At 49.4% G+C, this 69,979-nt stretch overlaps 2 protein-coding genes and 1 long non-coding RNA gene across 6 annotated transcripts; 2 read left to right on the plus strand and 1 right to left on the minus strand.

Moving 5' to 3' along the window:
* Positions 1-2,496: 2,496 nt before the first annotated feature.
* LOC121816227 (uncharacterized) lies at positions 2,497-7,053 on the plus strand. 3 transcript variants are annotated; one of them, XR_006055709.1, is made up of 3 exons: positions 2,497-2,894; positions 3,815-3,894; positions 6,818-7,053. It is a non-coding gene; the product is annotated as an uncharacterized LOC121816227 (long non-coding RNA). The 3 variants fall into 3 exon arrangements; XR_006055710.1 differs by having other exon boundaries at positions 3,818-3,894; XR_006055708.1 differs by lacking the exon at positions 3,815-3,894.
* A 3,427-nt stretch (positions 7,054-10,480) lies between these two features.
* On the plus strand, positions 10,481-36,481 carry MYBL2 (MYB proto-oncogene like 2). Of its 2 annotated transcripts, none has more exons than XM_015099888.4 (14): positions 10,481-10,701; positions 14,258-14,351; positions 18,232-18,303; positions 19,122-19,214; positions 19,369-19,589; positions 21,808-21,970; positions 25,986-26,273; positions 29,105-29,515; positions 29,929-30,068; positions 31,350-31,449; positions 32,816-32,929; positions 34,192-34,284; positions 35,206-35,355; positions 35,950-36,481. In XM_015099888.4, the coding sequence occupies exons 1-14, from the start codon at positions 10,682-10,684 to the stop codon at positions 36,076-36,078; spliced, it is 2,088 nt and encodes a 695-aa protein (XP_014955374.2). In that variant the 5' UTR covers positions 10,481-10,681; the 3' UTR covers positions 36,079-36,481. The 2 variants fall into 2 exon arrangements, with proteins under 2 accessions (XP_014955374.2, XP_060253784.1); XM_060397801.1 differs by having other exon boundaries at positions 10,651-11,112.
* Positions 36,482-48,293: 11,812 nt separating this feature from the next.
* GTSF1L (gametocyte specific factor 1 like) lies at positions 48,294-48,764 on the minus strand. The gene is made up of 2 exons (XM_027976452.2): positions 48,480-48,764; positions 48,294-48,404 (listed from the first exon to the last, which is right to left on the minus strand). Exons 1-2 carry the CDS (start codon positions 48,762-48,764, stop codon positions 48,294-48,296), a joined length of 396 nt encoding a protein of 131 aa, XP_027832253.2.
* Between the last annotated feature and the right edge of the window lie 21,215 nt (positions 48,765-69,979).

A 69,979-nucleotide genomic window follows, 5' to 3' on the forward strand; every position in this document is an offset into this window, starting at 1 on the left:
GAAGTGATGGGACCAGATTCCATGATCTTCGTTTTCTGAATGCTGAGCTTTAAGCCAACTTTTTCACTCTCCTCTTTCATCAAGAGGCTCTTTAGCTCCTCTTCACTTTCTGCCATAAGGGTGGTGTCATCTGCATATCTGAGGTTATTGATATTTCTCCTGGCAATCCTGATTCCAGCCTGTGCTTCTTCCAGCCCAACATTTCTCATGATGTACTCTGCATAGAGGTTAAATAAGCAGGGTGACAATATACAGCCTTGACGTACTCCTTTTCCTATTTGGAACCAGTCTGTTGTTCCATGTCCAGTTCTAACTGTTGCTTCCTGACCTGCATATAGGTTTCTCAAGAGGCTACCATATGACCCAGCAAACACGAGCCCTTTATCCCCACTGCTGTTCACTTATGTACACAAACTTTTTCTGGCACATAAGGCACTTGAGATGAAAAACTTAACTTGAATAAATGTTGTTTCAGTTTCACACTTAAAAAAACAACAAAGCAACCACAAAAAAGTGATGGAACTTGGCCTAGTAGGTAATAGCAACAACAACAAAAAATTGTTGGAGATTTTATTTAGTGAACTCAAATACATCTCTGATAAGAGAAATGTTTGTGTCAAAAGAAAAAGGACTTAACATAGAAAGAGTTACCCATGGGTGACAAAAGTTCTCTCCCTCCCAAAGAGCAAGGCAGAAAATTAAAATTTGTGCTATCTTATGACAGATCAGGCGAAGGCAATGGCACCCCACTCCAGTATTCTTGCCTGGAAAATCCCATGGACGGAGGAGCCTGGTAGGCTACAGTCCACAGGGTCGCTAAGAGTTGGACACAACTGAGTGACTTCACTTTCACTTTTCACTTTCATGCACTGGAGAAGGAAATGGCAATCCACTCCAGTGTTCTTGCCAGGAGAATCCCAGGGACGGGGGAGACACAACTGAAGCGACTTAGCAGCAGCACCAGCAGCATGACAGATCATAGATCTACTATGTGGCTTTCGCTAAGTTACTGTTTACTTATAAAATCAAGTAAGACGGCTTTTCAAACTCTTCAGTAGAAAGTCCTAGAACACTACTTATGCCTCAAGGAAACTGAAGGATGCTGGAGAGAGTTTCAACCTCTTCAGCCATTCAGTTCCCCTTTCTGCAACCAAGGCTATTAATTTCTTCCGCTGCCTTCAAGAGACAGGAAGAAATATATACACTTTAAAAAGAATAATAAATCTTGCTCATACCAAATTTTAACATGCAGATGACACCACCCTTATGGCAGAAAGTGAAGAGGAACTAAAAAGCCTCTCGATGAAAGTGAAAGAGGAGAGTGAAAAAGTTGGCTTAAAGCTCAGCATTCAGAAAACGAAGATCATGGCATCTGGTCCCATCACTTCATGGGAAATAGATGGGGAAACAGTGGAAACAGTGTCAGACTTTATTTTGGGGAGCTCCAAAATCACTGCGGATGGTGACTGCAGCCATGAAATTAAAAGACACTTACTCCTTGGAAGAAAAGTTATGACCAACCTAGACAGCATATTCAAAAGCAGAGAGATTACTTTGCCAACAAAGGTCCGTCTAGTCAAGGCTATGATTTTTTCAGTGGTCATGTATGGATGTGAGACTTGGACTGTGAAGAAAGCTGAGCACCGAAGAATTGATGCTTTTGAACTGTGGTGTTGGAGAAGACTCTTGAGAGTCCCTTGAACTGCAAGGAGATCCAACCAGTCCATGCTAAAGGAGATCAGTCCTGAGTGTTCATTGGAAGGACTGATGTTGAAGCTGAAACTCCAATACTTTGGCCACCTGATGCAAGGAGTTGACTCACTGGAAAAGACCCTGATGCTGGGAGGGATTGGGGGCAGGAGGAGAAGGGACGACAGAGGATAAGATGGCTGGATGGCATCACCGACTCGATGGACATGAGTTTGAGTGAACTCCGGGAGTTGATGATGGACAGGGAGGCCTGGCGTGCTGCGATTCACGGGGTCGCAAAGGGTCGGACATGACTGACTGAACTGAACTGAACTCTACTAACGTTTCATCCTAGGGCTGTGCTCCTGTAGCTCACCATGTAAACGGTGAAAGGAATTAATCTCTTACGTGGCAAACGGTGACAAACAGCACGAAGGAAATTTGCAGCGTTAGGAGCTCGTTCAGGGCTGCTTGCTGAGCCACAGAAGGGGGTCAACTGGGCTCCCGGCCATGACCGCCACAGCATCGGGGGCCGGCGATGTACCTGCCTTGCTCCTGCTCCCTCTTGAGCATTTCTGTCATCGTCCTCCCACGATGTGAAACAGCAGGCTCCCAGCGAGCACGGCTCTGGAAGGGGCAGGACCGGAAGGATCGGCGGGCGACAAGGGGAAACAGGGAAAAGATGCGAGCGACCCACAACTCAGCAGCCGGACCCCGAGCTCACCCTGAGAGCCCGCGCCCTTTAGTGACGTCAGGCGGCGCGACTCCCGCCATGCCTCGAGTGCGCCGGAACGGGGGCGCGCGCCTGAAAGTGGGCGGGCTGAGACTCAGGCGCAGGCTGTGAGATTTACGCTGCCTGGTGCCTTCCGCCTTTGTTTCCTAGGTGGGCCGCTTCAAAACAGGTGACGTTTCTAATTCCCTGTCACTCGGAGAGGCCAGGGACTGCCAGGTGGACTCCGAGGCCTGATTTTCCCTGTCTTCACAGAGAAGAGCGATGTTGCCTCCAAGTGCGGCCCCGGATCCTGGCAGGGCTAGCCGGTGCCTCTGGACGAGGCCTTGGTGTTCGTCGTCCGTTCCCTCCCTGACTGTGTGGTCTAGCTCCGTAGTTCGTGACTTCTTCCTGCTTGATTGCTGAACTGCAAGTGGCCACGTTACAAAAGGAAGAACTAAGTGTTTGCGAAAGCTGATGCCCCAGAAGGCGCAGGGTAAGAGATCAGAGGTGTGGGCTGGACTTTGTGTATAAAAGCAGCCCAGGTCCTGGCACTCGTCTCAATCTCATCCTCCTCATCAGGCATCCAAGAGATGTGCAGTAGATGGTTTCTAAGAGACCAAATTCTCATCGTTTGGACCTACTGTATAGCACTTGGAACTCTGCTCAATGTTATGTAGCAGCTTGGATGGGAGGGGAGTTTGGGGGAGAATGGATGCCTGTATATATGTGTGGGTGAGTCCATTAGCTGTTAACGTGAAACTGCCCCAACATTGTTAGCTGATCAGCTATACCCCAATACAAAAAGTGTTTTTAAAATAACAAATTCTTACCCTTTGCAGTTGCATAAATGAGGACACAGCTAGGGCTGGCATGAACCTGGACAAACCCAGGCAAGATTGATTGCTATGTTCTGTGGTAGTGACTCCACACTTCTCCCAGTGATTGAAGAGGGACCACTAAAGTCACGCCGAAGGAACATATCCATCCCTCCCCCAAAACTTATTCGTGTCCCTTTGTTATCCCTTTTCTGCCACCGTTGTCACGTTAGATTGATTCTGTCACTACTGATTGGTTTGCAATTTCTAGAATTGTGTGTAAATGGAATCAGACAGTGTGTACTCTTTGTCTTCTTTCAGCATAGTTATTTTGAGATTGATATTGAATAAGTAATCCCTATTTATTGCCAGAGTGGATATATTTGTTTTATATCTGTAATTTGTTTACCCAGTTACCTGTTGGTGGATGTTGAGGTTGCCTCCAGTTTGGGCTATTACAAATAAAACTGTGTAAAAGGCTCTGTGTGGGCCTGTGCATTCACTTTTCTTGGGTCCATATGGCATTAACAGGTGTGTATATTTTTAAGAAACTGCTTAGCTGTTTCTAAAGTGATTGTACAATTTCATATTCCACCAGCAGTATTTGAGATGTCTGATGACTCCCCATTTTCATCAACATTTGACGTGATTAGTCTTCTCAGTCAGCAATTCTAATAGGTGTGTAAATCTCGTTGTAGTCTTAATTTGCATTTCCTTCATGAAATAGTATTGAGCATCTTTGCATGTGCTTTGCCATTTCATATATTTTGAAGGTGAAGTAGGAGGGGAAAGCCAATAGGATTTGCAGGTAGATCAGATAAGTGAGGTGAGAGAAGAGTCAAAAATATCTTCAACTCTGGTCAGTCCCTGAGTACTTCCTAATAGTTCTGTCCCTAACATGCACTGGCTGTTCCTTCAGACCACCTTGCAAATTCCTAAATCACCCAACTTTGAAGAGTCTTCAGTGACATGTTCGTTTGGTACCCACAGCCTTTGCCTTTATTTTCACCCTTAGAGATCTAATTTTCTGTTTACTCATTGTCTCCCCTGTCAGTTGGTGAGTTTCTGGAGAAGATGGATGGTTGGCTTGTCTCCAGATGACTAGCCCCTGGTGTAGCCTAGCTCAATCATTTTGGCATATTTTCACAAACTCTACTCTTCAAATTTGCATTTCAAAGTATGGGTGCTTTGCTTCAAGTTATCTGCATCAAGCTGTGTGATCATGGCAGCTTAACATCTGTGTGCCTCAATTTCCTCATCTTTAAAATGAGGACCTGCTGATTGATACCTGCTTCTCACAGTGAGAAGTGAGCATTAAATGCAGAATGAATGCAAACCCTTTACTATGTTGCCTGGCCCATGGTGTCTTTGCCAGTAAAATCTAGCTATTATTTTCTGACCTGAATATTTTGCCAGTCCCTTGCTAGAGGACTGGTGGGCATCTATATTCTCAAATATACATGCTTTACAAATAGTTATCCATAAAATCTCAATAATTTGAAAAGCGGATGGGGAAATTTCACTGTTGAAGTCTGATTTGTTGAATCAGATAATTGAATTGCTTCCCTGCCTTGAAATGGGAAAGTTTCCCATTTCCAGTGCTGGTCCTGGACCTCTCATGCCTCTGGCCACCTGTTGCCATGATCTACAGTGATACCCTTGTGGGTGAGGCAGAAGTTTTTTTGTTTTTTTTTTTTTAGCCATACCGCAAGGCTTTTGAGATCTTACTTTCCTGACCAGGGATTGAACACTGATCCTTGGCCTTGAGAGCACAGAGTCCTATCCACTGGACACGGTCAGGGAATTCTGTGAGCAGAATCTAATTCATCTGAAAACCATACCTTTGTTTCAAATCTCTTTTGATGGTCCTTATAAGACACAATTCAAACTCTAACATTCCAGTTATCCCAATTCTGTTCTGTGCCTTGCTAACAACTCTCTAGCCCGAATGTTAGCTTTAATATTTCATTCATTCATTCAATTAAGAATGTGTAAAAGCCCTTCTGTGAGTTGCCAAGAGCCAAACATTATGGTCAACCTCCGAAGCTAAAAAAGTGAATGCAGGAACTTCCCCAGTGGCCAGTGGTTAAGACTGAGCTTCCACTGCAGAGGGTGCACATTTGATCCCTGGTCCGGGAACTAAGATTGCACAGGCATGCTTTGCTCTGCAGCCAAAAAAAATGTGAATGTGGGGTTGTCCCTGATCTTAGTGAAGTTGCTCAGTCATGTCTGACTCTTTGTGACCCCATGGACTATAGCTCACCAGGCTCCTCTATCCATGGAATTTTCCAGGCAAGGATAATGGAGTGGGTTGCTATTCCCTGATCTTAGGAGAGCAGTAAAATCATGGGCAGAAGAAGTATGGGTTGGGAGGACAAGGATGATAAGGAGGTGCTACCTGAATAGTCCGTAGGATCGCAAAGAGTCCGACACGACTGAGGCGATTTAGCACGCACATAGTAGATGTGTGGTGGCTCAGAGGTTAAAGCATCTGCCTCCAATGCGGAAGACCCGGGTTCAATCCCTGGGTCGGGAAGATCCCCTGGAGAAGGAAATGGCAATCCACTCCAGTGTTCTTGCCTGGAGAATCCCATGGACGGAGAAGCCTAGTAGGTTACAGTCCACGGGGTTGCAAAGAGTCGGACACGACTGAGCGACTTCACCTTACCTCATCTTATAGTAGATGGAGGGGAGATGGCTGGCAAAGGGACTGTGATCCTACTTACCATTTGTGACCCTGTGGACTGTAGCCCGCCAGGTTCCTCCAACCATGGAATTCTCCAGGCAAGAATACTGAAGTGAGTTTTCAGAGGCTCTTTCTGACTCAGAGATCAAACCCAGGTCTCCTGCACTGCAGGCAGATTCTTTACCATCTAAGGCACCAGGGAAGCCCACTTATCACTGACTTGCTATCAATCAGTGTTTGATTTGTGTCTAGCCTGATGCTGCACCCGGAGCATTTAGTAAGTAGTTTTGATGCTGTCTTCCCAAGCAGGGGCAAGCTCTGGGTCTGGAGCCTGAGGTGGGGCAGATTGTGAAATGACCAAATGACTGAAGCCTCCCTGTCCAAAGAGGCATGTGCAGAAAACGTTTCCTGGTAGAGTGTAATCTGTATGTTATCAGTCCTGGGCCCAGGGACCACTCCCAGCTGTGGCTGCACCCAGGACACTCGGAGTCCTCTCTCCAGGGGTGTCTGTTGGCATGATGATAACTGGAGTAGACACACTTGTGCAGATAACCAGATTCCATCTGGTACCAGAGTGACCTCCCTGCTCACTGACTCCAAGCTTCTTAGGCTCTGGTGTAGACAAAGTCACCTGAGTCACTTCAGTAAACAAAGGATGTTGTGTCCGTCAGCCACTGCAGCCGCCCCTGACAGAGTACTCTGAGAAGATTCAGGGTGGAGAAAAATAGGATACTGGCTCTAGATAGTTAAGGAGCAAATCAGATGAATAATTTCAATACACCTAGACCCTGGGATCTTACTGTACGTAGAAAGTGCTAAATTCATTAACTTGAGATGTTTTCTTTTATTAGCAATAATCATTTGATGTTCTGACCCCTTGTTTTTATTTTTTGTTTTATAAAAACTCCTGTATAGGAAATTGCCTGGCAGTCCAGTGGTTAGAAGTTGGCACTTTCACTGCCATGGCCCTGGTTCAATCCTCGGTGGAGAAATAAGATTCCTCAAGCCACGAAGAGTGGCCAAAAACAAAAAACGAACAATTTCTTGGCTCCTCCCTTACTTCTTCAGAACAGTCCCCTCGGAGCTATCCGAGAGGCTGTATGCCAGTCTTAAGTCCTCAGTAAGTCCTCTGAATAAATTGTGATTCTCAACTTTTAGGTTGTACATGTTTTTTTCATTCAGTAAATGTATTGGTCAACTGGCAACTGGAGACAGCTGCTTCCTGTCTCTGGCATTGGGCAAATACCTTGCCCAAGGTGCCAGTGTTATAGCAGGTAGGTAAGTGCAGAGAAACGGGGGCAGGGGCCAAGTGGCAGGAAATCGCACACCTTGTAAACAGCGGGGTTCCATGGACAGACAAAAGCAGGAACCTCCAGACTGACAGGAAACCACACATTTTAAGTGATATGTGTCCTGGATGCAGACAAAGAAAGGTGACTAAAGGCGGGAATCTCCTGGGTCGGAATGTAACCTGTTGCTCATTAAGCTCTCGTTACAATAAAATTAGCTTTACTAAGTTGGCAGATAAAATGTTGCCATCACGCACCAACGCCATGACTCTTCGGATCTAAGCTAAATAAGGACAAAAATCCCTCTTCCCCTTTGGAAAATGGAGCTGGGATGAAAATCCGGGAATATGACCCCCATACTCCTCCTTCCCCAGAGAATCTTCCACCCTTTCATTTGTTACCCCTCAGAGCCAGCCTTCTAAATTCTCTTGAGACAAAGAACTTTAACCGAGAACACCGGCTTCTGTCTTTTTCCTAAAATGAGATTAATTAGCCATGTGAGAGTATGTGCTGTGTGCAGTACAGCTTCCTAGACCTGAAAGGACAAGCATGAGAGCAGCTGAAGAGTAATAATAATAATAACAATACAATAACAACAAGTAATGAAGAGCTTATCACGTGCCAGGGATTGTTCTCAGAGGTTTACAAATATCAATTTATTTAGTCCTACAACCACCTCACAAAGTAGCTAACCAGTGTAGTGATCAAGAGCATAGACTCTAGAACTAGACAGCCCAGGTTTGACTCCCTGCTTTGCTATTTACTAGCAGTGTGACCTGGGGGAGGCCTGTGTCTCAGTGTCCCCATCTGCCAAAAGAAGAGACTACTATTACTAGCTCATAGGAATAAATGAATTAAAATCCATTGTTGTTTACTTGCTAAGTCACATCTGACTCTTTTGTAACCCCATGGACTGCAGCACACTAGGCTTCCCTGTCCTTCACCATCTCCTAGAGTTTACTCAAACTCATGTCCATTGATTTGGTGATGCCATTCAACCATCTCATTCTCTGTCGCCCCCTTCTCCTCCTGCCCTCAATCTTTCCCAGCATCAGGGTCTTTTCCAGTAAGTGGGCCAAAAGTATTGGAGCTTTGGCTTCAGCATCAGTCCTTCCAATTGAATATTCAGAGTTGATTTCCTTTAGGATTGACTGGTTTGATCTTGCTGTCCAAAGAGTCTTAGAAAGAAATAACCAGTGGCTGAAGGTGAAAGTCATTCAGTCATGCCCAACTCTTTGGGACCCCATGGACTATACAGTCCATGGAATTCTTCAGGCCAGAATACTGGAATGGGTAGCCTTTCCCTTCTCCAGGGGATCTTCCCAACCCAGGGATCAAACCCAGGTCTCCTGCATTGCAGGTGGATTCTTTACCAACTGAACTGAGGGAGGCACAAACCAGTGGCGAGCACATAGTAAAAGCTGTCTATCAAGACCTGATAAAATATATCACTTTTATAGATGAGAAAACAGGCACAGAAAGGCTACTTTCCTGTGATCCCACAACTAGTAAACACGGAGTCGGGAATCAAATCCTGGGCAGTCTGGCTTAAATACTCTGCTCTAGCAATGAAGAGGGGATGTCCTCATGAGTTACTTTATGAGGGAAGTAGGTGGGGGAAGCCCTGAGATAATTGCTGGGGAAGCTTCCAGCATGAAACATGTCAGTGTTTCCTGTGTTGTGTTAAGTGAAGTTTGCAGCAGCTGGCTGGACTGTCCCCAGGTGGCCAGAAGTTTCTGGAGAGTGATCTGAGGCATAAGCAGGGGCTAAGAGGCTGAGGTTCAGCCCTGTGTCCCCAGGCTCCCATCTCATAATTCATTTACTTTTCTCCCTGCACTCCTTCCAGGATGTGGCATGAAACTCATGGTAAAATGGCAACTTAAAATGGAAAATCATTGCTAAGACCCTAGGAGTTTAAGCATGTGGTAAACCTGGGTGTTCTTTGGAAGGAATGATACTAAAGCTGAAATCCAGTACTTTGGGCACCTCATGCGAAGAGTTGACTCACTGGAAAAGGCTCTGATGCTGGGAGGGATTGAGGGCAGGAGGAGAAGGGGACGACACAGGATGAGATGGCTGGATGGCATCACCGACTCGATGGACGTGAGTTTGAGTGAACTCCAGGAGTTGGTGATGGACGGGGAGGCCTGGTGTGCTGCGATTCATGGGGTCTCGGAGAGTCGGATACGACTGAGCGACTGAACTGAACTGAAACGAATTTAATGCAACCAATGAATTCTGGGCCTTGGGGATACTGCTGTGAATTGAGGGGCCCCTTGAACTTGACTTCCCTGGTGTCTCAGATGGTAAAGCGTCTGCCTGCAATACGGGAGACCCAGGTTCGATCCCTGGGTTAGGAAGATCTCCTGGAGAAGGAAATGGCAACCCACTCCAGTATTCCTGCTTGGAGAATCCCAGGGACAGAGGAGCCTGGTAGGCTACAGTCCATGGGGTCGCAAAGAGTCGGACACGACTGAGTGACTTCACTCACTTTGAACTTTAGCAAGCCCATAGTTCAAATCAGGACATGCATAAGTCAGCAAGTAGACTGTGGGCTGTGGGCTCTTAAAGGAGCAATAGGAACTAGTTCCGGTGGGAGAAGTGGGAAGTGTATCCGCCCCAGCAACGGCCAGGAGGCTGAAGAGTTTCCTCCCGCTAGGGGCGGGGTGGTGGTCTGGCAGACTGCTATAAACCTGATTGCAGAATATTTTACCCTGAGGGAGAGGACAGAGACTTTAAGTTCTGGAGAGGCAACATCAGGTTTGCTTTTTAGGAGGCTTGCTTTGGGCTGCCAGGAGTCCAGCTGAGGAGCTGGAGCCACTTGAGTTCAAGGCTGGAAAGGAAGAAGGGAGTGGTTTCCAAGTCTCAGCCCTGGCCTAGGTGTAGGTGAGGAGGCCGCTTTGGGGTGGGGGTGAGGGTGTAGGGACATAGGAGCTGCTTGGACTAGCGCTGGGCTCTTAGCACAGGTAGTTTCCCTCGGCCTCACTCTCCCACCCTTGCGGCTCATTCCCTTTTCTCAGTCTTCCCTCCTCCAGGCCTGCCCCAAGGCTCTCGGCCGGGCCTTGCCTCAGTCACCAGGTTGCGGGGTCAAAGCCGCGCCCACGAGCTCCCTGCCCTGGGAGCTTCGGTGCTGTGCCCTCGGGCCTTCAGGCCCCGCCCCGCGCGGCTCGCTGGCCCCGCCCCGAGCACGGCCCTCCCGCTGGCCCCGCCCCGCGTCGCTCGCTGGCCCCGCCCCGCGCACCAGCCCGCCCGCGCGCCTGGCCCGGGCGGCGCCGGCGCGCTTGGCGGGAGATAGAAAAGTGTTTCTGTGAGCGCCGGCGGCGGCCGCAGTCCCCGTGAGCAGCGGCCGGACCTGTGGTCACGCTGACGCCTCGCCACGCGGCCCCGGGGCCCGGAGCGGCCGGAGCAGCTCGCACCCTGACCCCGGCCCGGCTCCCGCTCCGGGCTCGGCCGGCGGGCGGGCGAGCGCGGCGCGGCCCGGGCCGGGGGGATGTCGCGGCGGACGCGCGGGTGAGCGGAGCCGGCCGGCGGAGGGCCCTTCCCCCCTCCCCAGGCGCCATCCTCCTCAGCCCCGACCCCCTCCCCGCACCGCCACCCTCGCCGGGGCTTTTCCGATCCCGGCCCGGCGCGGTTGGGGTCGGCGGAAAACTCAGGTGTCCCGCGTCGCCTGACGCGGGGAGGCGTCGAGGGTGCGCGCGAAGCCGGGGAGCTCTCGGGGGCTCCTCGCTCGGCACCCCCGGGCCTGCTGGGCCTCGGAGCTGGGGCGAGCGGGTCTCCTGGGACCCGGGCCAAGCCTTGTATGATGTCATTTTGTCTCCCGCCTAATTGCGGGGTGGGGGTGGGACGGTGGTGTCAGCTGGAAGGGCCTTTACCGGGGAGGGAGGCGACCCCTGGAGAAGAAAAATTATTTTCGAAGTCGCGGTGAGTGGGAGGCGAAAGCCTGGAAGACGCTTGTCTTTGGAGCCTTTTGGGGGGTCTGGTTTTGCCGGTGGGCATTTCTTAACATTCGGGGAAGCACGGAGCACTCCCGGCTCTCTCCCCTGACCTAGGAGGGTTGCTGGGGCCGGGAGGGACTTTTTGGTCCCTCACCACCTGGGCTCGGGGCCTTAGGTCGGTCTCGCTCCGGAGACCTTCTTCCTGTCCTACGCGCGGGGGTTGGGGCAGCTGGGGTTGAATGCAAGGGGAAGAGAGACTGATCTGTGCCAGCAACCCCTGGGGCGGAGGCAAGAACTGCAGTCTCCATTTTACTTATCCCCCAGAGTTTGAATGGCAGAGACAAGCCAGAAATCAGGTCTGTGGGTTCCATGTTCCTGTCTTACACCTGTTCCTTGAGTGTCTGAGTTCTAGGCTTTTCAACCAGTCTGGGAGTCACACTACAGAACCACAGGGGGTTCTGACCTGTTCCCTCCCAGGATTCCTGTATCCATACCAAATAGCCTGAAATATCTCGCTTCAGGTGATGTTTGCCTTCACAGGCTTCTCAGCAAGGAAACATCTGATCCCTGGGAAGTCATCAGGCACAGGGTGTGTCTTCCTCAGGCCATGGTTTCTCAGAGCAGCTCCAATTCCCAGGAGTTATTTTCTGGGCAGGCGCTGGTCAGGCCCTGAATTTCTGGTTCAGGAAGTGTTCACTCCAGGCAACAAACCCAAAGCCCCTGAAAACCCCCAGGTCTTCTACCATCTATGCCCTGGGGCTCAGTGGAAGAATCCCAGCTCCCAGGTGAGGGATGGGTTCTGCATCCTGGAACCCCACAGCATTCAGTTTGATTCTTGGCCACTTGCTGTAACTCTCTTCTGCACAGTGTCCTACTTCCTGCTCAGCTTCTGACTCACCCCAACTGGAGCAGAGCCCAGCACATGGAAGGGCATAGAAAGGGTGTGTGAGACCTCCACGTGGTTGCACTACTGACTTAGCCTCTGCTTTTCCTGCTGGGATTATCAGATGAGGACCTACAGGTGCAGGTTAACCCCTGCGAGCTTCGTGTGTGCGTGCTAAGTCGCTTCAGTTATGTCTGACTCTTTGCAACCTTATGGGCTGTAGCCTGCCAGATCCCTTTGTCCATGAGATTTTCCAGGCAGGAATACTGGAGAGGGTTGCCGTGCCCTCCAGAGGATCTGCCTGACCCAAGGATTGAACCTGTGTCTTTTATGTTTCCTGCATTGGCAGGCGGGTTCTTTACTGCTAGTGCCACCTGGGAGCTCAGTTTTCACATCTATTAAATGGGGATAATGAGAATGCCTGTGAAGCAGACAATCATTACTGTGATGGCGGTATAAGTATATTAAACCTCACGGAATTGTCCCAGCCGCAGTACTGTCCGCATTAAATAGAGTATTCAAGCTCCAGAGGGTGTTCACACAGAAATCACTTTGTCCTTGAAGGAACATTTGCTGAGCTTCTGTTAGAAGCTGGGTGTCAGAGAACCAAAGATAGTTTCTGTTAGAACAGAGGCCGGGGTCAGTTGATGTTAAAGCCACTTCTTTCTGTTATTAGTATCTTGTAGAATCTCCTATTTTGAAATGGTGGAGTACTCCATGAATTGGGTTGGGAATGACGAGACAAGGTTGAATTCCAGCTCTCATGACAGGTGTTGGTGGGTTTAGACAGCATCTGTCCCTTCCTTACCTCATTCTAAAAGTTGACTTATGTTAGCATTTCTGATCAACTAAGAGGCAGCAGCTTTGCATGTTTATCAGTCATTCATTCCTGTATCTGGCCATTTCCAGAGCAAACATTTCTTAAGGCATTTTGGTGCCATCCTCCAAAGGCAGATACGGAGGTGAAGGTGACCTCTGTCCCGGTTGTCAAGGAGATAGGCATTTGCAACCTAAGGGCCTATGTTATGAGACAGGAGGATTTCCAAGGCGCTCTGGGGAGTGTGGGAGTGACTAGGGAGATGCTGAGAAGGGGAAAGGAGGGTGGCTGCAGAAGGAAGTCCTCTTCCTTCTTTTGATACCTGACCTGTGCTTGGAGACTCATAGACTTTTCCTGCGTAAAAATGCATGCCTGAGGAATGTCCCTGACAGGTCCACCTGAGTTGGGAGGGTGCTCCAGTGAGTCCCAGACATCCCTGGGCGTGGATAGCGTGATCTTCATTTTTGTAAACATTATACCACGTAAATAGGAAGATGTTGGAGTGACTTAGAAAATTACTTATTAGAAAATAAAAACATTCAGAATTCAAAGTTGCTTGTACTCTGATTTTTTGCTCCATAAATTAGGCCTGTGTGAAGGCAAAGATTGAGAAGGGGTATGCAAAAATGCACATAGTTACTGAGGTAATATATTTTCTTTTTTAATATATGTTTATTTGGCTATGCTGGGTCTTGGTTGTGGCATGCGGAATCTCTAGGAACTCTCACTTGGAGTATGTGAGATCTAGTTCCCTGACCAGGGCTCGAACCAGACTCACTGCATTGAGAACATGGAGCCTTAGCCACTGGACGACCAAGGCAGTCCCTGAGATAATGTATTTTAAATGGTTTTCTCAGATAACCAATATTTCTTAAAATCCTGGTGCATAATGATTACATACATCTTTGACTTTAATCCTTAAAATACCCATGCAAGTTAAAGTTTTATTACTGAAAAGGAAACATGAAGTGGGTGTCTGGTGTTGAATATCCTAATATTCTTGGTGAAATCTTTTTTCTTTTAGCTTTTGAAATCATAAGGGTGTTAGTGAAAAGACAAGAATAAAGAAAAAAATAGACCATAACTCTATTTCTTCTTTTAATATTTATTTTAGTTTATTTCCTTGGCTGTGGTTGGTCTTAGTTGCCACACGTAGGATTTAGTTCCCTGATAAAGGATCGAACCTGGGCCACCTGCATTGGGAGCTCAGAATCTTAGACACTGGACCACCAGGGAAATCCCCATAACCCCATTTCATCAAAAACTTTTTAGAAAGGGGGAGGGTGGAAGCACCCACATTTGTGCCTACAGTAGAAGCCCACCTCCCTGAAACCTTTCCCTCAAGGTCACTGGCCTCTGTCCACACTCTGTCCATCAGGTGGTAGCCCTTAGAGACACATATCCTTGACCTTTGGCTTTTTTCCCCTGCAGTGAGGAGCTGGATGAGCTGCACTACCAGGACACAGATTCAGATGTGCCAGAGCAGAGAGACAGCAAGTGCAAGGTCAAATGGACCCAGGAGGAGGTAAGTGACACTGAGGGGCAGTTGCGGGGGATGGAAGTGATGGAAGCTGTGGGGGCGGCGGCGGGGGTGGGGGCAGATGGAACTGAACCTGGGGTGTGTCTGCCCCACCAGTATGATGAAGGGGAGGCACTGTTGAAGGAGACCAGTGGGCCCTCTTTCTCTCTGATGCTTCTCAGCATTCCTATACCCTGTCAGTATTGACTCTGGGAGGGATGTGTCTCTCAGGAGCAGCAGTTGCTGTCTCTGGGAAGCTGGTGTGTTCTGCATCCTGAACTTTAATTGTGCCGCTTGTCCTGTAACTGCTGGGTGGATTAGCTAAATCTGCCAACCCCTACTTTATTATCATTTAAAAAAATAATAATTGTATTGTGGTCAGTAATACCAAGCTCTGAATTGATTTTCTTTTTATTCTTTAATTGTGTTTATGGAGTGTATATATATATGTAGTCAAATGCACCTTTTTAAAGTGGACAGTTCCATCACTTCTAATAAGTGTGTGTTACTTACATAAGTGCCATCTTGATTATTCCTGGAAGTTCCCTTTGTGATTCATCTTTCCCAGCTCCGGGCAGTGGCCCATCCAGTCAGTGTCTCTGATCTTCTTGCCTGTTCTCAACTGTACTGTAAATGAATTCACAGAGCTATACTCTTTTTCTTTCTGGTTTCTTTTGTTCAGCGTAATGTTGCATGATTCAGTACTTTGTTCATTTTTTCTTGCTGAATAGTATTCCGTTGTATGGCTAGCCCATGGTATGTTTCACTTGTTGATGGGCATTTTGGCTGTTTACAGAATTTGCCTATTGAGGCTAGAGCTGCTATGAAAATTCTTGCCTGAGTATTTTTGAGTATTATGTTTTCATTTCTGTAGGCGGGATACTTAGGGATGTATCCCTAAGGGGTAGGTATATGTTTAGTTTTATAGACTGTCAGGTCTTTTTGTAACTTGACTGTACCATGTTAAACTCCTATTGGCCTTATCTTTTTACTCTGCCTCTGTTTTCCTAGATGTGTTTAGTTGTGAGTCTCTTCCCCCTCAACCTCCTCTTAACTTACTGTTTGAGTTGTGAAACACTCTTAAATCATAAAAGATTTTTCTTCACAGGAGTGCTAGGCCAGCCTTTTCTGTTCATCCCGCTGTAGACCAGGGTCTATATCCTGCTCTTGTGGTCTTAGGAGATCAGACAAGGTGGGGTCCCTACCCCAGAGCATCTCTCTCTGCCTGGGATGGAGAAATAAGACCACACGCAAGGCCCGTGGACGTGCTGTGGCCATCACAGCGCTGGCAGGACCGACGTTCTTTATGCCCACCGTGGTGTCTCCTGTCTTACACTAAGCCTCCTGGACCTAAGAGGTGCCTGTCATTGTCTTAAATGCCTTTAGAAGTTGAGTTTACTGTTGTCTGAGAGGTTAAGGAACGCTTCATGGGTGAGGATTTGGAAATTCAGTGGTCAGGGAGGTATGCAAAATGGTGGGTAAGTCAGAACAGTAAAGGGGTTGTAGGTGGGAAAAGGCAAGTAGAGGGGCCCTGGTGTGGCTGGAGGGAAGGATCCTTGAAGAGTTTTTGAAAAGGTTGATTTAGGGAAAGATGGAACAGAGTCCAGGGAGGAAGGCCGTGAAGCTTGGGCTCAGAGACGGAGGCTTGCTCAGCTGGCAGGGAGAAGCCAGTGACGATTTTTAAAGCAGATGAATGATGTGACCGTAGCTTCAGGGAGCTGGTCTACTGGATGTGGGGTGGATAAGAGATCTGGGGCTGCCTGAGGCTGAGCAAGCAGGGAGGGGCGCTGCGTTGTTCAGACAGAAGATGGCTGTGGCGGGATGAGGGCAGTTCAGGTAAGAGTCGACAGGTGGAGGGGCCCATGGGGCCCAGGAGGAATTGGAGAGTGGGGAGTTGTCCACCCCCGTTGTCAGGGAGGATGGTGGTGCTGGAGATGGACCCAGGGGACATGGGCAGAAGGCAAGGGTTGGCCTGACCAGGTGGGATGGGCAGCAAGGGAGGGTATGGTGTCTGGAGCTGACTGTGTGGACGTGGGCTGGCCCCACAGCAGGATTTATGGGGACTTTGTCCAGCTGGTGCTGGGCTGTGGCCAAGCTGCAGTTGAGGGTCTGGATGTCTGTGGTGGCCTTTTTTTTCCTCCTGCCCGGGAGAGAGAGTGTGTGAAAAAACACCGAATGTTAAACCACTGTAACTGTTCTCAAGTGTCTGTTGAGGACATGAAGCGTATTCTCACTGTGCAGCAGATCTTTGGAACTGTCATCTTGCAAAGAAAGCTGAATCATCAAACACTAATTTTCCCCATCCCCTCCCCCTAGCCCTTGGCAACCACCTTGTTTTACTTTCTGTTTTTGATTTCTTTTTTTATTTGGCTGCCCTCGTCTTCGTTGTAGCACATGGGATCATTTTTTCGGTGCCACATGCAGGATCATTAGTTGCAGCATTTGGAATCTAGTTTCCTGATCAGGGATTGAACCCAGGCCCCCTGCACTGGGAGCACAGTCTTAGCCACTGGATCACCAGAGAAGTCCCTGGTTTTTATTTTTGACTACTTTAGATTCTTCATATGAGTGGACTTAGGCTGTCTCTGTCCTTTTGTGTCTGGCTTATTTTGCTTAGCATAATGTCCTCAAGGTTCATCCAGGTTGTAGCTTGTAACAGAATTTCCTTGTTTTGAGGCGGAATAATATTCCACTGTATGGATAATACTACATTTTCTTTATATGTATAAATTAAAAAAAATAAGTTTGGGGGATTCCCTGGCCATCTAGTGGTTAGGACCCCAAGCTTTCACTGTGAGGACCTCAGTTCAATCCCTGATGGGGGAACTGAGAACCTACGAGTTGCAGGGGGTAAAAACAGTCAGTTTGCTCTAGGAATATTTTACACACAAACAGCTACAACTGTTGAAGTACAATCCAGTGAGTTTCAGTGGATGTGCTGCCGTGAAACTCACAGCAACACCACCTTGCTGGGTGTTCCCATCACCCCAGGCATCTCTTGCTCCCTGCTGTTCATTTCTTCCACCCACCAACCAACCCTGACCATGGACACCACTGACTATCTTTTTGTCCCTATAGCTTTGTTTACCTTTTCTAGAAGTTCCTCTGCACAGAATTAAGCAATGTGTACTCTTCTTATGTCTGACTTCTTTTTCTCATCCTAATGATACTGTGATTTTAATGTTGTTGCATGAATCAATAGTTTATATTCAGGAGAACGAGTTTATGTTCAGGAGAGTGTTCTAACAGATATGTTTTTCCATTCCAAGTGCCCACGTTTCCCTGTCTCCAGGGCTGGGTCACTGTCGTCTCTGGCCTGGATGCCTGTAATGGCCTCCTATCCTCCATTCTGCCCTCCTGCAGCCCTTTCTCCTGCAGCTGCCAAAGTGAAGTTCACAACAAGCACGTTGGACTGTGACCACCTGTCAGTGGTGATGCTTCAGTGCATCTGTGGCCTTGCGTGACGCAGAGGCCTGAGTCAACCCTGCGTGTGCTCTGATCCCCGCCGCCCCCGCCCCCACCCCCAAATCCTCTTGCCTCCCTGTCTCCTGCTTCCTGCAGCCTAGCCTCACTAGAGTTCCTTGGAGCCTGTCCCTTGGGTCCCCCATAGGCCTCATTGTCCATCTCTCCATCCCTGCAGCACAGAGTGGCCCTCCTTTTGTTTGCAGGAGCCTTTGATTAGCGTCTGCTTCCCGCTAGACTTTAAGTCCCCAAAGTTGAGCAGCTCTGATGCTGGCGTGCCTGGTGCACAGTTAGATGATCACTTCATCACGTGAATGGATGAATGAGGCTGTTCTCTTTGTTGGAGGGAGGGTGGGTCTCAGTCCAGAGCAGCCGCTTTCTGCACGCGTGTGAACTGAGCCCTCTGTCTTCCTGGCTTTGGCAGGACGAGCAGCTGAAGGCCCTGGTGAAGCAGTTTGGACAGCAAGACTGGAAGTTCCTGGCCAGCCACTTTCCCGTGAGTGCAGCCCCTCTGCCGCCCTCTCCCCCGGATAGGGAGCCTGGGAGAGACTTGGTGTCAGGGAGAAGAAAGGAGAATTCCTTACCAGGCGCCCCCGAGCTCTCCCAACAAAACAACCTTCCAGCCTCCTGAGGCCCTTTCTACCCAAACTGGAATCGGGGCACCCTGATGTAAGCGTCCCCACGTGGCAGCCTCTGGGTGCCTGGGGGCCTTAGGCTCCATGATCATGCGTCGTATCAGTGGCATATTTGCATTTCTTCCTGCAAGTCACTGACGAGTGGCTGCTCGGTTTCTCAACCGTGAAACTGAACCTGAGAGGAAATGATGCTTGAGCAGGCTTCATGGTGAGGCCCCCGCAGAGCTGACCCGAGCCACCATGTCCAGCATCTAGAGCCTCCTGGTGATGTGGCTCCCCCTAGGATCCCCCACCCCCAGCTCTGCAGGTGGCCGACAGGGAGGGGATGTGGCAGGAGCTGCTGTTGGCTTTCCTGGCTCATCAGGCAGCTCGGGGACCAGGTCACCAGACCCTTTGGCCCCATTCCTCACTCCCTGTCCTCTACAGGGTCTGAAACCTTCAGGGAAATAGCCCCTTTCAGAAGCAAGCGAGAATCCCTGATGTAGCCTGCAGGCTGGCACAGGGCAGTTGTGGGCAGTGGCTCTGCACAGGGTTCTGAGTTTGCCTGCTTCCATCCAGGCCCACTTGTAGCAAAGGGAACCACAGTGTCCTGGACCGTGGGTGTGTAGTGTGTGGGGGTTCTGGGAACGAGGTAGGGCCACAGGCCAGGAGTTCTCAAGGATGCCTGTCCTTTTCCCAGAACCGCACTGACCAGCAGTGCCAGTATCGGTGGCTGAGGGTCTTGAATCCAGACCTCGTCAAAGGGCCATGGACCAAAGAGGAGGACCAGAAGGTAACGCCTGGGCCTGAGCCTGCTACACCGTGGCATTCACGCACCCCGGGGGAGGGGGTCAGGAGACTGAGGATGACATCCCACTGGTGGGTGCTAGGGTGGGAAACAGGGGGTGGGGGGGGTCCCGCTGGCCTCACAGCGTCTTTCCCCCAAGGTCATCGAGCTGGTCAAGAAGTATGGCACGAAGCAGTGGACGCTGATTGCCAAGCACCTGAAGGGCCGGCTGGGCAAGCAGTGCCGTGAGCGCTGGCACAACCACCTCAACCCCGAGGTGAAGAAGTCCTGCTGGACGGAGGAGGAGGACCGCATCATCTGCGAGGCCCACAAGGTGCTGGGCAACCGCTGGGCCGAGATCGCCAAGATGCTGCCGGGGAGGTGAGCCGCCCGCTGGGGCCGGTCAGGGCATCCCCTGGCCTTTGTGGGGATGTTCAAGGCCTAGTCCGATTTCTCTGGTGGTGTTTACTCTTCCCAGAAGAAGAGGCCTTCAGATTCTTGCCTCGGGCGGTGCAGGGACCTGGCTGCTGGGAGACTGGAGCGGGGTGGGGCGGGCCTGGGGGCCTCCTGTTCACGGTGCAGGTTCTCATCTGGGCCCACTTGGCTTCGTGCCCTGGCCATGGTTGCACGCGTTCTAAGTCACTGAAGTCATGTCCTGACTATTTACGAGCCCGTGGACTGTAGCCCACCACACTTCTCTGTCCATGGAATTCTCTAGGCAAGAGTACTGGAGTGGGTTGCCGTGCCCTCCTCCAGGGGATCTTCCCAACCCAGGGATCAAACCCGTGTCTCTTGGATCCTCCTGCACTGGCAGGCAAGTTCCTCACCACTGTGACACCTAAGAAGCCACGTGGCTTGGGTTGCCTGGTCTTTTTTTTTTTTTTTTTTTTTTTAATAAAAGAGAGTAAGTCTCATTCCTCCTGGTCTGGACGTCCAAAGCACTGCTCTGTTTTCACTCTACTCCTCACTGGGCCTGGCCGCTCCAAGCACTGGGTCTCTCGAGGTTCTGCAAGGAGAACTGGAACAACTTGGGACTTGGGCTGCAGTCTTGCCAGATCGTCCAGGGTCCACCCCAGTCTCCCGAGTTGCTTCACACAGTTGCTTCTGGAAACTGTAAAAATCTCTTATTCACCACTACCATCTACCCTGCTCTCTTGTCTGTGTACTTGTGTGTGTGTGCATGTGTGTGTGTGTGTGTGTGTGTGTCTGTGTGTGTATGTCTGTGTGCGTGCGTTGACCACCCCGTATAGCACACAAGATCGTCGTCGTTCCCTGAGCAGGGATTAAACCCATGCGCCCTTCCTCAGGAATGCTGCATCCTAATCACTGGCCCTGTCCATGGGCATTTCTACTTTGCTTTATTTCTAATCTTTTCTTTACGATGGCATTGTGGTGCCAGGGTAAATGGCATGGAGGGAAAGGAGATAGAATACCAGATGGCCTGTTTTCCCTGGAGTCTGAAATACCTGTTTCCAAACTCAGACCTAAGTGTGTTAATACTTTTGGTGCTTCCACTAACCCTTGGATGGAGACTCTTCCCTGTGTGGCCAGCCTGACCTCGCTGATGCCACAGCCTCACCTTGATCCGCAGTCACCCTCGCTTGCCTATCGGGCTTTGCACTATGCTCTCCTCCCGCCCACAGACATGGAGCCTGGACGCCCCCTGCCTGGTGCCCACTGTGTAGCCAGCTCGCTCTCACCGTTTGGTTTTTGGTGGGGAATGTTTCCTCGGGGAAGGTTGGTCTGTCCTTCCCGCCTGTGGTGAGTCCCTGGCCACCTCCGCGTAGTGCCCAGACCCTCCTCTGAGACTGGTGGCCTATTCAAGCTGTTATTCTGGTGGAAAAGCACTCAGCCCAGAGCCCCAAAGAAGGCACTGTCCCTGTGTGTCCACAGTTGTGCACTGCTGCGACCCGTGTGCGCTGGGGCCGCTCACACCGACGCCGACGCGTGCTTCCGCGGCCCGTGCTTCCCTGAGCCTTGTCCCACTCTCCTCTGCTGCTCTGTCCTGCTCTGCTGCGCACCCATCGGCCTCTCTCCGTCCACACTTCCTGCGCTCCTGTACCACTGTGCTACCCTCCCTGCCTTTACGTGTCACTACTCTGACTTAAGTGACAAGTGATGGAGGAGGAAGTGATCTAATTTTCCAGATGAAAAAGCCAAGGCTCAGAGTAGTCAGCAGGAGACCCTGTGTTTTCTTGCTCTGCCCTCTCTGGTCATTTTCTATCTATGGGAGGTGATCAGGGCTCATGTTTGAGATCCCCGAGCCTCAGGACATGGGCCAGCAGCCAGCAGCTTGCTTCCAGTTTCTACAGATGCCCAGGGAGCTGGGAAGGGTCTGAGGGTTGCCAGAACACTTAAGTGTTAGGATTTTTACCCTGTCGGCTGAATAAGATGTTTGCTTACTTCGCAGAGGTGTGTGGAAATACTCTGTAAATCATGCCAGGCTGCAGGCATGTCAGACTTCATCTTAGAGCCCTTAGAGGTCCTCAGGTTGAACCCTCCTTGACAGAAGCCAGAGCTCAGCTCAGAGAGGCTAATTATGCACCCGGTTGGGGGTGGGCCACTGAGCTGGGGTCAAAGGTCCCATTGGCCCCTGCAGGACGGACAATGCTGTGAAGAATCACTGGAACTCCACTATCAAGAGGAAGGTGGACACGGGAGGCTTCCTGAGTGAGTCCAGAGACAGCAAGCCCCCCATGTACTTGCTGCTGGAGCTGGAGGACAAGGACGGCCGCCAGAGTGCCCCCTCCTCGGAAGGCCAGGTGAGCAGCGGGGAGTGGAGCTCGGGAGGGCTTGGCCACTGCGCTTGGGGTGCTTGGGCGGGTTGGCTTGATTTCACATGTATCTGATGCCATCCCATCAACACCTGCTCTTCCCTTTTCCCCCGTTCCCTCGGCTGTTCTTTGATCCTGCAGGAGGGTCTGTGTGGCCACCTGTCTCTCACGAGGGCCTTTCCCCGTGACACTTGTGTCCACGCTTGGCACTCACCTCCGCACAGAAGCAGGATGCAGAAGCCAGTGTCAGGGCGGGGGAGGCAGGGAGGCCTTCAGCCTCCCCTTCACCATCAACGGCTTCCTTCCCACCTGTTGCTCTCTCCAGCTTTTTCATAGTAAAACATACGTGTACTTTAAAATCAGATGTGTCAAGGTGCAATCACAGTAAGATTCGTCGCTTCCTGTGGAGGTCAGGACCGAGACAGTCATGTCGCCGCCACCACAGTCAGAATGCAGAATGTCCCCATCACCCCCCAGGCTCTTGTGCCCCTTTCAGCCCAGAATTTCCCATCCTTAGTCCCTGGCACCCTTCATCAGTTTTTTTAATCTCTGTAATTTTCGAGAAAGTGATAAATGAAATCGTATGGTGTCACTTTTATAGTTGTTAACATCTCACATCCCTTGTGGCTCAGCTGGTAAAGAATCTGTCTGCAGTGCGGGAGACCTGGGTTGGATCCCTGGGTTGGGAAGATCCCCTGGAGAAAGGCTACCCACTCCAGTGTTCTGGCCTGGGGAATTCCATGGACTGTGTAATCCATGGGGTCGCAAAGAGTTGGACACGACTGAGCGACTTTCACTTTGACATCCTACACCCTAGGGCACACTTTTTTTTTTTTAATTGAAGTTTCAGTTCAGTCGCTCAGTCATGTCCAACTCTTTGCGAGCCCATGGACTGCAAGCACGCCAGGCCTTCCTGTCTACTCCCGGAGTTTGCTCAAGCTCATATCCATCGAGTCAGTGATGCCATCCAACCGTCTCATCCTCTGTTGCCCCCTTCTCCTGCCTTGGTAGTAAATGTTGGCACATGCATTAAACAGTATATCCGTTCTCTCTGGAAGTTGGGATTTATAGGCTCAGCCTTGCGCCTTACAGGCTTGTTTCTAACCCTACAATGATCATTGTATTATTTTTGAAGCACGGAGAAAGTTTATAATTGCAAGCTTGACCAGTGAGGTAAATCCCATACACACAGAAAAGGTGAGTGTTTTCTGGCAGGCAATTTAGCAAAATGCATTCAAGTTTCTAAAGAATGTGTCTATCTACCTCAAAGAACTTCTTAAGAAAGAAGTGAGCAAATGAGCAGTGATTTAGTTACAAGGACAGTCAGTAAAGTTCTGTTTCTAACAACAAAAAGTCGGTCGTTAACCTTAGTTAAATAAATTACCAGTATAATAGAATCATTAAAATGACAGTGGAGAGGAGTGGGTGAGGCTGGACCTGTGAGGTCCAGATCCAGGTCTAGGCACTCCCTGGCACCAGCGGGGCCAGCCCCCAGACACACAGCGTCAGGGGGTGTTTTGTGTAAGATTAGAACTTCAGTCGCTCAGTCCTGTCCACAACCCATGGACTGCAGCACACCAGCTTCCCTGTCCATCACCAGCTCTCGGAGCTTATTCAGACTCATGTCCACTGAGTCAGTGATGCCATCCAACCATCTCATCCTCTGTCGTCCCCTTCTCCTTCCGCCTCAATCTTTCCTAGCATCAGGGTCTTTTCAAGAGTCAGCTGTTAGCATCAGGTGGCCAAAGTATTGGAGTTTCAGCTTCAGCATCAGTCCTTCCATTGACTATTCAGGACTGATTTCCCTTAGGATGGACTGGTTGGATCTTCTTGCAGTCTTACAAATGGGCTTCCCTGATGCCTCAGTGGATAAAGAATCTACCTGCAATACAGGAGACATAGGAAATGTAGGTTTGATCCCTGGGTCAGGAAGTACCCCTGGAGGAGGAAATGGCAACCCACTCCAGTATTCTTGCCTGGGAAATCCCATGAACAGAGGAGCCTGGTGGACTCCAGTCCATGGGGTCACAAGAGTCAGACATAACTTAGCGACTAAACCACCCATTTTACAAACGTCATTTTCTCCTGTCATTATGTGTGTACAGACCTTCGCCTCATCCTTGAATCGGTCATGCCGTCTGTCGTCTCTTGTCTTGATGAGCCTCTCGTCACCATGTATGCTGCAGTGGACATCACTGTTCACATCGCTTGTACGTGTGCCTTTTCGTGTGGGGGAGTGCTTAGTCGGACAGTGTAGACATTTGAAATTTTCCTAAAGTGAAAAGTGAAAGTCACTCAACCGTGTCCGACTCTTTGCGACCCCGTGGACTCTACAGTCCCTGGGCTTCTCCAGGCCAGAATACTGCAGTGGGTACCTTTCCCTTCTCCAGGGGATCTTCCCACCCAGGGATTGAACTCAAGTCTGCTGCATTACAGCGGATCCTTTCCCAGCTGAGCCCCAGGGAAGCACTTTCATAAGGCATCGCCAGACTCCCACTCAAAGGGCAGTGCCATCCTGCTGTAGCAGAAAGTGGAGCTGCCTGTGTTCCCACACTGGGTCACAGCTGGCTCCGATTTTACAGAATGTCTTTGCCAGTTTTATGCGCAGCTGTGCAGTATCATTGCTTCACTTACATTGCTTTTACTAGTGAGGTTGACCATTTTCTCTTTTTTTAATTAATGTTTGATTTTATTTATTCTACTTTAGCCACACTGTGCAGCCTGCAAGATCTTAGTTCCCCAACCAGGGATTGAGCTTCTGCCCCTGCATTGGGAGTGCAGTCTTAGCCACTGGGAGCCTCACGTGTGCTGGGTTCAAGGCTCCTCGGGCAGTCAGGTCAACATGTCAGAGCTTGTTTCCAGATTCTTCCAGGGGAGCTATTGCCACAAACGATCTTCCTCTATTTCTTTTTTCTTTTCCTGTCACAAAATTAGTATCCACTCCTTTTTCAAACCTTCATTTTGAAATAATATTAAACATACAAAAAGGTTGCAAGAAGAGTGCTCTCCTATACCCTTTACTGGGTTCATTAAATTTTAATATTGGTCAGATTTGCTTTATGTTTCTCTATGTACATAGATATTTTTTAACCTGAGCTATGTGAGATACATTGGTTCCATACATTGTGCCTTTTATCCCCTAATACTTGAGTTGTATTTCCTAAGAATAAGGACATTCACCAGTGTACCTTGAGTACACACTTGGAATTTAACTACTTTAGGAATTTTAACTAATCTTCCATCCAGTTTCCATTTTTTTCCTGCCCATGATCCAGTCCAGGGTTAGACACTGTTTTGTTGTCCTGTCTCTTTCATCCGCTTTAGCCTTTCATGGTACTGATACTTTTGAAGTATAAGCTTAGGCTTTGTTGTTGTTGAGCGGCTAGGTTGTGTCTGAATCTACGGCCCCATGGACTGTAGCGCACCAGGCTTCCCTGCCCTTCGCTATCCCAGGACTTGCTCAAGTTCATGTCCGTTGAGTCGGTGATGCCATCCAACCGTCTCATCCTCTGCCACCCACTTCTCTCCTTCCCTCAATCTTCCCCACCATCAATGAATTGTCTCTTCGCATCAGGCGGGCAAAGTATTGGAGCTTCAGCTTCTCTATCAGTCAGTCCTTCCAGTGAAAATTCAGGGTTGCTTTCCTTTAGGATTGACTAGTTTGATCTCCTTGCTGTCCAGAGGACTCCCAAGAGTCTCTAACTCCACAGTTCAAAAGCATCAATTCTTCAGCACTCAACCTTCTTTATGGTCCAACTCTCACATCCATACCTGACTACTGGAAAAACTATAGTTTTTGACTAGACGGACCTTTGTCGGAAAAGTGATGTCTCTGCTTAGGTATGTTATAGACCGTCTTTCAGTTTGGGTTCACTTGAGTTTCCTTATCAAGTGCTAGGGTTGATAGACTTCTGATAAGGTTCAGATGGTGCATTTTTGCTGAAACACGGCACAGTTTGTATCTCGTAATGACAAACTCAGACTGCATGCCCTGTGTCCCCAGGGAAATGTCGTGACCAGCTGGCCTCCGGCATTCCCTGCCCTGAAGGAAGAGGAGAGCAGTGAGGAGGAGGTCACAGCGGCCGCCCCCGCCCAGGAGCAGGAGCCTGTGCCCACGGAGCTGGACGGAGTGCGGACCCCAGAGCCCCTGGAGGACTTCCCCAAGCGTGAAGACCAGGAAGGCTCCTCGCCGGAGACCAGCCTGCCCTACAAGTGGGTGGTGGAGGCTGCCAACCTCCTCATCCCGGCTGTGGAGTCCGGCCTCTCGGAAGCCCTGGACTTGATCGAGTCGGTAATGTTGGTTGAGGGACTTCCCGGTGGGCCCTGAGCACCCCTGTCAGGGAGCACTTGTCCCCCTAGACAGACGTCCTTCCGTCTGCTCATCGTCTTGCTGGTGTGGCTGAGCCGATACTGAGCACCCAGCCAGGGCCTGGCAGCCCCAAGAGAGTGGCTGTGCCGTCCCTGTCTTCAGGGAGCTCCTGACTCACTCGTGAAGCCCGGGGTGGTGGGGCATGCTCCCCAGCGGAAGTGGGGGACAGAGTCCTCGGGGGATGGGGAGGGTGCTGGTCATAGCAGCACCAGTGCACTGGTGTTCATGTAGCGCCGACGGTCGGGTTTCCTGGAGAGGACCCCGGGAAGGGCAGGGGTCTGGGGCTGCAACGGTGAGTGCATCCCAGTTTCTCAGGGAAAGCCACACTGGCTGTGGGCTGTGCCCCTTGGGGAGGGGCTCTGGTGGGGGCTGCACTTCTTGGTGTGACTTCACAGCTCCATCCGCCAGGCCTGAAGTGTGGAGTGGGTTTCAGGAGGTGGTGGGCAAGAGGCTGGTGACTAGGGGGGCAGAGGCATTCAGTGGGCAGCGCCCACACAAGCCTTCCCACTTAGGCTTCCTCTTATTAGCTGAGAATAATGATGCTGTTCATTGAACATCTGCTAAATGTCAGGCTGTGGGCCTAACATGTAGTCCACATGGTATCTTGGGAGGGGTATCTTTTCTGTGTTTTTGTAGATGAGGCTCAGAGAGATCAGATGGTGTACCCAAGGTCACACAGCTAGTAAGGGGCTGAGGTCTTAACCATTGAGCCCAGTGTCCTGCCCAGTGAGGGCTTAGACTGTGAAGTCAGTCTCAGGGGGCTGCCTGCTCAGACCCTCTGGCTCTGGGTTTCCCCTCTTGCCACAGTGGCAGGAACTCTGGTGTTTCCTCCACCAGAATGGATCTCGCAGTTAGCTGTGTGTGTCGGTCTGTTCAGCAGACTACCCGAGGGCCGGCTGAGGTGAGCGCTGCCCGCCCTGCTGGAGCCTCACCGGGTTGCCTGGGGCCATCCTCAGACTCCTCTCAGGCACCTGTCACGTCCCAGTCCTGGGGCTCCTTCTGTGATGACGGTTTCTAACCCCGGAGTGCCTGCCACACGCCAGGCTCGCTACTTGCTGCCTCTCTGTATGCTCTCAGTCCTTTAACAGCCTGTGAAGGGGGTTGGTGGTGGACTCAGCTCAAGCTCAGACAGGTTAGGAGGCTTATCCAGAGTCACAACAGCTGGTGAGTGCTGAGCTCGGGCTGACTCCACGATGACCTTCAGCGACTGTTGGGGGGGGGGGGCAGTCACAGTAGCTGTAGAAACACTGCCATCGTCCCCTGGGCCAGTCATTGGGGCGCGTACTTGGGCCTGTTAGATGCTGTGAATTCCAGGGGCCCCTGCAAGGTTGGCGTTCCATGCTGGGAGGTGGTCCTGGAGTCAGCACTTCCCTGAGCTGCCCTCCACCCTCAGGAATGAACTTCCCAGGCTCTTGCGAGCCCCAGGGACCAGAAATCACCACTGGGGTTCCTGCCCATTCAGAGCCAGATGCCCAGGGACCAAAGTGGAGACTTTTGTCTCCAGAAGCCCTAGGGCTAGGTTGTCATTAACTGGACAAAGGCAGAAAGGACCCAAGCGTTCCTCTCAGAATTACTCTTAGGAACTTAGTGACCTTGGGAGGATCATACTCTCTCTGACTTGGCTGCCTTGGGTTGCGAGGGAGAGGGTAATACTCCCTCAGCAGGGTGGGTAGAGGGTGGATACAATTTAGTTGAAGCACCCAGTGAGGTGCCGTGATGTACAGGCTCATGGAGCCCAGGGCCGCCTCCTGTCTGGGAACGTGGCTGGCAAATGAAGACCCTTCATCCTGCTCACAGCCTAGGGCCTAGGTCTTCACTTCCAGGTGTCTGTCAAGAAATAAAGAAGGTTTATGTCCAAGATGTTCATAAAGAACATCTGTTCTTAATCTTTAAGAATTAGGAGGAGCCCAAATGCCCAACAGAAGGGGACTGAGTAATGTATATTCAAGTGATAGGACATTTTTCAGCTGTAAGAATTATTATAAAAGGTAATGTTTTTGCTATAACAACAACTAAAGTCTACTGATGGTAAACATTAAACTTTGGTAATAGAATGAGGTGCCTGCATTATTCCAGCTCTACAGAAATTTTAAATGGAAAAAGAAGCGAAATAGAAATGATTTGTATTAAAGTTAGGAACGTTGAAAATACTAAATATTTAGGGACACAGGTAAGTGTTAATTGATAAAGAAATGCATAAAGATGGTCAATACTTAATTTCGGCAGTGGTTTCCTGCATGCAGGCAGAGGTTTGCCAGGTAGACCTGGAGCTTTAGTGATAAGGTTTTATTTCTTAGGCTTCTTGATGGGCATATGAATTTTCTTTGTATTTTTTTCGGTGTTTTTTGTGTATCTTAAAAATGCATAGCACATTTTTTTTTTTTTTTAATAACAGCAAGCAGCCATGTGCATGATAGGATTTCAGTTATGTTTACAAATACAGATACACAGACATAGAAGAATCGTTGAGGAAAGGCAAGGAAGAGTTAAGGGTGATTGTTCCTGGGCTGTGGAATCAGGGTGTTTTGTTGTTGTTGGTTGTGCCACGTGGCATGCGGGATCTTGGTTACTGACCAGGGATTGAACCCGTGCCCCCTGCAGTGGAAGCGTGGAGTTTTAACCACGAGCCGCCAGGGAGGTCCCTGTGGGATCATCCTTGACGCTCTGATATTTTCCAGTAGCACATGAGCCCTGTGGTTTATCGACCGCTGGGAAAGCCAGTTACTCCTAACCCCGCCCCCGTCTCCGGGCAGGACCCTGATGCGTGGTGTGACCTGAGTAAGTTTGACCTCCCTGAGGAGCCGTCAGCTGAGGGCAGCCTCGTGGGCAGCCCAGGGCAGTCCCAAGCCTGGCAGCAGCAGCCCGCGCCGCCCCGGCCGGCTGCTGCTGCCGCGCCCAGCGTGACCGAGTACCGCCTGGACGGCCACACCATCTCTGACCTGAGCCGCAGCAGCCGGGGCGAGCTGATCCCCATCTCCCCCAGCACTGACGTGGGGGGCTTGGGCGTGGGCACACCGCCCTCCGTGCTCAAGCGGCAGAAGAAGAGGCGCGTCGCCCTATCCCCCGTCACGGAGAACAGTGCCAGCCTGTCCTTCCTGGACTCCTGCAACAGCCTCACCCCGAAGAGCACGCCCGTCAAGACCCTGCCCTTCTCTCCCTCCCAGGTACGTGCACCCCACCCCGACTGCTCACTGGGAGCGGATGACGGTCCCCTGCTGCCCAGTACAGGCCATTTTCTGGGTGTCTGCTGTGTGCAAAGGCCCTGTGCCCAGTGCTGGGGACGTGGGACCCCAAACCAGGTCTGGCCCTGCCCTCGTGAAGCTTAGGAAGACCATTTCAGAGCTACCTTTTTTTTTTACCTTCTGAAAAGAAGCTGCTCTCAGACAGCCAGCCTGCTTTGCCTTAAGTTCACGGCCAGCAGCACATGGGGGTGGGAGATGGACTCCCGTCAGGCTGGCAAAGGGAGGATTGGGTGACGCCAAGCCAAGGGTCCACATGGACCTGCATATCTGTCCTGGCCTTTGCTCTCCGGCCCTGAGCTCATCGCCTCATTTGGTTTCCTTTGTCGTCCTGGCAGTTTTTGAACTTCTGGAATAAACAGGACGCACTGGAACTGGAGAGCCCTTCGCTGACGTCCACCCCCGTGTGCAGCCAGAAGGTGGTGGTCACCACGCCACTGCACCGGGACAAGACGCCCCTGCACCAGAAGCACGCTGCGTGAGTGCCAGGCCTGCCCTTGCACCCCCAGCAGAGACCGGCTCTCTGGGCGAGGGACGCCTTGGGAAAACACCTGGGACTCTTGTTTCATGAAGGCAGCCTCCTCCTGGTCATCACACCTCCTTCATCAGTGTAGTCTGGTGCTTCACTTTTGTTCTAATTCTTTTTTTTTTTTCTTCTTGTTTTGTTCTTTTGGCCACATGGCTTGCGGGAACATAGTCCCCAACCAGGGATTGAACCTGTGCCCTCCGCAAAGTGCAGAGTCCTAACCACTGGACCACCAGGGAATTCCTCTTTTTTCTTTTTTTAATTTGATGGTTTTCTAAATTCAGAGATTAGAAATGTGGAGAGTCCACCTTGCCACGAAAAATGTAATGTTTGCGTCATTTCTGTAAGTTCCGAGTGCAGATCCACTGTGCTTGAGCATCTCTACGGGAAGGACACAAGGCCCCCCAGTTCTCTCCATTTTCTGGTGCTCAGGAGGGACGGCTGTGTTCCACCTTCAGGCCTGTACAGGTGGCTTACCTGCTTCTGTGGAGGTGCTTTCACAATAAGTTTTCTTCCTTGTATCATCATGACCCTTGAATTCCAGGTAGAGTTGCTTAACTGCTCTTCGGCTCGTTACATTTGCTGGGTGGGGGAGAAGCATTGCTATTTATATTTCAGGAGTCAAGCTGTAGATCAGGGATCCACTCAGGAATTTTAGTTCTCATAATGATAGGTGATTTCAGATAAGCTGTATGGATCCCTTGGTCAGAAATCTGTCTTTCAACAAGTGATCTAAAATTTAACATAGACGGGTTTCTTGAGAAACGATTCTCCTGTCAAGTCACTAAGCTCTTAAACAGACAGCTGGCACCACAAAAGGAGTAGCTGCTGCTTCTCCGGAGAGACGGGGAGGGGTGTGGTCTTTCTTGGTCCTCCTCGCCTGCCTCTCCTGCTGGGGTTGCAGTCTGGCCACAGGCCACCTTGTTTTATGGAAAATCCTAGTGACGGCAACATCTTAGCCATTCTTCCATCCATTCGGGTCTCCTGGACTCCCTCAGGCTCTTCCTATTCTTTGCTGTTTTTGAGGACGGCCCTTCCTCTCTGTCCCCGGAACTCCCCTTGCAGATGGGGAGGTGGGTGGGTGGGCGGGCAGATGGGATGGGAAGAGACCACGTCTGGGGGCTGCCTTTCTGCCGCTGAGGCCAAAGGTCAGTTGGGGGTGTGGGAGTCAGGAGCAGCCCACAGCCGAGCCCCCCAGTGCCATCGCCCAGCCTCCTTCTCCGTGCCTGGCAGGTTTGTAACCCCAGATCAGAAGTACTCCATGGACAACACTCCCCACACGCCGACCCCGTTCAAGAACGCCCTTGAGAAGTACGGACCACTAAAGCCCCTGGTAGGTGGTTCGGCCAGTCCTCCAGCCGTTTATGATCACTCGCCCTGTCCTGAGATCCCATTAGCATCTCCCGACTGCCTTGAGAAGTTGCGATTCCTTAGTTTGATAAACAGGGCCCCGTGTTAAAATGAGTTACCAGCTCTCCAGATGTCTCCAGAGCAACCACCATGCAGGCGGTCCTGGCTGGTGCTGGAGCTACAGCGGCATCCCAGTGGACCTGGGGGTGGTGGAGGCCGACGTCCGAAGTGACCGAATACTCAGCTCGTGGCTGTGCCGGGCAGAACGTGGGCAGGCTTTGGGATGGAGAAGGACGTACGTGGGTGCTGCGAGCTGGCTGAGGAAAGCGGTGAATTGCTTGTCAAACCCAAGGCTGTTGACCAGCTGCCTGTCAGTGGGCTGGAAGCAGCTGGGCAGTGTGCAGACATCTCCTGGGTTGCTTTCCCCGCAGTGTGAGGACGGCCCTTCTCCCCCAGCTCCTAGTTCATGAGATGGTCCTGCTTTACCCCAGGGCAAAAGAGAGGGCTGGCGCCCCGGGTTTTCTGAAGCAGGTCGTTTCTGAGAACCCAGCCGCAGGTGGGAGAAAGGCGGGTCACGGAGAAGAATCCCTGCAGTGACCTCCCCTCCCAGCTCACCACGTGGGGCGCAGGTGGGGCTGTGGTCTCCCCGTCCTGGCTTGGAGCTGGCGGAGTTGCCCTGGGCCAGCCACAGTCAGTCCGGCCCTTTCCTGACTTGGACTCAGCTGCCAGATACTGAAATGTCTGTGTGCTCTCGGGACACATCCAAGAGGGCAAGTCCGACCTTGGCAGCGATAATTCAAGTACACGGGGGCTTTTAGAGTGACTTCTCCGGTTTCACTGTGCCCTACATCCCCTGGCCTCTGCCACCTGAGCGCCCAGGCCCAAGAAAGGGATGTGGAACCAACACCTCTGTTAGCATGGGGCCAAGGCAGGGAAGAGTTGGACTCTGAGTGCGTCCGGGTCCTCTGTTGGTGTGGGGCCGAGGCGGGGAGGAGCTGGGCTCTGAGTGTGTCCAGGCTCTGAGCTCACAGCTGTGTGGCCCTGGGCTGTGCTCTCAGCCTCTGTCTACCCAGCGGAGGATGCCAGCTGGTTCCTTGGCCTGGATGAGGGTGGCTGTGATGAACTGGAGTGCTCCCAGCCCTCAGGGAGCTGAGGCCAGTGTCCCAGGCAGGACGGTTAATGGCCATGGACACTGTGTGTGAGGCCAGCATCCCGGCTCCAGGCTGCCTCCGGCATCACCCAGGGCAGCGGAGGTGCGGCCGGGTCTGCCCTGCCGCCCCCATGAGCAGGCTCAGCGCGAGTCCTCTGGCCTGGGGGCAGAGCCTCACCCTGGTCATCCCCGCCCACAGCCCCAGACGCCCCACCTGGAGGAGGACTTGAAGGAGGTGCTACGCTCTGAGGCCGGCATCGAGCTCATCATCGAGGATGAAGTGAGGCCCGAGAAGCAGAAGAGGAAGGCCGGGGTAAGTGGCTGGCCGGGCAGGGGGCAGCTGGGGAATGCACCGGGGGTGGCGGGGCAGGGGGACAGGGGGGCGGCCGGGGAACAGGCAGCAGAGCAGGGGGCGGCTGGGGAACAGGCACGGGGGCGGGGGGCGGCCGTCCATTCCTACAGCCTGGGGGTCCATGAAACTGGCCGGCGCAGCTGCCTGCCATCCTTCCTTCTCCCCTTGAACTGGTGCCTCAGTTATTCCGCGTTGTTTGGACCCTCCTGAAGTGGGCTCTGGGCCAGGCGGGGTGGGTAGAGCAGTGATTAAGACCCAGAGGGGGTCGCTTCTGGAGTTCAGTGGGCAGAAATGGCAAACACCCCCAGTGACTCAGCAGCATTCGGGGACAGAAAAGGCCCAAAGAGGATTTCAGGGGGCATCCTTCAGACGAGCCGCCAGCCGGCTGTCGGCGCAGAGTGAGGAGGTGGGGCCAGCCAGTTCAGGTGAGGTGGGAGCGGGTGGGGACACTGCTCCGGATGGCGGGGTGCAGAGGCCGGGCCACGCTGGACAGACCTGTCCCGCCCCCGGCCCACGTGGTTTCCTGACCGCAGGCGGCTCTGTGTCTCCTGTTTTGAAGCCCCTTTGTTCCCAGGGCTCTCCTCTAGGGAGAAGGGAAGGCGGGAGTGGGCCAGAGTGGTGGGTGGCCAGGCGGGGAGGGGACCCTCCAGCTGGGCCCCCTGGTGTGTGGGCAGCTGTGTCTGCAGGTGGTTCCCAGCAGGGGTAGCAGCTGTTGGGGGCACAGGGCTGAGTTCGGGGACAGTTGTCAGTCTCAGAGGCCCTCCCTGGGGTCAGAGCTGCCCCTGATCTGCTTATAGGAGGCGCGGGGCTTGGGGGCTGGGCATTCCCATAACAGCCTGTGTCCCACGGGGTTATGTGTCTCTGTGTAGCACCCCGGCTGGTGGGTGTTCTAGTGGTAACTTGGCTGTGTGGGTGTTTAGTGTGGTAGAGACTTGGGCTGCGCTTGGTCCCCTTGGGGATGAGGTTGGGTGGAGGTGGCCTTGGTGTCCTCCATACCTGGTGAGCATCTGGCAGGACAGGCTGCCCTGTGGACAGAGTCTACGATGGGGCCAGTGTCCTGGGCCCCCACGGCTCCCCCAGAAGACCCTCTCCAGCCGGGCCTGCTGCAGGGCTCTCCCTGCACCAGGGCCTGGTTTCTGGACCAGGGCAGCCGGGACCAGTGTCATCAGGCACTGAGGGTGATGGGAATTCAGGCGTGTGCCCTAACCACCACCTCTCCCCAGATGCGGCGAAGCCCCATTAAGAAAGTCCGCAAGTCCCTGGCTCTCGACATCGTGGATGAGGACGTGAAGCTGATGATGTCCACGCTGCCCAAGGTTGGTCAGGGGTCTGGGAGAGAAGCCGTCCTGTGAGGCCACTCCCTACTCCCCACCCAGCTGCAGGAGGCTGAGAGTATGGAGTCCCCTTGGGGGGCCTGGGCCTCTGGAGCCCTTCAGCCTGGAGAGCCCTGGGGGTGGAGTCGGTGGGGCTTCCCTGTGCCGGGCTCAGCGGGGAGGAAGGGGGCAGGTGGCACTGGGCATTCCCCACTGGTCGACCCAGGCGGCCTTGCTCTGGTCCTTACAGAAGGCTCGGTCGGCAAGCACTGATGGCGAGCACTTGTTGGGCGTGTGTGTTTTCTGAGTCCCCAGCGCCTTCCCTTCTATTGCACTGCTAGGGAGGACCCGGAGATGATCAGTGAGGTGCCTTGGGGCCCTGCCAGGTGATCGAGGCACCTCTCCCCTGGCATGGATGCCGCCCTATTCCCAGGCCAACCTCCAGAGGGGGCTACTGCTTCCACAGAGCCTGGGCCCCAGAAACCATGCCGGGCAGTCGATCCCTTGCAGCAGGCAGTGAGGTGAGCTTGTATCTCACTGGTGGCCGGTGAGGGCTGTGGAAAGGCCACGAGACAGATGACTGCCTGGCAGCTCCTACAGGTCCGCCTGCCACTCAAACTCCTGGCAGAGAAAGCTCCATCTAATGAGGCATCCACGCCAGGCGGGAACTTTGTGCACTCCAGACAGACCCTTGGGGAGTGAAATAACTAGTGGAAAGAAAAAAAGTCAGGTCAGGTGGTTAAATGCAGAGGAGGTGGAGTGGAGGGCCTGGTCTCTGGCGTCTCTTGAGCTGCCTGTGCCTCAGGTTCTTGCCTGTAACAAGGATGCTGAGCCCAGCAGGCTGCTTCAAGGGTAAAGGCCTGTCTGGGAGGCTGCCCAGGCCTGTGGCAAAATGCTGAGCCTCTGACTTGGTTTTGCTTTCAGCCGACCAGCATCCTCGCAGCGGGCTCCTCGGGCCTCACCCCGTCGGGCAGCAGAGAGGACAGCAGCCTGCTGAACGAGGGCTTCCTGCAGGCCAAGCCCGAGAAGCCAGCAGCCCCGAAGCCCCGGGGCCACTTTGCAACCCCTGCCCCCGTGAGTGCTGCCCCTCAGGGCCTCGCTCTGCGCCCTCCACACCCTAGGGCCTTGCACCGGCTTTGCCTCTGCCTGATGCCCTCCAGTGGCTCTGCTGACTGGTGAACGTGGGCTTCACATCTCTGTCCAGATGCCACTCCCGCAGGGGACCTGGGTACCAGAAATCCCCCTCCGCAAAGCTGCTCCTTCACGATGTGGTCTCACTCGTAATTAAGACATCTCCGTGACTTTGTCCTTGAAGGCAGGGATCCCCTGCCTGTTTCCCCAGCCATCTGCAGTTGTCAACCCCTCTCTGCTGCTCTCCAGCCTGCAGAGTTATAGCTTTTTTCCTCCCGTGGGGGCTGTCCACATGGTGGGCATGGGGGAGGATGGGGGCTCATGTTCTGGTCCAGCCTCCTTGCTCTATCCCTGAGGATGCCCAGAGATGGCATTAACTCCCCAGGTCCACCAGAAAGGTGCAGTGAGCACAGATTGCGACTTCTAGAGGGAGGGAGTGTGATAGAAAATGTCCCCACCCCTCCCCAACCAGGGTCTCCAGGCTTCCCTAGGAGCCCCGGCTGCTGCCTGGATGGTAACCCCCTTTCCTCCTCCCAGATGACCAGCGCCTGGAAGACGGTAGCCTGCGGGGGCACCAGGGACCAGCTCTTCATGCAGGAGAAAGCCCGGCAGCTCCTGGGTCGCCTGAAGCCCAGCCACACGTCTCGGACCCTCATCTTGTCTTAGAGGCTTGGCAGTCACGAGCCCGTTCTCATGTTTACAGGGGGCTGGGGGCCAGTTCTGGGGTGTGAGTGGGAATCACACTCAGACCACCTGCAGGGAGCCTGCTGCCACCAGCCCCTCCCAGACTGCTCAGGTGGGGACAGGCAGGCCCACCTGCTGTCCTGTCTCCGAGCCCGGCTGCAGCTGCGGGCAGTTCCTGGTGCTAACAGAACAAAGTCCCACCTCTGAGCTGGCCTGGCCCTCCCCGAGTGCCACAGGGAGCCCCTCAGCTTCTCCCGAGCCCTGGCCAGGCCTGGCCTCATCTCAGACCCCTGTTTAGGACAGGGGACCTACCTAGCCAGCGTGCTCCTTCCTTCAACTTGTTGGTGCATTTTCTTGAAAGAATAAAAGTTGTCTTTCTCCTGGGCTCCGGTCTCCACCTTCCTCTTGGATCCCACTTGTGGTTTCCTGGTGACTGCCCTTAGGGCCCTGAGGGATGGGGGGACCTGACCCTCATCCTCAGAGTGCCACTTTGTCTGCACAGCCCAGGCCTGGTGCTCTGGATCCTATTGCCCCCAGGAAGCCAAGGTGCCAAGAGGCAGTTTTCTCTGCACTCTCGCCTGGAAAATCCCATGGATGGAAGAGCCTGGTAGGCTGCAGTCCATGGGGTCGCGAAGAGTCGGACACGACTGAGCGACTTCACTTTGACTTCACTTTCATGCATTGGAGAAGGAAATGGCAACCTACTCCAGTATTCTTGCCTAGAGAATCCCAGGGATGGGGGAGCCTGGTGGGCTGCCGTCTATGGGGTTGCACAGAGTCAGACGTGACTGAAACGACATAGCAGCAGCAGCAAGCGTCTCAAGGCTCAGAGGTGTCTTGGCTGTTGGGTGGGGTTGGGGGAAGGTGGGACAGTGTTGGGCCTTTGCTGTAGGTGGCTGGACTGGCCTGTGATGAGCCCCACCTCCATATCAGGCTGGTAAAGCAGGAGTAACTATCAGCTGGGTGGAGCCTGGGCACAGTGGTCCTAACTTCCCAAGGCTGTGGTAGCAGCTCCAGCCTGAGCTCTGGCCCTCCCTCGTCATGGCCCAGCACACAGACTGTGGCCCTTGGCTTGTAAGCTGGGAAGGGTCCTGGGCTGGGTAGACGAGGGGCAGGTCCCAGATCTGAGAAGCTCTAAAGTGAGCGGTGTTTCCAGCAGCGGGATCCCTTGGATGGGGCCTTTGGCCGTCCCCAGGGGCTGGGATCTCAGTTCATCACAGAACAGCCTGTTGAGGGCAGGCTGGTATCCACAACCTGCTTCAGTGCTTCTGGTTCCCCAGGGAGATGAAGGCAGGTCATCTTGCCTGGGGTCACCATCCTCTAAAGAGGAGTACTGGGAGTTACCAGGGTTCAAGTCTGACTGAGAGTCTCCATTGAGGCTGCTCACTGTCACCCAGTCAGTACTGGCAGCCTTCCTCAGGTGGCCCCCATGTGCTCACACATAGTCGAGCCTGGCTTGAATTCTGACCTGCTGCACCTGGTCCCTGTTTTGAGACCTGGGACCGGCCTTCACTCTTCCCACCTGCTTCCCGCAATCTCGCGTGGCCAAGCTGGACACCAGCCAGTGCAGTGGCTGGGCCATGCCTGCTTTCCACGCCGTCTGCGACTTTGCTGCTTTCTTGGCTTGGATCACCAAATTCTTTCCCCTGGTGACCTGCGGGACCCAAGCGCTGTCACGGACTGCCCCAAGCAGGGCTGCTGGCTTTGATGGGCGACCTGCCCTGCAGTGAGGTGAAGGTGGGGGTGTCTTTATCTCTACTGTGACTGGAACACCCATAGCAGACCCAGCGTGCCTTGGGACAATTTGCACACTGTTTACCCCACTCCAGGCGCATCACGGGGGGAATGGAGGTGGTGCCAGTGGTAAAGAACCCACCTGCTAGTGCAGGGGATGTAAGAGGCGCAGGTTTGACCCCCGAGTCAGGAAGATCCTCTGGAGGAGGGCATAGCAACCCACTCTAGTATTCTTTCCTGGAGAATCTTATGGACAGAAGAGGCTGGCGGGCTATGGTCCATTGGGTCACAGAGTCGGGACACAACCAAAGCGACAACACGCACGCACAGGTTCATCAGAAGCTCCCGGGGGGCGTTTCACAGTGGCCTGGCCTGCAACCTGTCAGGGGCTTCTGCCCAGTGCCCCCTCCCCGCAGTCCTACTCACCCACTCTGGCTTATCCTGAGGTTCTTCCCTGTCCCCTGAAGGTGGCCAGAGTTAACTGCAGACCTGTTAGCTTGCCCAGGAGTTGTTTGCTCTGCATTAAATACACATGGAGTTTTCACAGGAGTCTTGTCAACTCCTCCCACCACCCCCTGGTGAGGCATGGTTCTGCTGCTTAGCAAAAAAAGAGTACCCCCACCCGACCCTACCCTCAAGCAATTTCACTCTCCTGGGTCTTAGGTCTTACCAAGGGCAGACAAATCTATACACAACATGCTGGAGGCAATAGGGGCTTTGAAGAAAAATAGCAGGGGAGTGATAGCATGGGGGCTGGGCTGTCTGCTGCGAGGTAGGGGGAGGATTGAGACGTGTGTCCAATGTGTAGACGGGGAGGAAAGAGCCCACTCGGGAATGAGGGTGTTGGGTGCCGCTGAAAGGAGGCTGAGGGCCCTGCTTGAAGTTTGACCATGAGGTTTGGCCCACAGTGCTCCAGTGAGGCCTGCAGCTTTGGGGATCTTGACTATTCCAGCTGATCCAGAGCCTGGTGTTTTCCAAACTGGAGTAACAAGCCAGGAAGGAACAAGCCTGCAGAGGCCGAGCTGCTAATCTATATACCCAGAAGTGGGAATGTTGGAAGTATGGTATTCCTATTTTTTCCTATTTTGAAATGTTTTGTTCGAATTAGGTTTTTGGTACTTTGAAAAAAACTTCTGGGTTAGGAACACTTTTGCATCGATGATGCAACTCTATCACCACCTGGTGGCCACTGATGTGTTTGCGGCAGCAGGCAAAGTGCGCCCATAGGTAAGTCCTTGAAGCATTTTTCTAATTTTTCAGACCTCTTCTTCAACATCCACCTCAAGCAGTTGTCTGGCCTTTGCTTGAACACTCCCACTGATGAGGAGATGTGACTCTATTACTCAACAGCCAGTTCCATGGTGGACAGCAGTTGTGAAGAAAATGATTCTTTATCCAGAGAAAAAAATTTCTCCCTTGTAATACCAAAGCAGTAGGAAAGCTGATTGGGGAACTTCCTTGGTGGTCCAGTGGCTAAGACTTTGTGCTCCCAATGCCGGGGGCCGCGGACTCCATCTTTGGTCAAGAAACAACTCCATAGGCCACAACTAAGAGCTTGCATGCCATAGCTAAATATCCCACATGCAGCCAAGTAAATTAATTCTTTTAAAAAAGAAAGAAAAGTGATTGGTGGGGAAATCAGGTTCTCAGAACAGGTAATTGATAGGCCGTATTAGCTTGGGACTGAGATTGTCTGAATGAGCCAGTTTGTCAGCAGACCCCAGTGTGAGTCACTTCTGTATTTTCCAGCGATAACCAAAGCTCTGACGAACAATGATGGCAGTGATTTAACTCCATGCAGATGACACCACCCTTATGGCAGAAAGTGAAGAGGAACTAAAAAGCCTCTTGATCAAAGTGAAAGAGGAGAGTAAAAAAGTTGGCTTAAAGCTCAACATTCAGGAAACTGCTGGGAGCCAGCATGGGAGATCCCACCCACGACAAGGTCATGCGGAGAGGCCTGATGGGCAAGGCGAGTCAGGCCTCAGGGGTTCCCCCTGGAATTTCCTGAGCATGTACCCCAAAACCAGAGTCGGCCTGATTTTATTGTTCTGTGCTTTCCACTCTTCTGACACGCTCTGGAAAGAGTTAACTCAGGGCTTCTGTTAACAGTCTCCTGCAAAAGGAGTGTCTCAGCTCAAACCCCTCTGATGGCTCTCTAACTTGCCTGACAGTTAGAGACTTTTACAATTTGTGGATTGTTTACAGCCCCCCAACCACAAGAGGCACAAAGCTGAAAGCACCTTAAGATACAGAGCCTTTTCTAAGAGCTAAAAATCATATTGGTGATGGGTTTTCACTGTTGACTCAATGACTACTGCCAGGCCTCCATATTCTTTATCTTTTAGACACCTGAAGGATATTAATCAATGTAATAAGGATATATAAATAGGAATGTAGTACTTTTTATATTAGCAACACTAGACTTTTGAGTTAATTACTTTTCTTTGGTATATATCACTGTACTCCTCTTGTGTCCTTGCTATGTAAGAATGTAACTTTATTCAGTGCTGAGAGTGGCACCAGACTTTGGGAAGATCAACACAAATAAGTCTTCTGGTTTGACAAACCCTTATCAGAAAAAAGGCTGTAAAATGTTAATTGGCCCTCTGGCTAGAAGATGATGTAAATCACCTAAGACTTGTGTATACAATTAGGTATGCAGAGAGAAAGCCTGGTCTCGATAAGAGTCAGGGTTGCTGACGCTGCATAACTTTATATTACCCATTGATCTCTATGTACAATCAAAAAGGTATAAAAGGCCTTTCTAGACAATAGAGGCTGGGCCAGTCCTGGGAAGACTGGTTCCCCTGTGTCTTACTCCTTTTCTGGCTGAATTCCCATGTGGGGCGTGGAGGCTAGCCATGTCTACTTACTTGCCCCGGCTTCTAAGATCCACGTGAGGGGGAGCCCAAGGTGGGGCACCCCCCGCTATTCAAGAGGACGCCGGTGGCCTAACGTAGATGGTGCAAGCTCCTTGTCTGGAACTTCATTGGCTTTCCAGGTAAACCAAGTTATTCAGCCTCTTTTATCCACTAAATTTTCCTACTATACTATTTCTTCTTAATTTCTTTTATATTTCTAAATAAATAAGTTTTTCCTCGCCTACTCCGTCTCCCCTTCGAATTCCCTGGATCCACCGGGGCAGGACTCCGGCAGAAAACGAAGATCATGGCGTCCGGTCCCATCACTTCATGGGAAATAGATGGGGAAACAGTGGAAACAGTGTCAGACTTTATTTTTTTGGGCTCCAAAATCACTGCAGATGGTGACTGCAGCCATGATATTAAAAGACTCTTACTCCTTGGAAGAAAAGTTATGACCAACTTAGATAGCATATTCAAAAGCAGAGATATTACTTTGCCGACTAAGGTCCGTCTAGTCAAGGCTATGGTTTTTCCAGTGGTCATGTATGGATGTGAGAGTTGGACTGTGAAGAAGGCTAAGCGCCAAAGAATTGATGCTTTTGAACTGTGGTGTTGGAGAAGACTCTTGAGAGTCCCTTAGACTGCAAGGAGATCCAACCAGTCCATTCTGAAGGAGATTAGCCCTGGGATTTCTTTGGAAGGAATGATGCTAAAGCTGAAACTCCAGTACTTTCACCACCTGATGCGAAGAGTTGACTCATTGGAAAAGACTCTGATGCTGGGAGGGATTGGGGGCAGGAGGAGAAGGGGACGACAGAGGATGAGATGGCTAGATGGCATCACTGACTCGATGGACGTGAATCTGAGTGAACTCCGGGAGTTGGTGATGGACAGGGAGGCCTGGCATGCTGCGATTCATGGGGTTGCAAAGAGTTGGACACGACTGAGTGACTGAACTGAACTGAACTGAAGATGGATTTTATGTTTCCACCCTTGGCTGGATATGCTGGAAAGCAATTAAGTTGAATTTCTATATGAGTGGAAAATCGAACTTTTCACTGATACAGACCATGATCTCAGCTGCACAGGATGAAGGTGTTTTACTTGTATATTAACTAGGGCTGATCTAGTTAATAGGTATTTAGGTTATAGTCCATGATGAACGGGACAGTCTGACAAGGACAGGTGCAGACCCTGAGTCTCAGATCCCCTGCAGAAAGGCATGGTTGGGGGATGTCCTTCTGAGAGTAGCAGGCTTGGTACCTGCTAGCTGCTAATTAATATCTCATCCTGCCATGATGTGATGTGGCGGAGAGAGAAGCCTAGGGAAGCTAGAACTAGAAGGGTAGGGAAGGCTTCATAATTTTTAGTGTTAATTCTTAGCTTTATCCTCCTGTTGTCAGGGAGCATAGTCTATGTAACTTTAAATCTTTGAAATTTGTTGATATTTACTTTTTTTGGTCAAGCATAGGATTGATTCTGTCAGTGTTTCCTATGCACTGGGAAAAAAATGTGAGGTCTGCTAGAATGGGCAGCAGTGTTCTTTTTTTTTTGGCTGCTTTTTTTTCTGTGGGCCTAGATTAGCCAACCCCTGAATGACAACGTGATACGAATGTTGTTGAGACTTGCCTGGGGGTCCAGTGGCTAAGACTCCACGCTCCTAATGCAGGGGGCCCAGGTTCAATCCCTGGTCAGCGAACTGGATGCCACATGTGCAAATAAGAGCCTGAATGCCACAACTAAAAATCCCAAGGGCTGCAACTAAAACCCGCTGCAGCCAAATAAATGAATAATTCTCTTTTAGAAAAATAATGTTGTTTGAAGCCACTGACCATTGGGATGTTTTGTTAAACAGCATTAATGCAGCAATAACTAGCTCATAGAAAGGTCTGCTGAAGCACTCCGAGGAAAATGAACAATTCATGGTGGGCTCAACAAGGTGGAAGAGGAGCTTAGGAGACTCGGAACTTTGCGGAAATGAGTGGGAGGAAGGATTCTGGAATCCAGAGCTACTGTCAGGATGCTTGGGTCTTGATTGTCACCCAGGACACCTGGCAAACCTTCCAGGGCTCTCCTGATAGCCATAGATGAAGCTCTGACTTGGCATCAGACAGACCCAGTTGTGACTCCCAGCTTGTCTCTGAGCCTTGGAGTCCTTGGCTATAAAACGGGAGAAGCCTTAACCTTCCTGAGTTGCTGAAGAAGTTGAATAGAAAACTGGCACACACTTGGGGGCTCAGAAGACACAGGCTCTTGCGGTGTTATCACAACATGCTTGTTCACTTCTCTCTTGTGCGCAAGAAGCCGGCAAAGGAGAAGCCGGTGTCCAAGTTTCAGCTGACTGTTCTGAGTGGAAGTTACTAGAAAGTGGTCGGGTCAGGACTTGAGCCCAGTCAAGGCCAGCACTTCAGTGGCCTGTTCCATATAACCCGTCTGTTTCGTAGCCAGGGAATCAGAGAGAAACAGTAGAGAAAGCATCTGCATTACGTATAAGTTCAGTTTATCAGGACTTTTCACGGAAGTCCAACCTACAGGACAATACACAGATCCCGAGTGAATAGCTGGATGAATTTTCACAAAGTGAACACACTACCCAGGTCACACAGTACCCAGGTCACACAGTACCCAGGTCAAGAAATAGACCATGACCAGCACCCCGGAAACCCCTCCTCCTCCCACCAAAGCAACTACCATCCTGACTTCACACATCACTGATTTATCTTGCTTTTAAAAAAAAGTTTGTATAAACTGAATTTCACTTTATGTAAGATTTACCTTGTTGACCCGGTAGTTACAGTCAGTTCATTCTCAGAACTGTATCATGTTCCATCATGGATTTTTCTATACTATACCCATTTCTCCTGAAGGACAGGTGGAATATTTGGGGACTGGCATTACAAATAGTAATATTCATTGAATATTGATAGTAATTAATAAGGTTTATTAATAGTAACATTCATTGAATATTTGTTGGAAGGACTGACGCTGAAGTTGAAGCTCCAATACTTTGGCCACCTGATGGGAAGAGCCAACACACTCGAAAAGACCCTGATGCTGGGAAAGATTAAAGGCAAAAGCAGAAGAGGGCAGCAGAGGGTGAGATGGTTGGATAGAGTCACCAACTCAATGGACATGAACTTGAGCAAACTCCGGGAGACAGTGAAGGACAGGGAAGCCTGGTGTGCTGCAGACCATGGTATCACAGAGTCAGACACGACTTAGTGACTGAACAGCATCATTACAAATAGTGCTGTTGAGAATGCTGTCCTCATCTTTTGGAAAACTCATGTACACATTTCCGGTTTCTACAAATTTAGGAGTGGAATTGCTGGGGATGGGTTCATTAGGCTACTCATCACTTACTAACTTTATGAACCAAGGCAAATTATTTAGCTTCTCTAAGACTCACTTTTCATATCTGTATATTGGAAACAAAAATACTTTCCCCTCAGGACTGTGGCTGGGGCTTAATATCTGCAAGGCAACTGGCCCCAAGGTAGCTCCCCCCCGACCACTTTTCTTCCTCGGCTATGCTGGGTCCTTGTTGCCTCACACAGGCTTCTCTAGTTATGGTGTGTGGACTTGGCTGCCTCACTGTATGTGAGATCTTAATTCCCTGACCAGGGATCGAATCCACATTCCCTATAGTGGAAGGTGGATTCTTAACCACTGGACCACCAGGGAAATCTCTAGCTCCCCTTTCTTTTTTCCTTCCTCTGTTATTGCCAGAACCGCCTCTGCCTGAGCATATGGCTTTTCATGCCAGGCTCCTCCTTTGCCAGGAATCCTCACCAGGAACTTTGGAAGTTCACCTGCTGCCCAGGGCTCCTGGGGGTGCCATTACCCCCAGCCCGTTGTCCTCTGTGGTCCAGTTGCTGTCACCCAGCCCGGCACTGGCTTGCTGTGCTCACTGTCACTGCCAACATGTGTTTTAATGATGGTCCCTACTGGAGGCTGGTTTGCCGGGATGTCTCTCCTGGAGACAGGCCCAGCAGAGTAAGGGATGAGGAGAAGACGGAAGAGTTGGCTGAGATGTTACTCTGGCGTTTAGAACAGGCAGTCCTCTCTTGCCTGGTCTTTCCTCTAGATTTCCAGCTAGGATGTTTTCTTAGGTTCCTGTATTTCTTTGTTCCTCCTGGAACATGAGTTGGGACGTGAGGGTCAGAGAGGATCAAGTGGGGAATCTGCCTAGAGGTGGACGCTGTCAAGACAGAGCTGACCTCTGTGTGATAGCAGCCTGGAGCCCTGTGTTGAGAAGGATTCCGAAGGTATTGTCCAGGCTCAGGAAAGAATGCCATGATCGATGGTTATGTCTGTTACATGCATGGGACGTGGTGGAGGTGGTGGTGGTTTAGTCACTAAATCGTGTCTGACTCTTTGTGAGCCCATGGACTTTAGCCCTCCAGGCTCCTCTGTCCGTGGGCTTCTCCAGGCAAAAATACTGGAGTGGGTTGCCATTTCCTTCTCCAGGGGATGGGAAGTGGTGGTGGCATGTATTTCTTACAATCTCTGTTAGTATTGATCAAAATGGATATATATTTGATTTAGAAATATAAATAGGATTTTAAAATAGGTAAGTTAAATCCCTTTATATGAATATCAATATATCTGGGTTAATTTCTGCCATTTAAATTTGTTTTCTCTTTACTATCTATATCTTTTTTTTCCTTTTCTTTTCTTCATTGAATTTGTGAAGTTTCTGTAATATCCTGGTCTCTTTCTTCCTCTTGGCTGGTTTGTAACATATAAAATTTGTTTTGGGGACTACATCAACAAAGGAAATGGCAACCCACTCCAGTGTTCTTGCCTGGAGAATCCCAGGGACGGGGGAACCTGGCGGGCTGCCGTCTACGGGGTCGCACAGAGTCAGACACGACTGAAGCGACTTAGCAGCAGCAGCAGCAAACATTTTTAATATACATATTTGCTATTCAGTGTTTCTTTCCTTCTGAACAGCGCCCTTTCCTAGCTTATTTTTATCATGTTAAATACAACATTGATGATTTTTCTGAGTTGATTAAATTTGTTTATATATTCTATAAATTGACTTGCTCATCATTTTTTCCCTTACCACATGACATTTTCTCTTTGCTGCATACCTCCACCATTACCAGTACTAGACATTAACATTAATGCAGGGCTTCCTTTGTACCAGACACTGTCCTAGTGTTAACCCTGCGTGTGTTAAGTCCTAGTCCTCCATGACATCCTATGAGCTTATCATCTCTGCTCTGCGGATGAGCAAACCATCACAGAGGCAGGCAGAAGTTGGACATGACTGAGCGCCTAACACGACCACAACAAGGCAGCTGCCCAAGGTTGACGGGTAGAGACCTTGAATTGTGAGCACAAGTCCAGAATTGTGCTCATTGTATTGCTCTTTGCTCTGTCTTTAAATTTTATTATTTTGAAATCATTTTAGATTTACAGAAAATTTGCATGGCTGGTACAAAGAGTTCCCCTGTACCCTCCAACCAGCTTTCCCCAATGTCAACATCTTGAAAGACCACGGTGCACTCAATAAAATGAAAATTCATGTCAGCAGAATGCTGTTAACTAAACTACAGACTTTAATTGTATTTCACCACGTTTCCACTAATATCTTTTTCTGTTCCAGAAGCCAACCCAAAATACTATATTGCATTTAATGTGTGTGTATGTACATCTCTTTATCTTATTATCTATTTTTATACAAACTTGAAATATTCATAATATATACTTAAAATAGTGCATATAAATATATTTACATATTTAAACTTTTAAATTAAAAATGAAATATATAATATGCATTTATATGTAATATATAATATAGTTTTAAATTTAAAAATTGAAGTGTAGTCAAATTCAATATTGTGTTAGTTTCTGTTGTAACAGAAAATTGATTGTTATATATATAGTATATAATTATATTACTTACATTATTATATATTTATATTATTGTATATATTATGTATATTATTATAAGATATTGAATATCACTATTATATTTATATCACTTATATATGTATATTACAAGATACAAGATACAAGATATAGTTCCCTGCACTATTCAGTAGGACCTTATTGTTTACCTATTTTATATAAAGTGGTTTGTATCTGCTAATCCCAAGTCTCTAATTTATCCCTGCTACCTCAGAGAGGGCAGTTGACTTTGGCCTTCCCCTGTGGCTCAGCTGGTAAAGAATCTGCCTGCAATGTGGAAGACCTCCGTTTGATCCCTGGGTCAGGAAGACTCTCCTGGAGAAGGGAAAGGCTACCCACTTTAGTATTCTGGCCTGGAGAATTCCATGGACTGTATAGTCCATGGGGTTACAAAGAGTCAGACACGACTGAGCGACCTTCATTTCACCCACTAATATATCTATTTATAATATATTAAGTATATCATAAAATATATTTAAAGCTATTTTTATTATGGAAGTCTTCAGATTTATAGATAATACATATTTTAAAACTATTTTTATTAAAACATATAACATTTAATTTATATAAAATATATAAGATTGTATAATGTATTTATGTTAAAATATATTGTAAATATATTAAAATACATTTAAACTATTTTTATTATTTAAGATTTCAAATTTATACAAAAAATAGAGAATAATAAAATAGTAAAATAAACATTTAAATAAAAGTAGAGAGAATTAAAATTTATCCTCTACTCCTCTTCAAGAATAACTAACTCATGACCAATTTGTTTCATACGCCAAACCAATTTTTTTTTTCCTGATCTAGTTGACCTGAATTTCATAGATATATGACTTACATACCACTTTCTTATTTTACGTACTTCCTATGTGGCAATTCTCTAGTCCAAGTATTTTATTAACCATAGAGTTTCTAGGGTCAACACTGGGAAATTCTCTTTTTTTTCCAAGAATAAATCTTTACATAACACTTTGTATAAACAGTTGAAGGGGCCAGGGGTGGCAAAGTTACAAGTACTTAAAAAAAAAACGGAAACAATTTAGCACCGTAGGTTAGGACACGTGGCCTGGGGACTGACTCATTTCTGTCCTTTGCTTTTGGTCCTGTTGCCCTGGCCATGCCATTTCTTTTGTTTAAACCCCAATCTCCTAATTTACAAAGTGTGGATACTTAATCTACCTCATTGAATTCTTGTGAGGATACCATTAAATAGTATATTTTAAAGCCATTTTAACATTGTGTAGTTTATGCACATTTAAAGCCTTGTACTTCCCTGGGGGTCCAGTGGTTACGAATCCGCCTCCAGTGCAGGGGCTGCACGTTCGATCCCTGGTCCCGGAAGATCCCACATGCCGCAGAGCAAATAAGCCTGTGCACAACAGCTGAAGCCCCCGTGCCCAGAGCCTGTGCTCCACGAGAAAAGCCGCTGCAATGAGAAGGCTGGGCACAGCAATGAAAAGTAGCCCCGGCTCGCCGCAGCTAGAAAAAGTCCGTGTGCAGCAAGGAAGACCCAGTGCAGCCAAAAAATAAATAAAATGAATCTGTTAGGTGGGTTAAAAACAAACAAAAAAAGCACCCCAGTGTAGTTTGCTTTGCATGCCTTTTATTCTGGTGAATTGCATCTCCTATCAGGCATTTAAGCGGCTTGTATCTTCTGCTGGCGGTTCACTCTCCCGGTCTGATGATTTCTAGGGGGGCAGTCAGGGATGGGGTGTGGTGGTCTGTCTCTGATTCTCTGGTGTCGCTTTCACAAACAAGCTTCTGGGGAATGAAAGACTTAAGGACAAACATGGGGTGGCAATTTGTGCTATCAACATTCCAGACGTCGGGGTTGGGGAGACAGGGGGACACCGGAGAGGTGTCTCTGTTGCCCTTCTGCCCTGCATTTGGAAGGTTGACCTTCAGGGGACTCAGGCTGTCCTCTTCCTCCACTGCGCTTCTGTTGACACAGGCAGCCTCGTGCTCCTCCAGCTTCTTGATGGGGACCACGTGACAGGCGTTGTATTTGCAGCTGGCCATCTTTTTGGCTTTCTTGGGGTTCTTTCTCCGGCATGATGCCAGGTGGTACTGAAATCTGCTGAGTGGGATTCGGTGGTGAGGGTTGTAAGGGCAAATTTCTAAGGCTTCTGGCTCCATGGGAACTAGTTCTTGAAGCAGGGTAGCCTGCTGCCCGGAGTCACGATGAAGTGCCCTTCATGGAAAAGGCCTTTGGTAAGAAGGATGGAGCAGTCCTCCGTGCCAGCGCTGCCCCTTGGAACTCTGGAGCTGCAGGTCTGAACAACTCAGGCTGCCTACTCTTGGGACCACGAGCGATGGGTCGGAGGAGGGACAAGGGGCTGATAGGAGCAGCTGCACAGACAACAGGCAGTCATCAAGTGGCATGTGAGATGGAAGGACCACACAAAGCAGATGCCAGAGCCCAAACCACAGTGGCCCCTCAGGGAGCTGAAGAAGGGACGTGCCAGCCAGCCCTTGCCTTTAACTCTCACTCATGTGATGCTGCCGGGAAGCTGTGGGCAGTCACAATGGGCATTGTGAGTCATCAGCCAAAGTCCTGTTGTCCTTTACTTTCAAGGCATGAGATGGGCTTGGGGAAAGCTGCCATTCACAACTACTGGTGACATGTCATCATTTACCTGTCTTTCTGTTTTGTTTTGTTTTTCAGTTGAAGTATATGTTAGTTTCTGGCTACAGCCAAGTGATCCAGCTCTACACACACATATATTCTTTTCCATATTCTTTATCATTATGGTTTATTACAAGGTGATGAATATGGTTCCCTGTGCTGTAAAGTGGAACCTTGTTGTTTATTTTACGTAGAATAGTTTGTTTCTGCTAATCCCAGACTCCTAATTTATCACTTACCTGTCTTTAAACTTCCATGTTTAATAGCATTTGTGATATATTTGGGTTTAAATCTACCATCTTCTTTTATGCTTGGTTCATTTTCTTCTATCTTCCTTTAAATAGACTTTTAAAAGCTCCATTTCTCTCACTAGTCTGTAAGTTACACATTGTAGAACTAATCCTTTCGCGGTTACTCTGCAAGTGAAAACAATCAAAGCTAATTTATCAAGGCTTAAAGTTAATAAGTATTAGCTTCTTTCTGGATAATACAGAGCTTTTCCTTCATTTATTTCCCTCGTGATTTATTATGTTTTGTTCCCTGTTTGTGTGTGTGTGTGTGTGTGTGTGTGTGTGTGTGTCAATACCACATGGCATGTGGGATCTTCCTTCCCTGACCAGAGACCAAAGCTGTGCCCCCTGCAGTGAAAGCACAAAGTCTTTAACCTCTGCACCACCAGGGAAGTCCCTGTTCCCTGTATTTTAAGCCTAATTTTAAAGGTATTGCTATTATCAAAGTTTGATTACACTTGTGTTCACATTTATGTCTCTCTCCTTTTGCACCTCGACTCACTATGTGGGATCGCTTTGTTTCTGCTGGAAGTTTTCTCTTTTTAGAATTTCCTCTTGACGCACTCTTCTGATTTCATTTGTCTGAAACCATCTTTATTTCACCCTTATTCTTTTTTACTTTTTTATTTTGACTCTGCTGGGTCTTTACTGCTGCAGGGGCTTTCTTCTAGTTGCAGAGAGCCGGGACCATGCTCTAGTTGCAGCGCGTGAGCATCTCACTGTGGTGGCTTCTCCTGTTGGAAGCACAGGCTCTAGGGTGCTCAGGCTTCAGTAGCTGCAGCTCCCAGGCTCCAGAGCACAGGCTCAGTAGTTGTGGTGCTTGGACTTAGTTGCTCCCCAGCATGTGGGATCTTCCCAGACCAGGGATTGAACCTGTGTCTCCTGCATTGGCAGGCAGGTTCTTGACCACTAAACTATCATGGAAGCTCGCACTCTCATTTTGAAACCCATCTGTGTCTTTTCATAGGTCTGTTTCAAAGAACCTCTATCTTTGATTTTCCTACAGTTTCACTAGGTTGTCGACCTGTGGATTTCTTTATACTTATTCTCTCCTTATATTTATTGGCCGCTCTTCTGGGTTAGTGTCTTTCATTCTGTTTGGAAGATGCTCAGTCATTGTCTCTTCAAATAGCTCTTCTACTTTATGCTTTTACTTCCACTGAAATGACATTTTAATTCTACTGATATTTCATGTCTAAAGTGAGTTTCACGGCCACACCTAACTTCAGGGATCAAGGAAGTCTGGGCTTGTCACATGCATAGGAGGGGGAGAATAGGGACTTCGACAAGAGTCCTGACAATGTCCCCATTCTGTCTTTTCTGTCACCAGTAATTTTTCCCCCTTTTCTCTACACATGCAGAGTATGCTGCCTCCTCCCCAAGGGAGAAAACCCCCCAGACTGGGAGAAGATGCTCAGTCATTGCCCACTGGGACCTTCCTGGGTTCCACGCAGGACCTTACTCTGCATGGGTGGGAATTCTAGTGCCTCCAGCTAAGCTGTCCCCTGTGAGGAATGAGAGGCTCGCAGAGTTATGTTCACTGTACCCCTGCCACCCACCGGAACGTCCTCTACACAAGGACAGCTCCTGGTATATTTTGCTGAGAAAGGGTCCTTGGAAAACTGTAACTTCTATACCATTTATGCGACAGAGTCCATTTTCTCTAAGCCCGAAACCCAGTGTTGAAGGAGCTATCGGGCCCATGGGGAGTTAAAGGTGATTCAGCATATGCTCTGATGTGTCCCCAAAGCCAGCATGGTGTTTGTTGATGATGCTCACAATGTTTTGTGTTTTGTTTTTTTTTTAATTCCCATTCCCATAGCCTCTTTCATGCCCAAACCAGAGGTGGCTGAGGCTCGAGTGATTCAAACATCTATAAGTCTGTGAATGGAATTGATAATGAAAGTATTTCTTCTGTCACTGAAATCCACATAATAGGGAACAGGGCATTAGCCTTTGTAGGTTTCTTTGTGGCCAAGAACGCATTAATGGGGCGGGCTAATGTTTAGTCCATTACGGAGAGAGGGAAGACCAAGCTCATTAATGCTTCTAATGGACCTCTTGAATGGTCCTCCAGCTTTCAGCCTTCTCCCAGCATCTACTTCATGTCCGGGATCGGACAGGTCACTCACCATAGCAACCGGATAGGAGTGAGGGATGCAGATCCAACTGTCTGGGCGGCACTTCTCCGGCCTGTACATGTCAGAGACCAATAATGCAAGCGAGGTCAGATCTGCCTTGCAATCCCTCCCTCCCCACTCTGATCGTCTTGAGAGATGCTGCTGACAGCTGGAGATGCAGGCGCGGAGAAGGGGGTCACAGAATGTGTAGAAACAATGTTTCCTGATAAAGAAAAACTATGCGTCCTGGGCAGCCCAGTCAGCAGTCATCATTATGAGGTGGGATGGAGGATCAGAGTCACCATAAATCCGAATCCTTCAGCCTTGGAGGGACTTCAGGTCAGCTTCTCTCTCAGGGCCAACACCCCCTCCCAGGCATCCCTGAAGGATGATCACATAGTGACAGGGAGCGCCCTGTGACCTGCCCCGCCCAAACATTCCCTAGTTAGCTTTATCCTGCATGCGTGCTCACTCACTCAGTCGTGTCTCAGTCTCTGCAACCAATGCACTGTAGCGACATACAGCCCATGGGGTTGCAAAGAGTTGGACATGACTGAGTACACGTACACCCAGTAGCCTACTAAATGTGCAATAGTCACATGATTATGTCTAAAGCAACAGTCTACATACTTTAAAATTACTTTAGGGCTACAACATTTCTAACCATTGTCTCAGCCTTCAGTGAACTGTAATCTCTTTACAACAGTAACATCAAAGATCACTGATTACACAGATCACCAAAGGACATTTAATAATAACTTAAAAATTCAGAACACTGCAAGAATTGCCAAGACGTGACACAGGGACATGAGGTGAGCAAATGCTGTTGGAAACATGACTCCAATAGACTTGCTGCAGGGTTGCCAAAAGCTTTCAATTGATGAAAAACACAATAAGGGCTTCCCTGGTGGTCCAGTGGTTAGGAATCCCAGTGGTTAAGCCTGCCAATGTAGGGAACATGAGTCTGATCCCATCTAGGAAGATTCCACGCGCCTCAGGGCAACTAAGCCCGTGTGCAACAACTCCTGAGCCTGCTACAAGAGAAGCCACCACAATGAGAAGTCTGCACGCTGTATCTAGAGAAAGGCCTTGCACACCCGGAAGACCCAGCACAGCCAAAAAACAAACAAAACAACACAATAAAGCAAAGTGCCGTAAAAATGAAGTATGCCTGTACCAGGACACTTCAGCAAGGTCCACAGTGACTCTGCCTGAGGGCTTCCTGGGTCCACGCTGGTGGCACTGGAATCCCCAGAGCTACTCATAGGATCCATGCTTCAAGGAATGTCAGCTTGGAAAAAACAAGCTCTGTGTCATAAATTAGTACAAACGGAAAAGATATTTCATTTGAGCCTCTGTGAGGAACAGAGAGAAACATGCCATTCTAGGCCACAGAGACAACCTCTGAGGTGCTGACAAGCTGCCCTTTTCTGGCCACATTATCTGACCACAAAACAGAAATTAAAAACAAAGGGACAAACAGAAAAAAATTAAACCGCTTGGAAATTGATTCCTAAATAACTCAAAGAATGGAACAAAACTGCAATTATAGGCCATTCAGAACACAACAATTGGAACGCCACATAGCAAAACTCACAGAATGTAACAAAAGACTCCCATGGCGCAAATGTTTGGGTTATTAAATGGGGAAGACTGAAAGTTAATGAAGCGTCCAACTCAAGAAGCTAGAAAATATGCCACAAGATAAACCTAGGGAGAGAATTAAAAGTAAGGGTAAAAATTAATGACACAGAAAACATAAAAATCAGTACAACTGATAAATCTAAGACTCAGCTACTTATAAACTGGTATAAGACCCCTAGACTTATAAGAGCTCCCTAAAGGGAGGGGGTAGGAAGCACGTGAGAGAGAGGACATGAAAGGAGAAAGAAAAAGAAAGAAAGAAAGAAGGGAGAGAGGAAGGGAGGAAATTAAGAAAGAAAGGAAAGAGGGAGAGAAGAAGGAAGGAAACAAAGAAAGAATAAAGGGAGGAATGAAAGACAGGAAGAAGGGAAAAAAGAAAATGAAAGGAAATGTAGCCAAAGATGCAGAGAAGAGTTTTCCCATTAGAAGAGGATACTAAATACATATTACTAAATGCTAAATACATAATACTAGTTAATTTGGAACGTTCAATGGAGAATGCATGTCAACTAAGGCTGCCATAATAAAATGTCATAGACTGGGTGGCTGAAAAAGCCCAAGTTCATTTTCTCATAATTCTGGAGCCTAGACATCCAAGCTCTGTGCCTAAGGGGGTCTCTGTTTGCTCAAGCACCCTGAAGTCAGCCAGACCCCTTCCCACATCTGGACACAGAAACAACTCAGATCTCATTCCAACATCAGTGGCGGAGTGTGACGTGGCGGAGGGGGGGGGGGCCCCGAGGTGCTAGGAGCCAGCCCTCCCAACGCTCCCCAGGGGTCATGTCGACTCTGAGTGTGACTAGAGGACAGTTGCCCTGTGGATTTGCTTCCCTGCTCTCAGCTGCTTGGAGCTCCCCAGTTTTATGGTTTCCTCCTAGGGATGTGACTCTGTCTTCATCTGGCTTCTTCCAGAAGCAGAGCCTGAAGCAAGGATTCAAGTTCAAGTTGTTTGCTCTGGAAGTGCAGGTAAGGTTGGGGAAGTCAGACACCTTTGTATGTGTGCTCACATACAGATAGGAAAACAGAATGAGACAGAGACTTCTCTAGCGGTCCAGTTGTTAAGACTGCACAACTAACGCAGGGGGGCCTAATGCAGGGGTTTGATCCCCACTCAGGGAACTAGATCCCCCATGTGTGCTAAGTCGCTTCAGTCATGTACAACTCTTTGCAACCCCCCAGACTGTAGCCCACCAGGCTCCTCCATCCGTGGGATTCTGCAGGAAAGAATACTGGAGTGGGCTGCCATGCCCTTCCTCCAGGGGATCTTCCCCGCCCAGGGATCGAACTCTCGTCTCTTATGTCTCCCACACTGGCAGGCGGGTTCTTTACCACTAGCGCCACGTGGGAAGCCCAGATCCTCCAAGCCACGACGATAGATCCTGCATGTTGCAAGGAATATTGAAGATCCTGAGTGCCACAGCTAAGACCCAGTGTAGCCAAGCAAATAAATTAATATACATATATATGACTGAGACAAAAATGGCAGCAGTTTATTCTCTATACTTTTTAAAAACTTCCATTGAGCATATTTTTCCCATAACAAGAAACCAAGCAAAAATCATATTTAGAAAAACATTTATGGAAAGGACTGGAGATTTGCAAATACTTTAACAAGTATTGTAATAGGGTTGGGCGAGCGCACAGCTGTTAGCGTGAGATCTTTAGCATATGCTCACCAGCGTGCCTGTTTGCGAGTGAGAGTTATCGCGAGACCTTTAGCGCCAGCCCCTGAGTGCAAGTTTCCGGGTCGCCCTCTGCCAATGGTCAGCTTGCATGGGTCCTTGAGGCAGAGTGCGTGAGGGATGGATCAGAGCCTTCTCCCGCATCCCTCCAGGTCCTTCAGCCTCAGGGCAGCAGGAGAGCTGGGGGCTCGGGGCCACGCTGAGGGCTGTGTCCCCCAGCTCTCCTGCATCCTCGCCTCACCACGGCCGCCCACCAGCCAGGCCCCCGGGCCTCGAAGCAGGAGGGAATCCCTCCTACGTCCCCATCTCTGTGACCTCATGGCGGTGGCTGTATCCGTGGGTCATGATCTATAGAGGCTTCATCGGTTGGAGTATATGGACACCACCATTAAGGTACCAGCTTCAACCAGCTTCAGTCTCTCCACTCAAGTTTCTAAACTTGGCGGAGCATAGATCAGTCGCCTACTCCTAGGAGGTGGCCAGAGGTCACGGTTAAGTTGCAAGGACACTGCACAGAATTACTTAAGGTCCACCTCTGTGGTCGGGGCTGTTCTCAAAGGAGGACAATTGTGATGAGCTGAGTGGGGAGTGAACCTGCTTGGTATCTGCTACATGAATTTCTCTGGGTCGGGTACAAATGATTCTCTCCAGGTTAAATGGCAAGCCCGAGGGCAGGTGGGGTTCTGGGTGCCTGGCTTCCTCCATGATGACGGCTGGGCGGGGTCTGGAGAACCCAATCCTAAGGGCACCGTCAGCTGAGATCGGTCACCTCACTTAATGTCTGATCACTGACGGGAGGATGCAGACAGGATGCTGGAGGAAGCCTCCCGGCAGGTAATTGACCCTCGCAGGAACCCCGTCTTTTCAGCCCAGGACCTTGAAGGATGGGAGTTGAATTTTGGGACCCTGCCCTTTCTTGTGAGATCAGAGAATAACATTTGTTTGGTGGAGGTTTCCAGGAACCTAGGGATCTGACCTCCAAGAACAAAGAATCTGACAACAAGAAGTTTGCAACAACTAACCACACCCCTTCCTCACCTTTCCTATAAAAAGGCTTTGCTGAAAGTTTTCAGGGATTTGGGGTTTTTTTAAGGCTCGAGCCACCCTAATCTCCTTGCCTGGTCCCCTCAGTACACCTTTTTGTGCTCCTAACTCTGACGTTTTGGTATTGCTTGGCCTCACTGTGTGTCAGGCACATGGACCTGCATTCAGTATCAGTATGGTTCGAGCCATCTCCCTCCCTCTGAAGGCCTTTGGGGAAACTTATGGGAAAAGGTGTAAAGCACAGAACTCAAAATTACCCCAGCCAAGGGGTAGGGAGGATGGAACATGTGTGCACCAACTTCCAAAAGTCTCATTTGTTGAGGAGTGTAAGTTCCTTGACACTTCCAATCTGCCAAGTGTGGGCAGTTTTGGGAGCAAGAGACGCCCAGCTCCCCGACTCCCCTCTGTAGATGCAGAGACTGGAGGTGGAAGCTGGCCAAAACACTGAAAAGTCCCATGGATATACATGAGGCACTGACCACTTCCTACACAGGAAGTGTAGGTGACTTATTCAGTGACTTATTTCTTACTTGGTAAGCTGGCGGTCCAAATGTTTAACCACCAAACTCAATTTTTTTTTCCCCTAATTTGTAGCATCTGCCAATTTCCATGGTGCAAACACTCCTGCTAAGGCCAGTTTCAAGCTACCAATGATTTAATAACCAGCTCCCAAATCTCAGCTCTTGCGAGCGTCACCCAGCTCACCAGCCGTCAGTCCTTCCTTCCCGTATTACATTTCACCTCAAGATTGTGAGCATGTGGTTTGGGTTCCTTCCTGGTTTACGTGCTCATACAGATTTTCCTGGGTTTTCCCTTTGATCACTTCAGTGAGCATCTGAATACCACTGTCAGTCATCTGGAAGTCTCTTCACTTTCAACCTTTAGGTGGCATTTCATGGATGTGCATTGATTTGAGGACAGGGAGGAAAAGTTGCTGCTGCCCAAGGCTCTCTCTGACTTCTCAGAAGGAAATGCCAACTTCATTGGCCAGACTGCAGATTGGTGAGTCCACTTTTGCTAGTGGGAAGGTCACCTGCTCTCCAACGTGCCCCCTCATGTGGCTGGGTGAGTGCCAACTCCCTCTTTCCTGGACCTCATTTCCTTTTAAATTTATTTTATTTTTTGGCCTTGTTGTGAGGCATGCAGGATCTTAGCTCCCTGACCAGGGATGGAACCTGTGCCCTCTGCAATGGAAGTGTGGATTCTTAACCACTGGATCCTCAGGGAAGTCCGTGGATCTCATTTTCTAATACACTTGCTCTGGTGTGCTGGGTTGCCACATAAAATACAGGACTTGAATACAGTTAAACTTGAATTTCAATTAAACAGTGATACTTTTTAAGCTCAAGTTGGGCTCCCCTGTTGGCTCAGACAATAAAGAATATGCCTGTTAAACAGGAGACTTGGGTTTGATCCCTGAGTTGGGAAGATCCTCCGGAGAAGGAAATGGCAATACACTCCAGCATTCTTGCCTGGAGAAATCCACAGACAGAGCAGCCTGGCAGGCTACAATCCGTGGGGTCACGAAGAGTTGGACATGACTGAATGACTAACACTTTTACTTCAAGTCCTAAATATTGCATGGGACATACTTATGCTGAAAATATATATTTATGTGTCCAAATTGGATCATGTTTCAATGCACGGTGGCTGCATTTTCCCATGTTAGAAGGATCCTAGTGAGAGGATCGTTTTATTTTTTTTTTTAAGTTCTTCGAGGTCTAGCTCAGAACCCCGAGGATAGAAATTTATTACCCCACAGTGGGAATGGGATGTTAGCCTCAGTCACACCACAGGGGCTGAGATGGCTGTGAAATTTTGAAAGCCTAGACACTCAAGCTTCCAACAACAAGTAGTTAAAGCTGATGTAAGAGCAGATAAAAATAATAAAATTAATGTTTTATATTCATAATAAAAGCTGTTGTGCCTGGAGATGATCTATCATATAACATGTCAGTTTAGGGAGGTTTATTCTTTTAATTTTTTCGGTCATTTGTTATATGACATAGTTCTCCAAAACTAAGTAAATATTTTTATTAACAAATTAAGAAACAAAAAATTCTTTGGTGTTTATCTAAAATTCAAATGTACAGGGGCATCCTGTATTTTTACTTGCTCTATCTGACAACCCATGAACTGGTGACCTTGTCCTTGTCCCAGTCCAAGCCTAATCATAATAGTGTGGAAACTTTGGGTTTGTATTTTCTTTTTTGGAGAGTCTGTCTTTTGGGAACTTCATGAGATGGGCTGGTTGGCAGAACAGGAATTGGTATTCCTGGGTTCTCCAGCAAAGCACCATCAAACATCAGGAAAACCTTACTTTGAAGTCTAATAATTTGGATTTGCGTTTGGGATTCAGTTTAAGTCTCTGATGAATATAACCTGTGCACATTTATTGTCTCACCTACTTTGTTTGGCTTAGTTCTGTCATTTTGTTTCTAATGAGCCATGTTTCCTCCAGTTAGCTTTCTTTGGTGGTTTAGAAGTCATACCTCTTATTTTTATAATACAATACACTATTCTAAATACAACAATCTAGATCTCCCATCATATGCTTTTTCTTCCTCTCATATATCATACTTTTGGGGGAAATAATTTGGGATTTTACAGGCAGATGATTATGATCATGGTTATTCAAAATAAATTATTTTAGCATATTATATATCTTAAGCTTTAATACTTATTTCTGATAATTGGGAATAAGTTGCATGCATCAGTATTTATAGTCAGCATATTTATAGTCTACTATAAATATAGCAATATTTATAGTCATCTTTGCATTGTGGTTGTTAGTTTCTACTTTCTTTGGACTGTCTTTGCCCTACCCTTGAATTTGCTATTTGGATTCTTCAATCTGTTTTTTTTTTTTAATCACGTATATGTTTTTGGTTGCACTCAGTCCTTGTTGCTGCACGCAGGTTTTCTCTAGTTGTGGTGAGCAGGGGCCACTTTTCATCATGATGCGTGTGCTTCTTATTGTTGTGGCTTCTCATGCTGCAGAGCACGGGTGCTAGGGTACAGGTGCTATCCTCGGGGTGCACTGGCTGAGTTGCACCGAGGCATGTGGGATCTTCCCAGACCAGGGATCGAACCCGTGTCCCCTGCAACAGTTGGTGGATTCCTATCCACTGCACCACCAGGGAAGTCCTGAATTCTTCAGTCTTACTCTCTGCCACAGGGCCACTGAACTCAAGAGTCCCCTGGGCTGTTTTCTCTTCTCCCTCTTCCTGTCTGTATTGTAGACAACTCACCATAAGCAGCTCAAGATCCAAACCTCTGCTGAGTGCAAACCCATGAAGCCACTTTGCCAACTGATGCCTCCCCTTGGACGTCTCACACCTACCCTGCCCAGACTGTCTGAAAACTACTTTCCTCCCTACTAGGCCCCGTGTTGAAGCTTCTGTCTCAACTGACCACACCGCCGCCTGTCAACTTCCATCCACTAGCAGAACAGAGGCTCTGATTCTTCCTTTCCCTTACTTCCGCCCCCATGTCGAATCTATCACCAAGTCCTGCTGCTCTTAACTTCGGGGCAACTTTTGAATCTATCCAGTTTTCCTCATCCATCACCAGTGCTGTAATTCTAGGGATGACTGTCTCTGGTCTGGTCTAAGGTCTCCTAACTGGCCTTCCCCCCGTCCCCTCTGGCCTCTTTCTGGACCAGACCCAGAGGGGACATCCAGAAATCCAGATATACTGCCCCTCTTCTGCTTCCCACTGCGATTAAGATATTGGGGAGGGGCAAGAGAGGGGTCGAGGATTAAGGGGTACAAGCTGCTATGTATAAAGTAAATAATCTGCAAGGACATACTGAACAGCACAGGGAATACAACCAATAGTTTACACTGTTTTTTTTTAATTAAAAAAATTTATATATATATATATTTTTTATACTAACTTTCAATGGTGTGTAGTCTATAAAAGTTTTGCATAGCTATGTTGTATACCTGAAATGAATAGAATATTGTAAATCAACTGTACTTTAATAATAATAATAATAATTCTGATACAGTCAGGATTCCTCAGGTGCCCAAGAGACCCTCCACACCCAGCCGGGCCTGGAGCACGTTTCTGCTTCTCTCCTCTCAGCCTGTCATGGGCTCTTGGCATCTCCTGTTTTGAAAATCTGATTTTCTCTTTTGGTGTGATTACGCTCCTACTCGCTCTTCAGAGCTCAGCCTCCCCTGAACTCCCTGCGAGGTTAAACTCCTCTATTCTTTGCCCTCGTAGTCCCAGCGCCTTTCCTTCACAGCACTTTATAACGCTGTCACTTTCCGATTCATTACCGTCCCTCTTCTGAGGAGCACTTCCCTCCCCCAGGAGGCTCGAAGCCCCCAGAGGCACGGATCTTGTCTGTATCAACTCCCTGCTGTATCCCCGTGCCTGGCAGAGCACCAGGTGCCTAGTGGTAGCCAAGAAATATCTGTTAACTGAATGAGTGACTGATGTGCAGCTGGTCACAAGCGACACTGAAGGTCACCCCTAGCACTCACAGTGGACCTTGTGGCTGAGACCCCAGGGTAGGGAAGGTCCCTGAGAAGCCTGAGGCACTGAGAGTCAGATGCTAGGGGTTTTGAGCTCCAGAGCGCTCTTGAAAGCTTTGGCTTTTGATTACAAGAGCCAGAAGCAGAAGAGAGAGAAATGTTCCTGTTTGCTTGTTTTTGTTGTTGTTCTTGAAGCTTGACTTGGCATATGGCACACAAAGCTAAAGGAACCCCAAAGCACTATCATTTACACCATGAACCACAGGGTGGGGAGGAATGGGTGGCGATGAAGACTATTTCCCTGCTCTAGAGGAGATGAGTCGAATGAGCAAATGTGGAAGGAACCGGATGAGGAGGCTGGGCCAGGGTTTAGAATTACCGGGTTCCCTGAGAAGGTGTCCAGCATCCCGTCCTCCAAGGTGAGAGCAACCTTAGGCAAGGCTGGTAGGGATCCCAGAAAAGGCCTCATAGAAAGTCCAATAAGGTGCCTGACTAGTGGCCCCTGGTAGCCAAGGGAAGTACAGCAATGGGATGACCCGAGGACAGACAATGTCAGTGAGACCAGCGACCCCAGCACAGCACAGAGGAGCAGGCCGGGGTCCTTAAGCCCCCAGAGAGGCTGTGCATGTGGCTGACAGTGGACAGATGCTGTCCGAGTGGGTTATAGCTGCTGCTGCTTAGGTGCTCAGTCGTGTCCGACTGTGTGCGACCCTATGGACTGTAGCCTGCTAAGCTCCTCTTTCCTTGGAATTCTCCAGACAAGAGTATTGGAGTGGGTCGCTATGCCCTCCTCCAGAGGATCTTCCCAACTCAGGGATTGAACCAGGGTCTCCTGAGTCGCAGGTAGATTCTTTACCAGTGAGCCACCAGGGAAGCCCCGTGGGTTACAGGGTCCCAGGAGTATCAGGGGCCATGGGCGAACTGTAGTTACTGCAGCCGGAATCGAGGGGACCCGGACTCAAGAGGCCACTGAGGGCTGAGGGGCGGCTCGCAGTCAGACGACCCTCCCAGATGCTGGCGCGGTATGTAACCCCCTCCCACCCCAGCTTGGCTTGCCTCTGGGTGGCGCATGTGCACACGTGTGAAACCGGAAGACCTGTTTACCGAAAGAAAAGCTGAGTGAAGTGGCTGTTCTGCTTAGTGTCTGCCGCTTTGTTTCCCCACGTTCAGCGGAAACTGGAGCTTACAAGGTAGAATGAATTTAAATAGGAGGAAGAAGGCAATGGCACCCCACTCCAGTACTCTTGCCTGGAAAATCCCATGGGCGGAGGAGCCTGGTGGGCTGCAGTCCATGGGGTCGCTAAGGGTCGGAGACGACTGAGCGACTTCACTTTGACTTTTCACTTTCATGCATTGGAGAAGGAAATGGCAACCCACTCCAGTGTTCTTGCCTGGAGAATCCCAAGGACGGTAGAGCCTGGTGGGCTGCCGTCTATGGGGTCGCACAGAGTTGGACACAACTGAAGCGACTTAGCAGTAGCAGCAGCAGAGAAATTAATAGGTTGTTTTTTTTTTTTTTTTAAATGTTGGAATTGCTTTTTTGGGCCGAGCGCAGCAGACCTGCCCATGGACAGGTTAGCGTTCTGCCCTTGGAGGCGGCTGAATCCTGGCACGCCCACACGCCACCTACCTGGGTTAGTGGAATATGCAAAGCTCAGTCAGAGGGTAGAGGTGGGGAGTATTAATAGGTTTTTAATCCCTGAGGAATGTGGTCAGGGAAATTTATACTTACTACATAGACTGACTAATGCATGTGTTACCTGAGCTTCCAGCAAGAAACAGAATCCAATTCAGGTGGATTTAATGAGGGAAGTAGTACTGGGGAGTGGATGGAGTAAAGGGACCCAGATACCTGGGCATCAGCATCCCTTTGGAGAAGAAAATGGCAACCCACTACATTACGCTTGCCTGGAAAAATCCCATGGATGGAGGAGCCTGGCAGGCTTCAGTCCGTGGGGTCACAGAATAGGACACGACTGAAGCAACTTCACTTTCACTTTTGCAGGGTCACATGGACATCACCAGATGGTCAACACCGAAATCAGATTGATTATATTCTTTGCAGCCAAAGATGGAGAAGCTCTATACAGTCAACAAAAACAAGACCAGGAGCTGACTGTTGCTCAGATCATGAACTCCTTATTACCAAATTCAGACTCAAATTGAAGAAAGTAGGGAAAACCGCTAGACCATTCAGGTATGACCTAAATCAAATCCCTTATGATTATACAGTGGAAGTGAGAAATAGATTTAAGGGCCTAGATCTGATAGATAGAGTGCCTGATGAATTATGGAATGAGGTTTGTGACATTGTACAGGAGACAGGGATCAAGACCATCCCCATGGAAAAGAAAGGCAAAAAAGCAAAATGGCTGCCTGGGGAGGCCTTACAAATAGCTGTGAAAAGAAGAGAGGAGAAAAGCAAAGGAGAAAAGGAAAGATATAAGCATCTGAATGCAGAGTTCCAAAGAATAGCAAGAAGAGATAAGAAAGCCTTCTTCAGCAATCAATGCAAAGAAATAGAGGAAAAGAACAGAATGGGAAAGACTAGAGATCTCTTCAAGAAAATCAGAGACACCAAGGGAACATTTCATGCAAAGATGGGCTCGATAAAGGACAGAAATGGTATGGACCTAACAGAAGCAGAAGATATTAAGAAGAGGTGGCAAGAATACACGGAAGAACTGTACAAAAAAGATCTTCACGACCCGGATAATCACGATGGTATGATCACTCAGCTGGGGCCAGACATCCTGGAATGTGAAGTCAAGAGGGTCTTAGAAAGCATCACTATGAACAAAGCTAGTGGAGGTGATGGAATTCCAGTGGAGCTATTTCAAATCCTGAAAGATGACGCTGTGAAAGTGCTGCACTAAATATGCCAACAAATTTGGAAAACTCAGCAGTGGCCGCAGGACTGGAAAACGTCAGTTTTCATTCCAATTCCAAAGAAAGGCAATGCCAAAGAATGCTCAAACTACCGCATAATTGCACTCATCTCATATGCTAGTAAAGTAATGCTCAAAATTCTGCAAGCCAGGCTTCAGCAATACGTGAACCGTGAACTTCCTGATGTTCAAGCTGGTTTTAGAAAAGGCAGAGGAACCAGAGATCAAATTGCCAACATGGAAAAAGCAAGAGAGTTCCAGAAAAACACCCATTTCTGCTTTATTGACTATGCCAAAGCCTTTGACTGTGTGGCTCACAATAAACTGTGGAAGATTCTTCAAGAGCTGGGAATACCAGACCACCTGACCTGCCTCTTGAGAAATCTGTATGCAGGTCAGGAAGCAACAGTTAGAACTGAACATGGAACAACAGACTGGTTCCAAATAGGAAAAGGAGGACGTCAATGCTGTATATTGTCACCTTGCTTATTTAACTTCTATGCAGAGTACATCATGAGAAACGCTGGACTGGAAGAAACACAAGCTGGAATCAAGATTGCTGGCAGAAATATCAATAACCTTAGATATGCAGATGACACCACCCTTATGGCAGAAAGTGAAGAGGAACTAAAAAGCCTCGTGATGAAAGTGAAAGAGGAGAGTGAAAAAGTTGACTTAAAGCTCAACATTCAGAAAATGAAGATCATGGCATCTGGTCCCATCACTTCATGGGAAATAGATGGGGAAACAGTGGAAACAGTGTCAGACTTTATTTTTGGGGGGCTCCAAAATCACTGCGGATGGTGACTGCAGCCATGAAATTAAAAGACGCTTACTCCTTGGAAGAAAAGTTATGACCAACCTAGACCGCATATTCAAAAGCAGAGACATTACTTTGCCAACTAAGGTCCGTCTAGTCAAGGCTATGGTTTTTCCTGTGGTCATGTATGGATGTGAGAGTTGGACTGTGAAGAAAACTGAGCGCCGAAGAATTGATGCTTTTGAACTGTGGTGTTGGAGAAGACTCTTGAGAGTACCTTGGACTGCAAGGAGATCCAACCAGTCCATGCTAAAGGAGATCAGCCCTGGGATTTCTTTGGAAGGAATGATGCTAAAGCTGAAACTCCAGTACTTTGGCCACCTCATGAGAAGAGTTGACTCATTGGAAAAGACTTTGATGCTGGGAGGGATTGGGGGCAGGATGAGAAGGGGACAACAGAGGATGAGATGGCTGGATGGCATCACGGGCTCGATGGACATGAGTCTGAGTGAACTCCGGAAGATGGTGATGGACAGGGAGGCCTGGCGTGCTGCGATTCATGGGGTCGCAAAGAGTCGGACACGACTGAGGAACTGAACTGAACTGAACTGAAGGAAGAGCAATAGTGAGAAGACTGGGGCAGGGGCAGGGGCAGGGGTTCCACTGAGAACTGGAGGCAGAAAGTAGGGGCCACTCAGCAGGAGCTGTGGTCATGTAGGGACTGAGCTACTGCCAGAAGGGAGACCCAAAGGAGGGAGACTGCAGGGAAGAAATACTGCCATTTCTGGATCCTCCCAGCCTCTGAGACCTGGAGGCCAACCAGCAACGGTGTCAGGGTGGTACAGTCCACAGGGGCCCGTTTTTTGAGCACAGAGCAGGGTGGGAAGTTGGGTGGGTTGGAGTGGGGGTTGAAGAAAAACTAGCACACCCTTCGAATTGACTGGATGGGGAGACTGAGGCCCAGGCAGGGGAAGGACTTGCCCAAGATCACTTAGCAGCTGAAGGACAGAGGACTCTCCCGGGGACCTCGTTCTCCTATTAGAGCTCATTGTCCCAAACTGCTCTGCTGTATTTCCTTAACACACAACTGAATTTTCTCATTTCCGAATCTTATTATAAAAAGGAATCAGAAAATGGAAAAATGTAGAGGAAAATATCAATAACATGTTGGTGTCTTTCCTCTGTATGCTTGAACACACACATTTAATAAAAAAAAAGAGTGGGCTTAATAAGGCAGGACGAGGAGGGCCCGGCACTCAGTGAGTCAGCAGCTGGTGTCCTTGAAGGTGGGGAAGAGGAAAACAGAAAAAAAAAAAGAAAAACATAAAAATCCAGTGGAGGAGAAGAATGGTGGTTCTGGGGTGCCCTCAGTTTCCCCAGCTGCTCCTAGGCAGGGGTGTTGTGAGGATTAGAGATGAAACAACCAAACACCAGAGCACTCGTGAGTCCCCCCCGGGGAGTTCCTTTCACCCTCTGGGCCTCAACTTGCTCAACCATACAGGGTCGTCCCAGCTCCCACGTTCCTCTGGCTTGGATTCTGCGCTGGGGATTGCCTGGCTCTGACATTTGCATCCTTAGAGTAGCTCTGGGAGGGGCCGGGTAAAGCCTCATGTGTCCCGAAACTCGAAACTCGGTACAGGCCCTATCGGAGGTATGTGAGTGATGTGTGATGGTGTTTCTGTGGTAGTGCTTTCCTTAATAGTTATACACAGGCTTTAATGAATGTCAGCAGGGCTGATCATAAACATATTAAAAAAATGTTTATTTTTGGCTGCACGGAGTCTTAGCTGTTGTGCACAGGCTTTCTCTGGTTGCGGAGGGTGGGGGCTGCTCTCTAGTTGCAGGGAGCGGACTTCTCATTGCGGTGGCTTCTCTTGTTGCGGAGCACAGTCTCTCAAGGCGCTTGGGCTTCAGCAGTTGTGGAGTACAGGCTTAGTTGCCCCACGGCACGGGGGATCTTCCTAGACCAAGGACTGTACTGCTGTCCCCTGCATTTCAAGCTGGATTCTGAACCACTGGACCACCAGGGAAGCCCCGTAAACATGTTTGACAGCTGGCGAGACAATCAGGATGGACTACGTCAGTGACTCGAGTGCGTCTCTGGTTGTCCATAGCTGAAGCAGAGCAGCCGGCCTGGTGATTGGGGTGCTGACTGTCCCCCAAGAGTGGTTCACATTGTTTTCAGCATGCAGGCTCCAAGACCCTCAAACAGCAGTCCTGGACCCCAGACCCACTCCAAGCTTTAGCTCTGATCACAGCCCTGTCTGTTCCCTAGGAGGTGGGGAGGGCAGGAAGGGGGTTGGGGTGGTGTGGAGAGCCTGGGAGACCCTTGTCAGCCTGTTTCTGGGGCATTTATCCAGGTGGGGCTTCTGGTCCCACCCAGCTGTTTTATCAGGAGGCTAGGGCCTCTTCAGAGGATTCTAGAGCCAGGTAGACGCCCCACCATCCCCTACTGCTCACTATCATTCCCCTTATCTTCAGGTGTGGGTTTGTAAATTACTTGTGTTTCACTGCTTTTTTTCAATTTTCATCAATTTTTAATGTGGGATAAAAATACAGAAAAAAAAATACATCCAACTCATAGGTTCAGGTTAATATGATTGTAACTGCTTCGTGGGACCCCCTCCATCCTTTCCCAATTACAGCTTCCTTCCTTCCTTCACCCAGAGATGACCCATGTCCTGACCTTTAGCATAATAATTTCTGTGCTGTTCTTTATAGTTTCACCACTTGGGCAAGTCATTATTCATATTTGTTTGTAGAATGATAATCTTTATTTTTAAAAAGCCTTGGGAATCCTTGTTTTCTTTTTTTCCCCCACTCCATGTTTCCCCCTCCTCCTATTTATGGAAAATGAATTTTTTTTTCCTCCCTTCTACAGTAGGGATTCAAATTTCTCTTTTAAAATGAGTATTTTATATACAAATATTTAGAGGGAAAAAAATAATAGTTGAAGTGTCATATGAAATGGGAAAAATGGTGATGTTGCCCAAAGGACCAAAGTTTGGGAAACACTGTGTCCCACTTACAAACGGAGAGAAGGCCTGGAGAGGTCATTGTGGAGTCAGGGATGGAAGGACCACGGTCCTTCTGGAAGCCCTGCAGCTGCAGCGCCGCCATGACCACCGGAGGGCAGCACGGCCCCAGTTTCTGCTGCCCTCGCAGCTCCGCTCCCAGGCTGCTGAAGGGGTGGAGGACTGGGCGGTTCACCCCATCCCCACCCCTCCTTGGGATTCACCTGAGTCTAGAGACCCTGAAACGGAGGTCTGGGACACACGCCCTTCAAAATTACCTGGGCATCCAGAAATTATTATCTTGTTAATGTAGATTTGGGGGCCCTTCTGGAATCCATTGGGGAAATGGGATAGGATGTGTACGTGCGTGCGTGTCTGTGTGTATGTGTGTGTGTGTGTGTGCACCTACAGTCTGCTGCTGCTGGTGGGAGTGGATGATTACCACGTGGAGCAGAGCAAGTTTGACAAGTTGGAGGCTTTGGGCTTGCGTTTTGGCCCCATTTCTTATCCCAGTGGATGGAAAATTTTATTTCTTAGTATTGTGTATTCATCCATCATCCATCTGTCCATTTATCCATCATCTGTCCAATGCAGTACCTAAAATCTCACGAGTCCTTTTTAGGCATGGGGACACCACCTTCCTGGAGTTCATGCTTTTGTGGGAGGGGCAGATAATAGCAAATAATCCCACAAACATGAAATTACAAGTTGTAAATAGCTGCTTTGAAAGGAGAGGAAGGCAGGTGTGATTCAAGTAAAAGAACTACGGGGCCATGTGGGAACGTGGGAGGAGCTCTTCCTTTAGGAAATTCGGCTTGAATTGAGATCTGAAGGGAGAGTAGGAGTTACCTAGGCAGAGAGTCAGGAGGAAGAGTGTTTGAGGTGAAGGGCTCTGTGTGTGCAAAGGCCCTGGGGTGAGAACGAGCTCACTGCTTTTGAGGAACTGCAAGGGGGCAGCAGAGAGGAAGGAGGAGAGGGGCTGGACAGTAGGTAGGGACACTCAGGCTCTAAAGTGGGACAGTAAGGCTCCTCTTGAGTTCCCAGGTGGTGCTAGTGGTAAGAACCCACCTGCCAGTGCAGGTAGTCATAAAGGACGTGGGTTCAATCCCTGAGTCAGGAAGAGCCCCTGCAGGAGGAAATGGCAACCCACTGCAGTATTCTTGCCTGAAGAATCCCATGGACAGAGGAGGCTGGCCGGCTGTAGTCCATAGGGTTGCACAGAGTCGGACGCGACTGAAGCGACTGAGCAGGCATACACACCCACAAGGTCTGTCTTGCAAAGGTGATTAAGTGTAATAATGAGTCCAAAACATCTTGTTTAGTACACAGCTGGTGTCATAGATGCGGAAGATGTGAGGGGAGGGTACCTAGAGGGCACGGCCAGGTTAAAGACGGAGCTGTGGGAAAGCCCCGGGCAGGTGTGGGCACCAGAGGCGTCTCGGTCGATGGTCCACGGCAGGGCCCAGCTGAGAAGCGTATTTTCACCACGGTGAAAATTACCGTTGGCATCATTCTCTTGCTGAAAACAAAGTGAAATTGGAGAACAGGCTGTTGTCTTGAACTAGGCCAAGATGACTAATTATTAGATTCGTTTTCTGAAGGTTACCATATACAGACATGCGATTGGAAGGAGAGAGGAGAGTTTGGAAACCTGACTCATTCTGAAACTCCGATTACATGGAACGCGTGCGAGGTTTCTGAGCAGAATGACTGTGAACCTTCAGTTTCACTCAGCTGTCACCACAGGCGTGACACAAAACAAAATGTTTGCATCAGCTCCAGAGAGCATCTCGGGGTAGGTTGCGGCAGCACCTGGGGGAACCTTGGCCAGGTTGTACAGGGTGTGAATGTGGGGGCGGTATTGAGTTTAGGGAGGGAGAACCGGACCCCCAGTCCCAGCCATGGCTTTGACCCTTAGTGACCATGCGGCCTTGGCTAACACTCTCTTTTCTTTTTTAAATATATTTTTTAGTTGGAAGATAACTGCTTTACAATGTTGCATTGGTTTCTGCCATACAACTTGAATCTGCCATAAGGATACACATGTCCACTTGCTCTTGAACCTCCCTCCCTGTTTCATCCCCATCTCACCCCTCCAGGTGGTCACAGAGCACCCAGCTGAGCTCCCAGGGTCAGACGGCAACTTCCCACTTGCTGGCTGTTGTACACATACTATGTCAATGCATTTACTCACTTCATCCCACCCTCTCCTTCCCACGCTGTGTCCGCAAGTCCATTCTTTACATCTGCGTCTCCATTCCTTCCCTGCAAACAGGTTCATCAGTACCATCGCTCTAGATTCCATATATGCGTTAATATATGATATTTGTTTTTCCCTTTCTGGCTTGCTTCACTCTGTATAACAGGCTCTAGGTTCATCCACCTCAGTTCAGCTGATTCACATTTGTTCCTTTTTATGGCTGTTACCCGCTCTTTTCTTTGGAGCTTAATTCTCCTTCTGGGAAAAGGAGGGCCAGACCAGCTGCATGAGCCCAGGGTGGCCCAGTCTTTTGAGATGCACAAGTCCACTGGAGTCCAAATAGTCCCAGATCCAAAGGGCCCCCTCAAGGCCCTTGAACCCCTTCAACACTCACCTCCCAACTCTGGGACTTAACAGTGGAATATCCATGAAGCCGGGATCAGGGTTGAACATGGCTGAGGGCTTTCTAAGTGCCAAGTGCAGTGCTGGACACTTGGACACACCTGGTCTATTGTCCTTTTCACTTGGCTTTTCACATGCAAGGTAGGTCCCTTTATTCCTAACTTTGAGGCTCAGAGAGGCGAAGCAATTTTTCCAAG

Source organism: Ovis aries, chromosome 13 (assembly GCF_016772045.2).
Source record: "Ovis aries strain OAR_USU_Benz2616 breed Rambouillet chromosome 13, ARS-UI_Ramb_v3.0, whole genome shotgun sequence".
In the NCBI taxonomy this organism is placed as follows: Eukaryota; Metazoa; Chordata; class Mammalia; order Artiodactyla; family Bovidae; genus Ovis; species Ovis aries.

What these genes read in the sequence shown, in the direction of transcription:
- MYBL2 (XM_060397801.1), top strand. Translation starts at nt 10,991, where the DNA reads ATGATGTCATTTTGTCTCCCGCCTAATTGCGGGGTGGGGGTGGGACGG. An exon ending in CCCCCTCCTCGGAAGGCCAG is followed by an intron (nt 21,971 to 25,985) that starts GTGAGCAGCGGG and finishes CTGTGTCCCCAG; the next exon opens with GGAAATGTCGTGACCAGCTG. An exon ending in TGCCCTTCTCTCCCTCCCAG is followed by an intron (nt 29,516 to 29,928) that starts GTACGTGCACCC and finishes TCGTCCTGGCAG; the next exon opens with TTTTTGAACTTCTGGAATAA.
- GTSF1L (XM_027976452.2), bottom strand. Translation starts at nt 48,764, where the DNA reads ATGGAGCCAGAAGCCTTAGAAATTTGCCCTTACAACCCTCACCACCGA. An exon ending in GCAACAGAGACACCTCTCCG is followed by an intron (nt 48,405 to 48,479) that starts GTGTCCCCCTGT and finishes TTTGTCCTTAAG; the next exon opens with TCTTTCATTCCCCAGAAGCT.